The sequence below is a fragment of the Dinoponera quadriceps genome, unplaced genomic scaffold (assembly GCF_001313825.1).
Source record: "Dinoponera quadriceps isolate SergipeBrazil2010 unplaced genomic scaffold, ASM131382v1 scaffold616, whole genome shotgun sequence".
In the NCBI taxonomy this organism is placed as follows: domain Eukaryota; kingdom Metazoa; phylum Arthropoda; class Insecta; order Hymenoptera; family Formicidae; genus Dinoponera; species Dinoponera quadriceps.
The window spans coordinates 1,595,044-1,667,132 of record NW_014555184.1 but is presented as its reverse complement, the minus strand read 5'-3'; the positions used below and the strand labels follow the sequence as shown (position 1 = coordinate 1,667,132).

At 43.4% G+C, this 72,089-nt stretch overlaps 1 protein-coding gene and 2 long non-coding RNA genes across 8 annotated transcripts in view; all 3 read right to left on the bottom strand.

Moving 5' to 3' along the window:
* Nucleotides 1-1,933, bottom strand: part of LOC106743356 (collagen alpha-1(XXII) chain-like) — a 297,069-nt gene extending 295,136 nt beyond the window's left edge. For 3 of the 4 annotated variants that reach the window (XM_014617123.1, XM_014617124.1, XM_014617127.1), the window contains exon 1: nucleotides 1,300-1,933. In XM_014617123.1, the coding sequence (XP_014472609.1) occupies nucleotides 1,300-1,310 (11 nt within the window). In that variant the 5' untranslated portion in view covers nucleotides 1,311-1,933. The remainder of the gene's footprint in view (nucleotides 1-1,299) is intronic. The other variant, XM_014617126.1, reaches the window with a different exon arrangement.
* A 12,794-nt stretch (nucleotides 1,934-14,727) lies between these two features.
* Nucleotides 14,728-17,585, bottom strand: LOC106743235. Its single transcript, XR_001374337.1, has 3 exons — nucleotides 17,368-17,585; nucleotides 17,047-17,241; nucleotides 14,728-16,905 (listed from the first exon to the last, which is right to left on the bottom strand). It is a non-coding gene; the product is annotated as an uncharacterized LOC106743235 (long non-coding RNA).
* Nucleotides 17,586-41,331: 23,746 nt separating this feature from the next.
* On the bottom strand, nucleotides 41,332-58,397 carry LOC106743383. Of its 3 annotated transcripts, none has more exons than XR_001374361.1 (5): nucleotides 58,050-58,397; nucleotides 57,822-57,970; nucleotides 45,041-45,228; nucleotides 44,858-44,932; nucleotides 41,332-44,795 (listed from the first exon to the last, which is right to left on the bottom strand). It is a non-coding gene; the product is annotated as an uncharacterized LOC106743383 (long non-coding RNA). The 3 variants fall into 3 exon arrangements; XR_001374363.1 differs by having other exon boundaries at nucleotides 41,332-43,581; XR_001374362.1 differs by having other exon boundaries at nucleotides 58,148-58,397.
* Between the last annotated feature and the right edge of the window lie 13,692 nt (nucleotides 58,398-72,089).

Below are 72,089 nucleotides of genomic sequence, written 5' to 3'. Positions count from 1 at the left end.
CTTAGCCGTGAAAATTCAATCACGCAACGACGATAATCTACAATTCAGAAACGGCCGAACGACTCGCCAACATCCTCCTCCGTTCGTCACAGCTCTGTAACAATGCGATCCGCGGTCAAAGATAAAAGAGCGTGTATTGTTGAGCATGTTTATATTGTAACTTAATAACGATTCATAAAAATTATCCTTGGATAAAAGGAATCTAATATTTCCAGTGGAACTGTATAGAATTTCCTCGTGAATATATAAAAGCATTATAAATTAATTATGATTTTATCTTCATACAGAATTATATATTCTTGCTTATACGTGTCAGCTTCTGCCTTATATCTTGCTTATGCATTATCGCTCACGTTACAGTAACACTTATTAAAAAAAGGACTCTCCCGAATAGAATTCGTTCACTTAGGGATTACAGTTACAAATACCAGACATTTTTTCGGAATGCATGGTCAACGTAAAATTGACGATTTGACAATTCTCGATGTTGTTACTACCGACAAGGTTATGTATTATATAAGTATTACAAGTACGACGTGCGACACCAATAATTACGATATCGAAAGTTATTAAGTCAGTGTTTATACTATTCGTGTATACTCAAGCTATTAATGTTGATAAGCCAATAGCCTAAGTAGCCGTGCGAGCGTAGTCGTCGATTATCAAAATACGCGAGCGATATCGTGTACGCAGGAAAACGAACGATTGAATGGCGTTCATTGACGCTACGTCCGAGTGATTATTCAGAATCGACGATACGTAATGTGTGAACGTGACCGCGCGAGATAAATAAAAGAGCGCGTCAGCCGGCTAAATTACGCGTATGATCGTCCGCGATTTCTACAATATTCGTGCCTTTAAAACAGAGAGAGAGAGAGAGAGAGGAGGGAGTCCTTTTCCCGTCGGTTTCAGAATCGAATTTAATTATTGCCGAGACACTGGGGTCGTTAGGGAGAATTTCCGCTGATTTTCTGAGCGACTGAAGCGCGCCGGCATCGGCCGCACGTACGTACGTTCTCTTACGAGCCTCGCACAACGCTAACCAACCCTCCTGCGCTTTCACAACCCCGGCAAAAGCCGGCCCTCGAGTCACAGAGCGTCAAAGGCTTGAAACCGGAGATCGCTAAAGCGGCGTTTCCGCCTCCTCCCTCTCTCTTTCTCCCGGCCGGCGAGCGCGGCCTACCTGTGGCTCGTTCACCCCTCGTTTACCCTTTAATTCACCTCCTACCAATTACCGCCATCGGTCGGTCGGGCGCAAACCGTGCGTGCGTGCCTCGTACGTTTTTCTTTTTCACTCACCTAGGCGGCATATTGAGTCATTCCACCGGCGTGACAGGTGGTTCGATCACCGGCTGCAATCCTCCTCTCGGGCCGAGGAAGGAACGAAAGAAGGAAGAAACACGAGGCTCTCGGACGCGAGGAAAAGAGAGCGCGCGAGCTGCCTTCTCTCGAGCACTCGCGTGTTCCCGCGGGGGGCGACCGGCAAATTCGCCGCGCTCTCGTTACCGGGGGACGCGACGCCCACGCACCGACGGTGGCGCCAATTTCCAAGGTCGGGCCGCAAGGTCAGCTCTGCTCTTTCCGGAGGCGAGGATCGGAAACGGCGATCGAGTCGAAATTCGCGCGCGCGCGCCACTCGTATCGAGCGCGAGTCCCGCCTGCTTGCTTCCGCCGCCTCCCCCTCTGTTTGCACGCTCTCCCTCTCACGAGGATCCTCGTCGCACACGCGATGCCCAATCTGCACCACGGTCCACCACTCACTGACAAGAGTCCCTTCGTGACACTTGCTACTTCCTTCTTGATTTTTCTCCCTCCCCTGCCAGCCGGCTCGGCTGCTCTCCTCCGCTGCCTCCTGCCTCCGCCGTAACCGTCGTCACCGCCACCTCCGTCTCGTGGTGCTCGCCGCCGTGCTAGTCGACGCTCGGAGCGCGTCTCTGGTGAACACGTCGCCGACTGGAGCGGTGCCGCGCTCGCCCGCGGTATCTCTCTTTCTTTCGATCTCTTCTTCTCTCGCTGTGCACGCACTCGCGACTGACCACCGGACACGACTATGAGCGGCCCATCGCTCGATCTCTCGTGGGCGCCGTCACGTGGCGCGGAGGAATCCGCTGATCCGGTAGGCGATGACAGCCGACGTCACGTGGCGCGATGACGCCGAGTGACGGTTCCTTTTAATCGCCTACGCTCACCGCTCTCTCTCTCTCTCTCTCTCGTGACAATCACTCCGGAAAGTTCTTCCTTCCTCCCTCGCGTTGATAATCGCCTGCTCGCCGAGAACGTCGACGCGCTCGTCAACCGGGATCGGTGGTTTCTTCGTCGTCCGCGCGAGTATACGAGTGTAACTCTACGTTACCCGATAACGCTCTGGGGACGCGCCGTATTCCTGCGCGCTTCTCTCCGGCCGGATGGCTCCGAGCGAAGACGCCGTGAGTGTCTTCCGGGAACGGGGGAGGTCGTCTCGGTATCCTTTAAATTTTCTTCCTCATTCTCTCGTTCGTATCGGCCGCTTCTGGAGTGCTCGGCGAGACGCTCGCGCGAAGCCGAGCGAGGTTCGTCGGAGGCGCGACGGAGGAGCGCACCGGTGCGAACGATCGCTCTGACACGATGGAACAGCGGAACCGGTGGCGGCCGATTCAAATTCGCTCCCCACGTGGCGGTGACGGCGTCGTCCCCGAGACTGCCGCCGGTAGGACGCCCGGCGCCGGTCAGTGCGTCGCCATCTCACGGCCCGCCGTCTAACCGGCTTTACCGCCACGAGTCCTCCTCGTCGAAGCATCGTCCTTGTCGTTCTAAGCGCCGAAATCCGACGAGCTGCCGCTCTCGAAAATAGACCGGACGCGGCTTATGGTGTACTTCCTGCTTTCGGATGCGGCCGATCGCGATCGATTCGATTCGCTTCCTGAGTGGTGGCCCGCCGCGTCAAAATTTCGAGATCGAATAACGCGCGATGGCGCGAAGAGAGGAACGTCGATGAATGAGTAAACAGCCGGATCGCAAGTCGCCGGTAGGAGCATTCGCAATCCCGGACGAACGGGTATCTCGCCGGTCGTTCGACAATATTTGAGGACGCGCGTTCGAGCGAGGTGCAAATCAATACTCGTGTACCTTGTGCTCTTTGATGACTTCGGAGTCGAGTTGCAGCCGAGTGTTTGCCCGTTGGAAAATTTAAGTAGGAGTAAAATTACGAGGGAATATCGCGGATGAGAAGGTTCCCCGGCGAAAGGGAGCCTTCGAGAGTGCGCAAATAGAAGGGGAGATCTTGCCTTCGAGATATAAAACCGAGAAGTGTGCTTAAAGTAAGAGAAAAAGGGAGAGGAAGCGAAAGAGAGAGAGACGTGAAATATTAACCGGAGGATTCTAATTATCGCAACATTTTGTTTCTTTTTAGTGTTGAAAACGTTACCGTAGCCGCCGGAGCTGGCGATCTTCGCTCTTTCCTTGTCTCCGCGAATACGCCGAGACCTGCGTGTAAATTTTCCTCGATTTTCCCATGTATACAGCGTAGGTTCTGATTAGAATACCCAAAGTTGTTCCAAAATAGGTTAACCCACTATAATATCAATCGGAAATCTCATTTTCCACACTGAAAAGGGTATATAAGTAGTTTATTTGTTGCCGCAATGCTGACTGGCTGTTTCGAGATCTCGATGCAAGTCGTTACTCATTTCGATTTTCGACTGTCATCGCGTGGCGCTAATATGTCGAAACATAATAGCTGATATTTGTTATAATGCTCTTTTATTTTTCAGTATTTCGAAACGTTCGTAACGTACATTTAGCATTTAATTATATATATTTTCATTATTCGTAAACTGGGGCGTATTATCACACGACTATGTGTACGCTTGAATATTTTATTCGTTATTTAACATTTTATTCCACTGTGCACATTTCGCGTTATAAAAAGTTAATAGCATGGCATTTTATTAACACGGCTTCCCGCCGAAATAAATTTAGCATGGCCTCTTTTTCGAGATTTTCATATCGAAGTACCTTCCAGACAACTTAATAATTTACCCTAAGTTCGAAAGTCCATTCGTTAGTGAAAAACCGTTCTCCCAACAGTGCGTATTTACCTTCTAACAAATAAGTACATCTACTACAAATTCACGGTTATATCTATTGTTGTCCCTTATAAGAGGGTTTATTCGGAATAAGTATATAAATGTTCAACGAAGCATTGTATTTGTTTTAAACGAAACCAATATTTCATTCAGCCTTGGGCCTAGAGTCGACTAAACAACACATTTACGGATGTAATCGCTTTCAATTAAAAAGAAAAATTAATTATGAACAAAGCTATTGTACGAAACGTAAATGGGGATCATAAAATCCTCCTCTAACAATTATAGCAAATCTGACTGGATCCCCCAGCAGGATCTCAAGAGATGTTCTTGGAGGCGCGCGCAAGGTGTGCAGCCTAATGACAGGGTAAAATATCGCAATAATGATCGAGGCGAGTATAATACGCGCGAAATGTCCGAGAATACCGTTAATCATATAGCACGTACTTCGGCGATGAGTGAGGCGCGTGTGTCAACGTTGGCTATAGCGTCGCCTGCATCAATCTGCAGGATGTACGATCTGATTCGCCGCGATGTCAAGGATTTATCATCCGAATTGCGCTCGCGCGGCCCGTAATACGATCTAAGATCCGGGTCATGCTCGTAAAGCAAATCTTAATGTGGATCACACCCGAGGATGTATATACCTCTCCCTGGATTGGCATTACGAAGTGCGCGTCAATCAAGATCGAGATTACTCCAAAGGCTACATTGTACAACGAACCGATGTTAATTATCAATCACAATCACTCGGGAGCGCTTTAAATAGCGGACACGTGAACGCTCTCGGCACGAGATTCGGACGAGATCAATTCACGAACGATTCACGAGCGTCGGACTCGTGAGAGCGCTTTTAAAATCGATTTTCCGGAAAAGCTCGATCGAGCACAGTCGATAGTGTTTTATGCGCTCTTTGTGATACGAACGCGCCTTCCCTCCTCACAGCCTCTGACCCTCCGCCATTCATACGCCTATCCATTCATTCTTACGCCCGTACAATGAACCACGACATTTACGTCGCTGCAACACGGTTCACGACCTCGTTCGCCCATGCAGCCTCTGATGTAACGAGATACGTTATTTCAGAATAATCTACAGCGAATTTCATAATAGCGCGTCGCCGTGTGAAAACACCCACGAGGGACCCTCCGGTCAAATGCGCCTTCCTGTAAATTATTTACTCGATGAGTCCGAAAGCCTATAAGTCTTCCCCCCCTATTCTCTTTCTCCTTCTCTCTCTCTTTTCCCTGCTTATCTTTTTCTTTTCTTTTATTTTTGTTTATTTTTTTTTGTTGAATAATCTTAGAGCGTATAGTGGAAAATATTTTATACTTGTGTTAAGATCGGTGATAAGATTCTTGATAAGATTTTTGTGTTAGATTTCCAACATACACGCGTGTTAATTTAACATATTGTGTTTATGTTTTCTCAATGTTTTGTGTCGAGTCGATATTCAACATGTGTGTAAGCGTTAAAATAATTAATGCTTCAGTGTCAATTTATATATTGTGGATATTAATTTTGTGTTCATTTTCGACATTTTCACCTTGTGTTAAATTAACACAAGAATTGACGTGGATCGTTTGAGACATGTGAAATATGTTAAATTCAACGGAAAATATTTTACTGTATGTAAAGCACTAAAATGGAAATTAACACTATTATCCATCATCTTAAGGAAAGAAATTTCTTGTTAATCAAATATATAAGAATGTGTTATTTCAGAATTGTTCGTTGAAAATTGAATAGTAGATATATATTGTGGCGCCCAATCGCCACTTGTGTCTTGAGAAAAAAGTCAATTTCAGACGAGAAGAGCTCGTAGATGAAGGAAGCGATTTTAGAACATCCTGTATCGCATTCTTCGAGAAACTTAGGATGCGCGATAAATATGTATCTTCCTTTCTTCACGAGGAAGGGCTCTCGGCGCTTTCGAGTTCGAGAAAACTTCGCGCGCGCGCTTCGCTTTTATTAGCTCGTACCGTCGGAGGAAGAGCCGCGTTGCCGCTTGCAATTCGAGATTATTATGATAATCATCGGGGAAAAATGTTGAAAGTGGCCGAGCGAATGCTGAGCGAAGTCAGCGCAAACGCATTAACGCGCGGTGATACCCGGTTGATTTTTTTCGCCGCATGCACTCGCCCGATGGAAAGTGCTTCCTGCATCTGCGCCGCTCCTCACCGGCACGCCGTGCCGGTTAATGAGATAACTAAGAAATGATTAGGAGTAAATCATCGGCTCGTTATAGCCGGAACGAACGAAACCAGTTTTCCCGCGGAGGTTATCTACTTCCGGCGTGAGCACTTCTCGAGGCTGTCGCCGATGCATCCTCCTTTTTCCCATTCCTCGATATTTCATTAAGATCGATCAACGATCAAATTTATCTCGTTATCAAGGTTATTATTAAAGCTAAAGATACACATGTGGAAGAAATATACAGAGTGTTGAAAAATGACGGTATCAAATTTTAAAAGCATGTAATGTAAATTACTCGTGAAAGCAGAGCAAAAATCTTGATAAGTAATATTCCAAAAAAACGATTTCTTTCTGAGTTATAAGGTATTTTCTGCTGTATGAAAAATAAAAATAAATTTAATCTACAGACGTTCAATATGTATTCCGTTAATTTCAGGTATGAATCGTTCAACATATTTGCATACGAACGCTCGTACACTCGTTCCGCTTCTAATGTAAACGAGTAATATATCGTCAGTATGTGGTACGCATGTATCGTAAACACGTGTTTGTTGACGACAGTTTTCAATCCTCTGTATCAGTTCATCCACGAAAGCTCGAATGACCATCTAATTACCACATCGATTACCATTGTTTTGTGCAGATTTGAAATGATAAATTGTTGACTGGTTTTGTGTTATTCATCGCAGAAACTGCTTTATACCTCGTAAATGAGTGGTTTTTGGAGCACTATTTAAATTATTTTTGATTTGTTTTCATGTATATTACATACTCCTAAAATTTGATACCACCTTTTTTCAACATCCTGTGTAAAAAGAGCGGCCAACTGCCTATAGGCATTCCGCCCAAATTGTTCCGGACGAAAGCTTTGAGTTCAACTTTGACTTAAAGTAAAACTTATGACGCATAGATTGCGAGTGTGAAAGTCCGAAAATAAACGAAGCTACCGTTCCAGAGAAAATGCTCCAGTGACCGGTGACTCGGACTGTCCCAAACTAATGTCTTTACATAGGCAAACTAGGACTATTGAATACGTCCAACAACGCGTACCGACGGTACTGCTAACAATGAACCACCATCGAATTGTTGATAATTTATACATTTATCTCACTTTATGTGTCGAAATACGTCATCTAGTGAAAGTGGAATTTTCAATGGACCATTTTCTCTGGAACGGTTGCTCCATTTCATATTTATAAACACGTCGTATGACTTATTTTAAGTCAAGGTTGGTTTTTCATCGAACCGTCTGTATAGAACATGAAAATAAATATATTTGGTTTTCAAGAAAAAAGATTTATTTTGTTATATATTAAAGATCGTTCCACGGAAACCGAAAAGTTTTTCGATAATTTATCTAATATATCTAATATAGTGTTACTTCTTTCAAATAATCGATAGCGTGTGACAACCATTGTAATATTCGGATGAAACTATAAAACAAATATGCACACCGATTTCTTTTCGTCTCTTTATTCTTATGATTGGATTTTAATCAAAGAGCCCATATTCGTCTCTCACGATTATTAATTACGGCCTCTTCGTGTTCGTCGCGCGTTCTCCCTTCACAAACATGCGGCATTCTAAGGTAAACACCGGCTCGAAATGATCATCGGGAAACGTATCAGAACGATGACTATTTTCGCGACAAATATCAAGTATCGCCAAATGATGGCCCCGAACAATGTTAAAGCCCTCAATGCGAACGAGCATTCGTATGCGCGGAACTTTGATACCGACGATCAAAGCGCGACAAAAGCCAGATAGATATTAATAGCCATTCGTGGATTATGCGTTTTATTCGAAGGCCCTCAAAGTATCTCTATCGGTAGCCGCGCGGCCGTCCGCGCTCGTGCAATTCCCCAAAAAGCCAATCGCGCACTCATGCTCTCTCTCTCTCTCTCTCTCGCCTAGTGCCGAGGATTAATTTGGCGCTTGATCCGCGCGATCCGACGCGTTAATTCGCGCTAGCTAACGCGGCCGGCGCGCGCTGCTATTCGCAGGCTCGCTTTCACCCAGAGAGACGCGCGAGGTAATTTTGTGCGACGCGCTGCGTCGTCGTCTCCTCAGCCGTCTCGTAAATTTCTCGGACGCATTCCCGTGGTTCCCCGGTCACGAAGGAGGAGAGCACCCGAGCTTCTCCCGGGGCCGGTTCGTAGCGCGGTCGCCGAATCTTTTTGCAAGCAGGCTGGATCGGGGGAGCGATTCGGCCGACGTCAGAGCGAAATCGCCGAGTCGTTAATTGAAATTGTAATACGAGCCGACGACAACGAGGACGACGGACTCGAGCTGTTCACGCCCGTCCGCCGTAATTTAACGGGAGATTTCAGCGAGGGGCGTCGGCTCGCAACGTTTGCCGCTCTGCTGGCTGGGAGAGAGCGACTGGTGAATAACGACGTGGGACAAAGTGTCGCGCACAGGTGCGCGGCAAGAATCTCTGAAAATGCGGGAGAAGCAGAAGGTAGAGGGGGCGAGGGAAAGAGAGCGGGAGAAAGAGAGGGCTCGGAGCAATTTGTTTGGATCCGAGATGCAGGTGAGATTAACCCTGCGCGCGTCGGGAAATGATTACGCTGTCACTCGGGGCGACATCGATCGAAGACGCGCGCGCGTGAACTCGCGTCTCTCGCGTTAAGATTCTTAAACGCGAGTGGCAGTAGTTTTCCACGGGGCGATTAAAGGAGCCGTGGAAATGAGGAAACGATATCTCCGGTATCGATCTCTCTCCGCGTATAGTCACTTGTTCCCGGATGGTTGACGCTCCGAGGCCGGTCTGCCCGCGATCGTCCGTGTCTACTCGCCGAGTGGAGACGGACGATCGCGGACGGACAGTCCGCAGTGCCGGATGGACCGGAGAATCGTGGCGGTTAATCGAACGACACCTGTGTATGCTAATCTTGTGAAACTTTTCATGTGAAATATCAATAATCTCTCTCTCTTCTGCTACATTGAGAGAAATTCTAGCTACTTTTCGTCTCAACTATTCGGTTCGTTCTCAATTGTATGCAATGAGAAATTCATTTATTTGAATCAACAAAATTCTTGCTTGGATGGGAGAATTTTGATTCAACTAAAATAGGTTTCTCAGTGCGTTTTAACTGGGAAAGTATTAGCACGGAGGAAAGAGAGTTTCTTTAGGTTTCGTACACGTGTTTGTTTGACTTGGGTTTGTTTAATATAAACGAGATCGTTTCGTCAAATATCAATTTGTTTGAACGGAAATATTGTTCTCTCGCTAGAATAAACAATGTTGTTTGACGGAAAGGACAATATTATCTAGAGGAGACGGTGTTTGATTTTTAATAAACAAAATTCATTATCCTTCCCTTTCATACGTATTATTTATATTTGAAGAACTCTACTCTGCTAAAAAACTTATTATGTTTCTTAGCAAGGCGAACTCTACCGACGAAATATATTCTATGCCATTAAAAAGAGCATGATAAAATTGGAAATTAATAAATGAAAACAATTGTATACAATATCCTTCCTTCTGCGCCGTTTTGTACGCGCTTTCTCCTCGCATAGGCTTACCTGTTGCCGTATAATGACGTGAGAAAAATGAATGATCATATTCCGAATACACGATAAGGATTTACTAGTCGTGTCTAGCGGAGGATCCAAAATCACCGATCCTGCGTACGGCCGGCTAACGGCGTAATCTCGATTTGAAAAGCGAGCGGCCGCGATGCATTTTATCCCGTTGTATCGCGCGCACGTGTGTTGTAACGACGCTGCGCGCGCGCGTGCACGCGAAGCTCGGTGTAAGTATAAATTTACGCCGGTTAGGCGGCACACTCCGATTGGACATTAGCCGCGGCTTGGATTTAACGGGCGGGAGGATAGAGAGGTGAGAAAAAGGAACGGGAGAAAGAAGGAGAGTTATTCGATTAGGCGGACGCGGTAAGTTCCATTAGTAGCGGGCCGGCCGCGAGAATGGTCGAAGTCCATTTATTAGTTCAGCGGGGGCGAGAGATCGTTACAGAGGTAAACTTTCGCGAGGAAGAAGTCCGAACAACGCACGCTTACGCCCCGCCGTCGCCGCCGTTCGTAGAGATTTGCACTTAGGCAACTTATTAACCCGGTTTAATCGCGCCCGTCGAGTCAAACTCTCTCCGATTGGTGTTGGATGACGCCGGCGTGCTGCTTAATCCCCACACGAAGTCACGAACTAATTTCGCGAACTACGTTTACAACGTAGTCCTCCTCTCTCTCTCACACACACACACACACTCTCAACTACGCTCGAGATCAGGTCGGATTAAAGAACTATAGTGAATCTTGCCTGCGCGCGCGAGCGAGGATCGATTATGTGTGCGCGCGAACAAACGGTGAGACTCGAGCCGACATAAATCGTATCGTTGATTCTTCTTCTTTATTTCCCCGTCACTAATTAATTCTCGGATCATCGGCAGCGGCGCAGCATCAGCAGCAACGGCGTCGATGAAATCAATAGGCGGTGGCGGAGCGTAAATGTGATTTTAATTGCGAGACAAAGTACCGCGGGAGACCATCTTATCGGCGCGACGGGGACGACGACAACGGGTCGACTCGCGCGTTAATTAATAATCCGATCGTTTCGAGACCGAGCGGGGACAAAGGTTCTCGACGTGAGTTCTGCAATCGACAGTTCATCCTATTAAACTCTAACGAGCGCGCCTAGTCTCCTCGCAAACAATGACTGATTAAGTTTTCCATCCGCCGTTAGCGTGCGGCGATTCCCGCGAGACCGCCTCATCGCGCTTTCGAAGTTGACTAAACAAGCTGCCCGAGAGACACTCACACAGAGAGAGGGGGGAGGATCGCGGTTTCTCAAACATCGGGGAAAATCGATGGACGGCAATCGACTGATGGACGAAGTCTCGACAAGCTTTGGTGCGACTGATTTTTCCTTTAATTCGTTCCTGCAGCGCCATCTTCTAATGAGTGTTTGCGTTATGAAGTTTGGCTCTTCTAATTTGACTCTTCAAGTTTGACATTTCTACGATCATCCGAAACTTCAAGGCGCTATCATGTCTGCGTTATGGCTCTCGAGATTACACGGTGACGGTATGTTACGCTCGTCGGAGGTAACGCTGTGGAGCAAGAAGCCGATATGAAATTTTGTTTTAAGCCGGGCGAAACAGCTGGCGAAACGGAACGAAGCGAAAACAAAGCGTTACGGCGCCATTCAGGGACATCCGAGGGGCCGCGGTATCAATGGTGATTCCGCAAGCGAAGAGTGACTGCTTCCGGAAATGTTTTAATCACTTCCAGCGTTGCATTGACTCGGAAGGAGTGTATTGTTGAATAAAAAAAGTACAAACGAATGATAACTGATGTCTTGTACGATATTTTCGGTATCAGCCTCACCAGAGCCCGGACAGACTCTGTGTGTACGTAACCTGTTGTGGCGCGCGCGCACACAGCGTCACAGACACACACATACAAACGCGTGCTCACGGCTGGGCGCACAATGACATACGCTTTTGAAACGCGCGTTATTGTTGCAACATCGAAAGTAATTTCGAGTAGGTAGACGAGGGAGAGGGACGAGACTCGTCGTCCGTTTTAAAAGCGAATGTCCGCCCGGAATCAATCTCTTTCCTGACTGTCCGCTCGTTGAGTTATCGCGCGACGCTTTGTACTTAACGATTGAATCCGCGATGCCAAAACGATTAATACTTGTCGCGAGGGCGCCGTTAGGCGAACACGCCGCGGTTCTGTGAAGTGGAACGACCATTTGAATTTGATTGTTCGACCGCAGAGAGGAAGAAAAAGGAAACGTACGCGCGACGCGGAAAGCATAACCGGCCCGGGAAAGAGCAATCAATTCTTATTGTCGCGTCGGTAGAACTCGCGGTAAATTTGTTCCATTAATAAATCCGACCGCCGCTTTCTTTGTTAATCATCGAAAGTGCGCGTCGTATATATAGATAAGATTGCTCAATCACGGTGACGATATTATGCGGAGACCGTTTCCGTCTTCGTCCAACGACGAACCCGCAATCCCGTCGTTTCCCTCTTATTTCACCGTAATAAGAAGATTGTAGAACAGATTGAATGAAAAAGAAGAGCGCACTTCGCGCATCGTTCACAGCGGAGTGAAATACGGCGCGGTCTCGATAAGCTTATTACAACATTTCTCCGCAGCTTCCCAAGAAATGACTGAGATAATTGGACCTAAATTGTGTGACGGCACAGTCGCGCGTAAACTTATCGCCGCATTAACCGTGAGTATCCATTAATATCCCACGATAACGGCTATCGATTCGCCGACTCCAATTAAACTCTTTCTGCGCAACGATAATGAACGATCAAACGCGCACCGTCGGCTATTAAAAGCACTTAACGTGTGTATTTCTCGTGTAATTACCGACTTTATTCGCCTTTAGAAAATTGTCGCAATTATGAGGGAATACACGTATCGATCGGTAATGCGCGGCGACGCATATTCGGCGTTTGCGTGGTACCCACTAGAAGTTTCCGGAACTTTGTTGCGGGATTCGCTACCTTTTACCGTCGGTAAAACATGCACCTTCGGTGCCTGTCCTTCTATCTCAGACGTTTACGACCCATTTTATGCAAATATATCGTTAAAAGCGATTAAGAACGTGGGGACTTTCCTTCGTTACTTTTTTTTTTGTCAAATAATGTTCGGTCGAAATGTTTTTCATTAATTTGATCGCTTGCTAAGGCAACGAAAATTATTCAATTATTTTCCTCGGCTTTCGTTTGTTACTTTCTACGAAATCAGAATAAAGTTTGAAGTTCGCGTGTCTCAATTTGAGTCGTAGATGCTGTCGTGACGGAAACTCAGTCACCGACGACGGTAAAGTTAGCGTTCTTCGATTATCTTCGGACTCTTCGGACTCGCTTATTGAACGCTGAAGCATGGTCTATAGTCGCAGATCAGTGTTTCGTTTATCTTGCGTCGATAGAATCGCTTTACGGACAAGAGTTCTGCATTATCGCTGAAACAATTTTTTTCCATTTTTTTATTCAACGATCTTCGCGGTATTTTAAAATTTTATTTATTACGTCTACGCTTGTATTGATAGTTTATTTTTTAATTTGATTTGACAAAATTTCATTGCTGAACTTCATTGTACATTTGGCTGTAGGTATGTCCAGTGATGTCGCAGAAAAATTCGTTATCTTTAACGGGTTTGACTTTTAACTAACTAAAGCTGTCTGTTTTGGGATTTGAAGGTTGGCTAAATGACTAGTTATGACTAGACCTGTCAAGAGTGTTAGTAGATGATGGATGCAGGATATTCCACGGAGCTTTCATGTTCTTCCAACATTGCTTATCAAGTTATTACAATTCTGAAATCTCTGCTAAGAGGCGCCATCGTTTATATTTAATAGATTGAGATCGTAGTATACAGAGAACTCAAAATGCCTTCCAATTTTCAGTTAGACAACATATTTACATATTTTTTGCACATTATATCTACATTCCATACAGCATGAAAGCTTAATTGCAGGAACGTTGCAACATTGCAAATTACAATGTAATATTATAAAAATATTGCGGGAACATGGAACTGCAATATTTAGACGAAATATTGCGGTAACATTCCTGAAATATTACAAATTTATTTAATATTCGAATATTTCGATTTTTATATGTATCGTGATTACGCACGAAAAAGTGCATTTATGGTTTAAACTCTGACGTCGATCTTACTTTTTAATAATAGGCACTGTCATTGTTATTTTAATGACTTGGTATTATTAATTATAACGCTCGCTGAACGCTTGCTAAAATAAGTCACTCTATAAATGCAATGAATCTTTAGGCAAAGAAATATTAAATGAGCCACTTCAATATTGAAATATATCAAACAATAAATTGTGCGATATTATATAAAAATAAGTTTTTTTTCTAATTAATTGAAAAGTAAATAAATTATATTAGCAATTATTATTATATTTTTGTTAATTTTATTCGTACTTAAAAATAAGCTGTAAAATAAGTTCCCACCATAATGTTCTGATTTTAACGAATAAATTTGTAAATATATATGCAGACACAAAAATAAAAAATAAAATTAACGTAAATATAACTGTAGGAAGTGGCGCTATCTTGCGTTCTCCGATTATTCAGGGTAAGCCGTTTCAAGTGTTTCAAGTGTTACAAGCTGTTTTCTCTGAAAGTACGCATCATAGCAGAAAACGTTTTAAATAAAAGTTGTTTGGTTCGAAGGGGGCAAACAGATAAGCACATTAGTTTGACCTTGAATGGACGTGTCAAGGTCATATCAAGGTCACAATGAATTTTTTTAATGGAATCATGTAATTTTTGTAACATGTATCGATTTTTCTACTCATTTTATACATAAATGTACTAGGGTAAGATCATTGAAAAATGAATACTTGCCAGGATATTAAAAAATTGATCCTGATACCTTTTCGTATATGTCATATATAGTATGAATGTGATATATACAATATACGTTAATACTATTGTATTTAATGTGACTGAGTTGCTGATTCTTCTCAAAATTAACAGACATAATACAAAAATATGTAGATATGATACGCCCGAGTCGAAATATCCCGACTGAAAATGGAAGGCATTATTAAAGTCGTGTGTACTCGGTGAGAAATAAAGATAGAACGATGCTTTTTCAGCACGAAAGCGTGCAAAACGAACTTAGCCTTAGTAATAAGCGTATTAAAAAGATACTTTATTTTCAAATAGTCAATATTTTCAAACAGATTGTCTTGCTTTCTCATTTTCTCTCTTTCAACGATAGATCTATATTATTAGTCTGTATAGATCTAATTTCATTGGATTTTATTTATAAAAATTTATTAAATATAAAATAATTATGAAGAATTTAAAGTTTAATTAATGTGCGAAAACAGAACGGAATTTTTATTATTTTAACTGCGCAACACAAAGCATTATTTGTACTTTGCATATCTAAATGGCAAAGTGACAGTTGATGGGAGACAAAAATAGTTTTGTCCCTGAAACCCTGATTTATCGGTTCATCGGCTGTTAATCTTTTCTGTTTGATACCGCGCGTATTGCATTTTAATTCGTGAGTTTTTAGCAAAATAGAAAACGTTCGATCATGTCGAACCAAACCAATAATTCATGAGCAGACTTGACATTCCATACTGATCAATTAAAAACCTGTTTTGGAATCGATCGCCAACGACGTTTAAAGTTCCAGCTTTGATGTCTCGATGACGCGTCCGATCGGCCGGTTCGGAGGCAAATTATGGTCGGAGTCTAATTTAACGTGGTCCCACGATACACCCAGACTTACGGCTTTATTAGCGTCGTATTCCCGTGTACGCGCAACGAAATTTCTCGGTATCCGATTGAAATTACCGCGGCTGTGCAAACAAATTACATAATTATCTGATAAAAATGCGCGCGCTCGAAGCGTATTCTCCACGCAACGATAAAAACTACTACGGGGCGTCACAGGATTATCGTCATTCGCTCGAAAATTTTTCACGTAAGCTTACTTATTAAACTTTTTCGATACGATTCAAATATCTCAGTGAATCAAATTACGTGCATGAATGGTGGGGAACACGTGAGGGACATTTTTAGCGGCGGCAGAGACGCCGTTAAACGGGATGAAATTTCTTTTCAGCCGTTTAATTTTGTTTGATGCTTTCCATTAGAGAGTACATTCCCTTTTCTACTCTCTTTAGTTCTTTCCAGATTTTATTAGATCAGTCGAAAAAAGTTCAAATTATTTCGCTCACGGACCCCCCACTCATATAGAGTATCATTAAAATAATACAGATAATAATACAAAAAATCATAGTAGAGAGTAATGAAAATATACAGTTGCAGAAGAATTGCTTGTGTCCCGCGCGACAAATCTTGCAGAAATATAAGAATAGCAGCGAAGCTGCTTCTTGACAAGTTCCGCGCCGTTTCCAGGTTTTCGTATTGCGATCGACGTTGAGCGGATCAGTAACTTAGTGATTCTAAACGGCATTCCTTCTCACCCAATCGGGCGTCTCGGTCGTCTGTACATATGCACCGCGTTTACACACGTGTCCGACATACGCACTGTCGCTAATTACTCGGCGCCGATCGCACCTATTCAGGTTCCGCTGTTTGTCGAAGTTACACCTCGGCCTCGCGTCCACCGCGCACAACTCACGTCGCCGATCGTGCTCCATTGTTCTGTGCATTCAACGCGAATAAAATTCGCCCCTCGTCGCACATACGAATCAGCGGCCGCGTCCGCGCATCGCATTCGCGGTTTTATCTCGCGTGAGTGAGCACGCTGAAATATCTCGCGAAATGCACCGAAGCGAAAGCGAATTGCATTGATTCGCTCGTCGGAGTGTGTCGGCTCAAGAATCGACTAATTATCGGCTGTAAGTTTTCGAGGAAAGAAAAAGAAAACGACCGAAACGAACCGAGAAAATCCTCTAAACAGGATTAATCGTCTGCTCTCTGCCGACCGGACCGATCGTCGTACCGTAACCGGTTTTTTTAGTCGGAACTGTGAACCGTGCGGAATATCTCGGAAGAAATATTCATTCTCCTATGATGTCAGACATTAGCAAGCGTCTCGCAGATTTCGTAACGTCAGTTGACCCGAAGCTGAAAGCCGTGACTGCCACTTGCACAGCCTACAGGACGAACTGGAGCGGTAAGAGGAAGTAAGGAGGCCTAATCCTGGAAAATTGCCTTGTTTATACGAAATCATTTCAACCACTGGACTAAATCAAGTCAATAACACTAGTCGTCAAAATGACACTTTTTCCGCTCTGTTTTTCAAGTCATTTTTGGCAGATTTCGCCTGCCTCTCATTCCTACCTTTTGGCCTGATCACCCCCTCTACCTCCTTCGCCGCATCCGTGCTTCACTCATTCTCGACGCACGTTTTCGGTAAAGTGCAACCTGCGACGTCATGTTTTCGGCAGCGGATAACATCGCGTGATTAAAGTAATTGGTCCGGGACGATACTGTCAGAAAGGTTAACACAGCATGAAGAAGCTCGACGAGTCTGTGCTATAATGATATAAATATGATATACAGTTTCGAATCCTTAGCAAGGAAATATTAATAACAAGCTTATGTAATGTTTAAAAATTCATACAGAAATAATCGTTTCTCACGCTCTGGCGTATAACATACTTAGGTAAAACTGCCCGTTAGGTTAGGTACACGTTTGTGAATACATCATATGTACACCGATAGAATAAAGAGAAATGTAGAATTGTTATTGCTTTCTTGTCTTTCATGAAATTTCATTGTCGCTCGAAAATAAGTTATTTATGCACGAACGTAACAGCTGTCAACTAATGTTATTGCGTCTGTTCGTTTTCGCTGCACCGCTGAACTAGTACAATAAGTTGAAGCGTGACGAGTATATGTTTTCTCACTTCAACTTATTGCACTAGTTCAGCGGTGCAGCGAAAACGAACAGACCTATTGATTCGTTGGTGACTAGAGACGGAAGTCGATACTACAGAAAACTTCATGAGATGGTGTCCACAATGCTAAATCTGAGTTTCATTTTTTATCTCGATAGATGCTTTGAAAAGTACTAGAATCCTTGGTGAATTTCCAGTCATTTATAATAACTTTCATCTCAGGCGAACAATTTCATGCGAGATTTAGCATCGTGGATATTACCTTTTAATGCTGTCTCATTTCTTATCCAGGTTCACAAGTCGATAATCGATTCGATATCGAGGGTTGGTTTTTTGAAACATTCGATTCGATAATTACTAGATTTTTATTCATAAAAAGATTCGACGCTGTATTAGCGACAGATTCGCATGGCATTTTGTCAATATCACGTTGATGCATACGATCTTTGCTACCGTCCATGAAATAAGCGGTTAAGTGAAAACTGGAGAATTTCGAGGCTGTCCCGAAATGATCGAAGAGTCAGTATTGCTTTTTTTCCGCGATTTTCAGCGCATCGTTCGCAAAATTTGTTCATCTTACGCGTTACGTCGAGATCGTTCTGGAGGAGCGCGCGTTTTGTACCTTTCAACGAGACACGCAGGAAACACGAATGTGCGCTTCGTTGATTCTCGCTTTGTGCAAAAAAACCCCCGCTGAATTATCGTCGTAACATCGGCTTTGATTCTTAAGACACATTACGCGCTGTTCCCTTTCGCTTTTTCTTCCCCTTCTCCGCGGATCTCACGCACAAACCGTGTGTCCCGATGCCACAGAAACCACCTTCCGCACTTGCTACCCTTTCCCGCGCATAATGTTACGCGGCTTGCAACATGATTGCATATTACGCGACGCGGTCGAGGAGGGCTCGACGATTTTGCGCACCTGCGGAACGAAGCGTGACTAACGCGTCGACTGAGAAAGTGGCACAATCTTCGAAATTGAATACAAAAAGGCAGCGAAATCGATGTCCGGTGTGCGTACAAACAATACCGGTATAATTGAAAGTAATACAAAAGGGAAGAGAAGTCGCGTAAAAAGGAAAGATAACGTCCTCTCCAAAGGTGAAAAGATTGAAGAGAAGTAGCAGTCATACGCACAGACACACAGTAGTTTCTCGCCGGTGGTCATATTAAATATAGCGCTGCAAATTGAAATTTCGTTGAAAATACCCGCTGGAAGCGGCGACTGTTTCCATCGGTAAAATCTGACAGCGAACACAGCGATAAGAGCTATTATTTATTACTCTAGTATATTTTCATTCATAATGATTCCGGCCGGGCTCGAATCAAAAACCATCCCGTTCTCTTCCTCTCTACATTCCAGGATTCGTCGTCGTTTTGTCCATTTTCACATTTTAGCCTCCTGATCTCCCGTTGCGGTCTCCCGTACCGAACTGACCCGACGCCGTCAACGTTTTCTTCGTTCCTCCGCGCCATAAACACGCTACGTATACGCGCTATATACTCTTCCTGGCGCACTCGCTTCCTACGTGCTTCCAACTCTTCGAACGCCTCACCGCGTACGACGTTGCAAGGAGATTGCGGGCGAGGGTGAATCGGCGATTTTATGCACCTGCGAAACGAAGCGCGACTAATGCGTCGATCCCACCGCGCGGAAGACGCGCTTTAATTTACGAAATTAATAATGAAGTTCGTGGGGGGAAAGCACGGGTTAAGCAGCGGCCAGCCGACTGTACATACAATGCATTATGTACGGTGCACAATAAAGATACGTGAAAATTGAGAGCGGTAACAATCCCCCCCCCCCTCTACCCAACGAGGCTCGATCGATGAACGCGCGTGCATACCTGCGACGACGTTGCAGTAGTTCGGAAAGTTAAATTTCGCAGATGGGAAAATACTTCACTGAGAAATCTATTCAGTCGACTTAAACTCAACTCTTGTTTGAAAATGGGCGAAGAAGTGTTTCGATTAGATTTGTTTGATAAGAAGCAAACCTTGCTGTGCAATAAGACTCGCGGAAAAGAGGCAACGGTGGATTTTTTATATCCTTTTTATGAATGGAATTATACTTTTTTCGATCATTCAAATTCGAGTTATCCCGAGAGGAATCTCGTGGCGGAGGAGTTGCGAGGTACCGCCGCGAGAGAAACGCTCTTTTGTCCGTTCTTATTCCTTAGCATTCAAGCGCGACCTGACGTTGCATGTGGCCTGAAAATCGCCGCTGGTAAATTGCAATTCGTCTTGAGCCTTCGACGCGGATAACATCGCAAAATTAAGGTCGGCGAGTAGTATTCGCGAGCCTTCTCCTTGCCTTTTAATTCTTATTTCTTTCGCCTGGCTGCACGCTCCCTCGTTGCATCGGAACACGGTATCCCGGAATGCGCCGTACAACCAGGCTGTGTTATAATGCAACGTCGGGCAGGGTGAGTGGGCGGTTTCACCGTGAAAAGAAGCGAAACTAATACACAAAATTTCAAGCGAGGCAAACGAGATGCGTCGAGGCCGAGTTTAGCGGGCTCGACGGAGGAGGACGAGCTTCTGTCTGAATAAGAAAGGACGCGAAGGCCACTGTGCAATGATGATCGGCTTCAAGATAGCAGCGAACTGAATTTCGCCCACGATCCTAATCATTTGTAATTTAATCAAAGCATATTTTTCACACACACATGTGCAAGAAACATGTACGTGAAATCTGTGTCATTTACGGTAAAAAGGGACCCTTTAAAATATATCGTTACGCTCGCGCGGGGAAATCAAACGAGACAACGTTAAAAGGGAAATAACTTCAACTATATTTGCTATTTCCAAGGAAGCACGCGTAACTCGCAGGCTCTCTTTTTCGTTAAAGACCGTCGCGCACGTCACGACGACTCGACCGGCCCAGACAGAATCTCTCTAACCCGTTGTTTATCCGTCAACGCTGATCATCTGTTGTTTGCGACTCGTTGCCAAGTGAATCGGCTGTATGTTCAGGGCGCTAAAAGCGCGGGCATCAAGACACGGGCGTAACACCGCCCCCCTCTTTAAAATTGTCGTCCCGAGAATTGAAATACAGCTTCCAAGATCCTCCACGCTTCCCGTACTACGAACACGGGCTCCAGCCCGTGCTAACGTACGGCGTCGACATAGGATCCATTTCCAAAACTCTTCCTGGGACCACGACGCTTCCTGTACTACCATGGACTCCTGTCCATGTTACCGTACTGCGTCAATAAGAATCCTTCACGTCTCGATTTCTTCCTCTATGTTCCTCCTTAATCAATGGAGGGATAGTACTAAATGTTCGGACTCTCTTGTGCCCTTCTCTCTTGATCAGACTCTCTTGTGCCCTTCTCTCTTGATCGGACTCTCTTGTACCCTTCTCTCTTGATCTTCGGACAAGGAGGGGATGTCACTCGTGAACCAAACGTTTTCTTGCGAAAAACACCCCAAGTCCCCGCCTTGGTATTCGCCCAATGCCTCACGGGAAAACCACGGTAAAAAAGCGTGGGTAAGGCGGCCTTCTCAAAATTCAATTCCAAATGTACACCAAGTCTCCAGATGTTCCACCAAAACTCCAGACATTTCATCAAGAACAGCTAAAATTGAGAAACAAAACACCGCAGTAGATTCTTTAAGATTAAAATCCTCATGACTGAAACAAATACCAGATACAAGGCTCAAAAGAACGAACTGGTTGTTAATAATTTATATAATATTTGGGTAAAATTAAGATTACGCGAAGGCAGAATAAATAATACATAAGATGTCATGAATAACACTAATTTAAAAGTTTTTCGCATAGTGTTAGTGTCAAGGAAGAGATCAGTGTAGTTGCGAACAACTGCAATGAAAATATCCGCTATATGGATATCACAAGTGGATTTATGCGACATGAATAATATATCTACAGGAATTCGGAAATTGGATATCGATAAAATATACTTCTGATTTGAAAAATAATGGACTTTCCAACTGTGTCTTCCTTGTCAATACAACGAGCTGTTTGAAACAAACACGCGAGTCAATTTCTTCTCTAGCACTGATTTAGAAAAAAATAGTATCGCACGGAGAAAACCGCTGCAGTTGCGACAATAATATTCTCTTCTTCTTCTCCTTCTTCTTCTTCCCCTTTGTGCCGCTAAGCGTCGGGGTATTTCATTTGTCTCTGAATAGATGCTTTTCGCTCCACGTGGGTTATCAGCCCTACGGAAGCTAACATGATGCGCACACAGATCGTATATATACATATGGGACCTACGGTTTAACGCCGGTTCCGAACGGCAAAGTTGGAGAGAAGTTTCAACGATATTCTCTATAATGATAAAAGAAATATATATGAAATAAAATGAAATAAATTTCTCTTCATACTCAAATTTGTTGTTGACATATGTCCATTTATACAGTTGTCACAATTATAGTCCTTACCATATGTAATATTCTGTTAATATATTCTCAAATATAGGTGCCTCAACCAAAGGAATACAGTCGAATGTGAGAGGAATTATCGATTGTGATTCAACTTTTTAACGGTCAATTTTTTATGGCTTAAAGCTTACCACATTTATTGTAGGTCCGGGCGTTACTGAACAGCAGGAGAAGAGTAAGAGCAGACCATAGAATACGAAGGGGGACCCAAAAAAAAAAACCGAGCTGAGAGCGCGCTGCCATTCGTAGACGTACTACATGGGCTGAAAAGTCCCGGGATTTTTCAGTAGTTGGCGCCACTAGAAAATGAATATGATTTATTTCGAGAGGTTCGTCTGTCACTAGTTTATGTGTGAAGTTTCATGATATTTCGTTCATTCGTTTACAAGCTACGGTCGTTTAAGTGTCGCTACCTTCGCCTTCGTAAAAAAAAAATGGAAAAACAGGAATATCGCATATTGATCAAACATTGTTTTTTGATGGGAAGGGAAGAACAGTTACGGGAGAGCATTATGCAGCGTTATTGGACAAACTGAACGACGGAATAAAGAAAAAACGGCCCCATATGGCGAAGAAAACAGTTCTGTATCATCACGATAACGCACCATCACACACGTCTTTGAAAGCGATGGCCAAATTGGACCAACTACGATTCGAATTGGTTGCTCACCCGCCGTATTCTCCGGATTTGGCCCCCAGCGACTATTATCTGTTCCCAAACCTCAAACGGTGGCTCCAGGGAAAAAGATTCACATCGAATGAGGAAGTCATCGCGGAAACCGAGGCGTACTTCGAAGGCTTGGACATTTCGTACTACAGAAAGGGCATCGAAATGTCGGAAAGTCGCTATACCAAGTGTATCGCACTCGAAGGTTAATATGTTGAGGAATAAATAACTTTGCTCAAAAAACGCTTGTTTTCATTAAAAATCCCGGAACTTTTCAGCCCATGTAGTAGAGAGTTCTCCCGCTACATAGGGTTAGTAGAGACTTTCACGAAACAGCTGTGCAGACGACGTCAGTTTGTAGGTCAACGTTTGTTGTGTAGTGTTGTGTTTCTCTTACCGTGATTTTTTTCCGCCTGCGAAGTCGTTATGGCAAATTTAAAAGAACAAAGAGTGTGTTTGAAATTGTGTTTCCTGCTTGAAAAATCGGCAACGGAAGCTTACCAAATGTTATTACATTAATTATTACATTAAGCGAACCTTCAAAATCATACTGGACGCCATGGAAGTTGATCCTGATATGAACGTTATGCAATGCTGGAAAAAATTTGACATATCGAAATAGATTGTTAACATAAAAGAATCGCTGGGAGAACTGAAGCCAGAGACATTGAAATCATGCTGGAAAAAACTGTGGCCTGTTCTGACTGTCGAAAATGATGAAGAATCCGTGCAAATTCAAACTTTAACTGCAAACGTTGCTGAAGTTGCGAATGGAATAGGACGAGATGGCTTTGAACAGATAGAATCAAATGGCATTCAAGAGTTGCTTGAATCGCAAGATGAAGATTTGACAGAAACCGACTTAGAGGAAATGTTAACTCCGCATCCCACTGAAGAAAAGGCTTCAACGAGTTCTGAAAAGGTGGTCTTTAACTTGAAAAATCTGAGTGAAGGCTTACGGATGGCAAAAGAGCTTTGTGATTTTTTTATGAAAATTGATCCGTCTATGGAAAGAAGTCTCATTTTTAAAAGGCAAATTATGAATGCCACAACTGAATATCAATCTGAATTGAAAAACCTTTTAAAAACGGCAAAACAAGAAAAAATTACTAAGTTCTTTAACTCCTTAACGCACAGTTTTTTTGAAAAAAACCGGCCAAAAAAAATCAATTTTTTTTATGTAAAAAAAATTTTTTCTTTGCTTTCACATTGTTATTTTCAATTCTCGATTATATTCGAGTGTGAAAAATTATAGCAGCATAAAATACAACGCCGCTCGAATTATCTCGAGTGTGTACAGTTTGGCCTGTTTAGCGCGCTCGAATTAACTCGAGCGTACAAGTTAAGGGGTAAAACCCTTGCCTAAGCGTGACAATAATTAGTAATAGATATTGTTAAAAATCACTTANGGCGAACAGCGCCTTTAGGCGCTCAGCTATAGATGCTCATTCTCAGCGAACAGCGCCGTTCGGCGCTCAGGCAAATTTACCCGCGGTGAACGAACAGCGCCAGATGGCGCCCATCCGGAGCCGCTCTCTTCGTACGAAGGCGCTGTTCGTTTGTTATCAACAACTGCCATTAATGTCCATTAAGTTGTTTTTGACGTGCTAGCAGCATACGCTTCTTGTGCAAAGGTTTTTTTTACATAGTCAAATATTATATACACACTGCGTTCGGAACGACTCGCGTATTTGGTCCGCGCGGTCGATCTGGCATCGGCTGCTTAGAGCGCAACTCTTTCCAGAGCACTCCGCCGCGAAAGGGTTAAATTTATTTTATTCTGATATTTTTTTTACACTTTGGAACCATGGAACGTATCCCCTATAATCCTATACAAATTACCATTCCATATCCACGGTTTCTGTATTCGCGGCAAATTTATGGAACATATCCCCCGCGAATAAGGAACTTTTACTGTATGTACTATTCTTTCAGATTCTGATCTTATTTGCTCTGCATTCGTTATCGTATATATAGCTTTTAATGCACATGCGTGAAAAGGTTATGGCGCTTCTTTTTAATTAGTTTCGAAACACATTCTGCGTTTAATAGGAGAATCTGTTTCTTGGTTATTCTTAGAAGATACATTTTCTTATTAGATATGAGATACGTCGTGAAGCTCACTAAAGAGAAACAACTTTACTGTCCAGCATTGTATATTTTACAGAAAAAGATATGAAGTAGATAGAAAATTCTAACTTCAAGCTTATGATAAATTTCATAAAATCCTTGTAATTATATTCAAATTGTGTAAATTGTTTAGAATTTTTTAAAGAGACTGTGATCGTTCTATTTTACTGCAGATTTGTCAGCACTGTAATCATTACTAGCTATATCCGCTTGGACCAATGACTTTTACGCGCAAAAGTGGTAACCAATCAACCTGTTTTCTTATTAGAACTAAAAGTGTATTGGTTACTGCGTCGCTTCTCCCGTTTGAATGTCGGGTGGACAAAGGTCGAAGCGGATGATTTCATAGTAGCATGATTCCCATTGGTCGTTTCTTTCGACATCCATTCTGTTTCTCCGTTTCTCCACCGTGCACCGTTGAAGAGACTCCACTGTTTAAAGAGGCTCCACTAGAGTCACTCGGAAGTGATATATATATATATGATTTTTTTAAAATCGATAGAAAGTTTTCTGAACCGTAGTTCATCAATATAGTTCGACAATGTATAACCAATTTAGATGCAGGAGCGATTTGATTTCGGATATTTAACCGTCCTTTAACGAAATTATTCATTCCTGCCAGTTAGTGCACGTGTTTATTATCTCCTTCTCGAAGGTTGAACAAAGATAATCGAAGTTGTTTAAATGATCTGTTCAATATTTAATCATCGCTGCAATGGAAAAGACAATTAAGAAAATATCGTAATATCATCAGGTATGTAGTAACCATGTGGAAACTAGAGTTTAATATATTACATGTTTAAACGTGTATTTGACATATACGTTTACAGATACGTATAATGAAATCATCGCGATTACATGTGATACACATTTTGAGAACGTGTTTCCGTTTATTAATTTTGAATCCATTTAATTATTTGTCCGTTTATACGAAAAAGGGAGAACGTTATAATATTATATACGATATTATAGTCTCGTTATCCTTTTTTTTACGACAGACGTTTCAACAAAATAGAAAAAATTACTTTACATATCATTTGCAAACATTTTGCAAATTTCATGGGAAAGAAAAGTAGCATCGGTTCAAACGACTAAACATTTAGTTATATCGAAATGGTTTGCATCAGACGTTTTTAATTATAATATATTTAATAATAAAATATAAAATATATAATATACTCTAATTGTATAAATTAAACATTTGAGTGCCACGTATGTCATCATCCACGTTGTATTTTCCGTTCAGGATGCGTTATGCAAACATTTACTTCTTTTTCGTCATAATAATGATTTTTTAAATTTTATAAAATATTGCTCTAACGATGTCTTATTGGGAACTCTCTTCAGGCTGTTGAGTTTTCGTGATGGCAGTTGCCGAGTCGAATCATGTACAACACTTACACTTACAGAAATTAATTATTAAATTATTTTTAAAGTAATTAATACTTGACCCCTGTAAGACACTATGTAATAACATCAGAGACGTAAAAAATCGGCCTCAGGCGCGTAAGAGGAAAACGCATAGAAAGTACGTGTCATATATATGTCCGACCAGACGCGGAATCCGCAGATTAAGAAAAAAATCCGCGGATTACGGAAAAATCCGCGGATTACGGAAAAATCCGCGGATTACGTATCGGATATATGACACGTGCATTCTGTGCCTGAGGCCGATTTCTGGCATCTCTGATGGCCAGTGGACGTACCCAGTCGGTACAACATATTTGAAGCCACACCTATTTACCGCTCTCTGTTGGACAAAACTCAAAGTAACAGCATTCAAAATATTTCGAAGTCGATAAATAGTAAAAGTTAACAGTCGGTAATGGAAGATTCACATGACAGTTTGATGGTGTTACCACGTGATTCCTCGTGTCTCTATCCACCATGCATATAAACGAACCCGACGTAGTTTCGGGAATCGCCACTAGCGGCACAATATTTCTTATTGAGACTTTACACCAAAGTTAGTAATTTTCAGGGGATCCCCAAACTTCCGCCTTGTAAGTGTTCTCACTTACACCTTGCACCTACACTTAACGTCATTTGCGATAGGCTTCGAATGTAGCCGAACTAAACGTGTCATGAGAAGGAGGAATACACATGCATATACATATATACAATCGTGTCTATGGTATGTATACATCCCCACTCCGCCTCACCCTCACATTTACTTCGGCTACATCCGGAGCCTAGCACAAATGGCGCTGAAAGCTGCGTCCAATTTTTACAAGAGCGAGTTTGGATTCCTTAGTAATCCTGTAGAATCATTGTTGCCTGATTCTACTCATGAAACACATCAATAAAGCTCCATATAACCTCCACAATTCTCAATATATATATATATATATAGAGAGAGAGAGAGAGAGAGAGAGAGAATGGTATATATATACAGTTTGTCCATTTTTATCATATATATTCTTTTATATTGAAAAACGAAGCACGTTTTACAGATAAAACTTTTGTGTTCTAAACAGTACCTACTGTAATTTATTATCTTCGTTATTATAAAGAACTTTACATCAATACTGTTCAAAACAGTTTCTAGCGAAATACATTAATACTACAATACCAATTTCTGCCGTGTAATCGTTATAAAAGCATACAACAATCGAATTACCATTTATTTCAACGTTCCTGAACATTATTAATCGGTTTCCGTATGGATCGCTTGAAAACACGTGCTTAGACATAGCTTCCACGTCGTTTGCCACCATCGGCAATAGTCATGATGTGTCCTCATAGTTTTTCTTTCATCATTTCTTTTTATTTTCAATTTAGGGATTTTTCCATTTTCAAACGGGCTGCACTTCAAGATGGAGGATTCATTTGGAGGATACGACGTGGAAAGTGAGTTCGACTTATACTATAAAGGGAATAAAAGTGGGTTAAAGTGGATTAAAGTGAAAAGAAGTGAGGAAAAGTGGATGAAAGCAAAAGTGGATGAAAGTGGTTGAAATCAATGATAATTCGATGAGAATTCGTTTTGAATAGTGGCACCATGTGTTGAAAAGATTCCAATAGTGTCGCGCGATCAGCTACTCTGATCGGTGGTGCGAACTATTATCGTTTGTGTGTGAAAAGTGAGATCAGCAGTTACCGGTGTTGATATTTATTAAATAACGTGGAATTGGCCAATGTCGAGTCAATGTAACGCCAATAAAGTGTGCGGTTAGAGGTGTGCTCAATTCTCTCGCTACGTATTTTCGTCAGTTCTTCGAATTAACTGGGAATCTGCGTGTGGAATGAGAATTCAATACATCCATTATCAAGACCAACGATCACGGATAAATGGGAACTCCGGTGCTTTGATAAGCATCACACGCCATCAACCTGCGACGGAATCTTTCTAATTGCCCTTCAGGAATTCTGGGCGTGCGGCAGAGAAACGCGTCGTGTACGAAGGAATCGGCCTCGCATCGGCCGCACCTGCGCGCGGTCTTGCGCAGCTGGTCTCTCGGTTGATTTCGCGACGATCGGATTCGATGCCTCCGCGGTTTTTCCAACGAAAGGCCGAGGATGGCACGGCCGAGAGATAACCGTGATACATCCTGTCCTCGTAGTTGGTGAATCTGTCTGAAACCGAAAGAGGAGGAGTGGCAGTCCAAGATGCAGGGCGGAGCAATTTCAGGAACGAAATCCATCCAACGGAGGAAGGATGAAGCCATGGAGCTGCCCAGGTAAATAGAATATAAATACTAGAGGAAGAGAGAGAGAAAGAGGAAGAGAGGGGAGGAAGAGAGTGAGGGTCGAAACAGAGTCACCCGCGTCAGACAATAATTCTTTTTCTTTCCTGGCTGTCCCCTTTTCCGAGTATTTTTCACGCCGCATTCGCATAAGCCGGCCGGCTGAATATGATTAATTGCCTCTGCGGACTTTTCTTTAGTCGGTGGGGAGGCAGAGATTCCTTTAGAGGATATGCCGGGAAAAAAGGCGTTTCGCTGTCTACGGCATATTTCGTACCTTGCGAATTGTCTTTCGAGGAACTTAAAATATTGGCAGAAAATGAATATAGAAATTTGATAAAATCTTTACTTAAAAGGAATTTGTTCTTCGTTTTATCATTGTTCTTTTTAACTTAAATATATTTACCGCTCAACTTTCAACTAAACGGCTTGCAGGTATCAAAATAAATTATTTCTATAACTAAATAAAATGATTTCGAAGTTAATATTTATATTTCATCAGTGTACCTCGACAACGAGAATTGATCGAAATCGTTGCTTAAAGTAGCTAATTAACAATTGTTTGTAGTCTTTTTCTAAACGGTTCGAAAACTTTTCTCGACAGATGTGGAAACGCTGCTATATTTGCGTGCATATTTAAAATAATATATATGTTACATTAATAACATATAAATAAAATGGTAATAAAATAAATTTATCTTGTAGTGTGTAATTTGGTAGAGTTCGATATTTTGGCAAACTATTAGCGCTTATCCGAATACGTGAAGACGCGGTGATTGAAGTGTCGAGCGATTTCTCAAGCTTTGAATGTCGCGGTAATGGTCATAATGGGCATTATTATGCACGCGTATACCGTCGTTAACCGGCCCGGCGAATCAATTTTTATGCACTACACAGGAACTTTTCGCGAGTAAATTGGCGGAAAAGAAATAACGCCCGAGCTTCGTCCAGAGGGGAAGCAGTAACTGCTTCCTGTTGGCGTCGGTGCAACGCCGTAATTTCAGTAATTTCTCATTTCTCCCCGTGCCCCCTTCCAGCCGGCGTTTTGTTTTGTCAAAATTGCCCGTGGCGGGTCGCGCCTGTCGGCCGCTCTTTTCTCCTTTCTCCTCTCTCCTCAACCTCCCTCATTCTCTCGCTCTCTTCCTCTTCGCTCTCTCCTCTTTGATATTTTATTTTTATTCCGAAGCTATCGCGCGCGTTGATTGTATCAGGCTTTGTGCGGTTTCCCCGGCGTTTTTCGCGTGTTCGCCAACTGTTATTGGCTGAAAAAAAGATCATGCGCGGGGCTCCATTTATCGTCACGCGTTGCACGAGGGCGGCCCGCAAAAATAAAGCAGACAGAGGGGGGTAGGGCGGCCGGGAGGCGGCAGAAGGAAGAAAACCGAAAGAAGGAGAAAGAACGAGCGAGAGAGGGAGCGCCGGGGTGGGGAGGGGGCGCAAGTACGCACTAACAAGTGGTCAGATTACAATGTGTACGCCGGCAATTTGAACTTTTGCGACTTGGTCAGTGGCAGCCGAGCGGCGCGGCGCCGCGGCAAAAACATCCATAGGATGCGCGCCGTTCTGCCAGGTGTTGCCTCTTTGTTTGCATAAAGAGGGTATCGGCAATGCGGCATCCTGTTTGCCGAGGTGTTCGTTTAAATGGGATTACGCCGGAACATCGCCGGCGGTTTTTCACGGCGCCGTATTTAATGCCGCGAAATATCACATCGCGAGAGAAATCGGAGTAATTCGGAGCATCGCCGAATCGCTCGGGGAAATGATGGGCTCGTCGGGTCCAGCGTTTTCTATTTTCCCCGGGAGGAAGCCGCGGATTTCGCGTCTGAAATTTCAACAGCCGAGGCGCCTTTATTTTTTGTAATTAAATTAACATAGGATTCATTCGAGGATATTGATTTCTTTCCTACGTAGCTCGCTGCCTTTTTTTCTCTTATTCTCCCGTTCGCCGCATCGTCGAAGGGTTAGTGAATTATTTCGATAGAATCTTGGCGATTGCGTCGAGGAGGTAGAGTACTCTCGAAAGCCGAGAAATTGAAATATTCAATTTGCATTAATAACTCAAAGACAGGTGGAGTGAAATATGTGGAATTTCGGGGGCTGATTCTTCATCTTCACCGAAATAATACAGGAAATAACACAGGATTCGTTCGAAAATATCGATTTCTTGAAATTATCTATTTGCTGAAAATCAAATCGAGACCTATATTGTCGGTAATCACTCCAGCTCTTAAGTCTCGATAGCGAATTTCTACGTCAAATATCGGTGTCGCTCTTACCGACGCGGAATCCTAATCTGCCGTTTGAAAAGTACTCGAAACGACTCATAGATGGCGACACGAGTGGTATCAAATTGCCGTTGTCGTTGACAAGTTTCATTCTTCAGAAGGACATACGTCAAATATAGACTCACTATCTCTCGTAAAGTTCGTGTAATAGCTCGCCGAAGAAGTAAAAGCGTATCGGTGATGCGTCACCTCACATTCTGATTGCTGAACGGATTGATCGAACGGTCAGATTTCACGAGTCGAGCTTCGAATTGCTACCTGATCCGCCTTATTCATCAAATCTAATTCCACGCAGGAAATGCGCAGGAAAGGTAACTCTTTACAATCATGTAAGCATGCACGTACTCGCCACCATCCCTGAGAAGAGGCGATGAGAGACGAAACTTCTCTCACCGGGTGTTCGCTGCCCCGGCGCAATTTCGCAGAAGCGCGAATGCCGTTCGCCGTTCATCTTTTCGAAAATCGGCGCCGCGTCAATAAAGCCGGCAGCTGCTCGTTAATAATCATCGTCTTATCGCATCCGACGACTGACTCGGAATTGCACCCGCTTGCGGCCGATGCGCAAATATCAATTATGCACGCAACGACGACGTTCTCGAGCCGATGCCGGTCATATACGTCGTGTATCCTCTTCTTCTCCCCCCCTCTCCTCCCCCTCCTTGTCTGGTTTTTATCTCTGTCATTGTTTTATCCCCCTCCTTCTCTCTCCCCACCGATCCATGAATATTCGCGGTAGAAAATCGCGGTGTCCGTGGCCCTTGCACCCCGGACTTTTGGCCCCTAACCCCGCAATCCTTTTTTACTCTCCACCGGGTGCAGCAGAAGCGGGCCATTAGGACGAGAAGGAGCGACTCGCTGAGGAGAGGAGAAAGAGGAGGAGGAAGAAGCTCCGTTCGTGAAGGAAGATCGCGGCGCATTCGCAGCTGTCGCTCTCTCAGCACCTGCCTCTCCTGCGATCAATCCTCCTGTGCGTGTGCACGCGGCTCGGCCCGGTGTGTAGGTGCGCCTTGGATTTAACGCGTTTTACCTGCGAGCGGCGGGCCTGCACGAACACACCCATGCGTCCGTGGCCGCGTGCGTGAATGCGTGTGTGTGCGATTCACCGGCGCGTCATTGCGCGAGCGAGGACGAGCCGACGTCTCCGCGAGGGGACCGAGAAGCCCGAAAAAAGATATATCGGTGCGGGGGCGACACACGGAAGAATCGCGCGTGCACCGGATATACGTGCTTGCTTCTCCCTTTCTCTTCTCCTTTTTCCTTCCTGACGTTCGTTTTCCTTTTTTTCTCAGCAACGTGAGAAATGGGAGGAATGATCGCCGGCGACCCTCCCGCGATCCCTCGCGCCGATGGAGGTGCGCGACGCGTGCCCTGTTTGCGTGAGTAATCTGCTGGTAAGCACTTCGGGAGATAAGGCGTTTCCAATGAAGCAAGTCCGCGAGAGAGTCCACAACGCGTTACGCAACGGCGGCAGCGTTCCTTCCTTTGCACGAGCCGCGATGACGCGCTCGGGTCGAGCGAAATACTCGAGAGTAATTTAGTTACGTGGACGGACGATTAAGCCTAGTTTCGCACTCGTGGGTCAAACGACTAAAAGAAAGCATTAAAATTGTGTAATTGCTAATGCCATGAATTACCGCATGAATAAGCATAGAATTCTTTTCTTAAAATATGCACAATTACTTACCTTTTTCTGCGTAGAATCGATACATTATCTTCTTTTGTATCTTAAGTAATCTCTATTTGAAAAATAACGATTGCGACGAATTTTGCAAATTTATCTCTTGCATGCTCTCGAAACTATATATAATATCTGTACATACCGGATACGCATAGGCGCATAAGTAAGAACATATCAGTAAGTCAACATTTTATATCGTATATTTATATACATTTAGCGCCAATCTGTCGAATTTCTTTGCGTTGTGCTAACCATTATCTTCCTGTTTCGTCTCGAAGCAATGATCTTGAGACAACCAGGTCGTCCGTCAGTCGAGTTATTCTTTTAACGAAACTATAAATTACTTGGAATATCTTGAACCGTTTGGATGATTTTAAGCATCTTGATATTCACCGGTGAAGTTTCGTCTTCGAGTTCGATTGAATTCGTAGGAGTTGCCAGGATAGTTCTTCGACGTACGGCGCATTCGTTACACACGCGAGGCGTTCAATTAAGCAGCTCCATTATGTCGCGAAGTTCCTAACGCCATTCGCGCGCAGCGACTTCGCGACCGCGTCGGCGACGAAGCCGTCACCGTTTGTTTCCCCTCGACCGGATATTGAATCGTCTCTCGTATCCACTCCAGCCGAGAGTCTCTCGCGGGTGCTTCGCTGCATCGATAAGATTAACCGTGCAACATTCTTGCACTCTCGTGCAAGTTTTCAACGGCGCGACTTCTGTGCACCGACGACTACATTGTTTACGCGCCGTGTAAATATTTATGGCCGTGTTGGAAAGCGAGGAAGAAGATACTGATACGAAGAACTGTGCAAATACGACGTTGTGTATCTTGCCGCACCAACTACCTCGTAATCTCCACTATAGCGGGATTAATAAATATTTACAAGTTTTAATATTGCGTACGCATCGTGCGCGCCACCCTGCACGTTTCAGCGAAGGTGAAAGATAAGCGCTCGCGTATGCTTTGATACGCATTTCTTTACGATAAAATAGATTTCATTATACAATATTCCCCGAGAGTGGACAGGTGTACGGGTGAATTTTGCAGCAACTAGTCGATGTGTGAAAGTCTTATCCTCTGCAGAAGTATACTAGGAGGGAACAATATCCTTACAGAAATATCCTTACAGTAGTGCATTGGAAGAAAAAAGTGTGACATTTCAAGTAATAGTTATTTGATGCAAATAAAGTAGTTGTTCGAATATTCCTCGACAATTATTTTCTTGAATCAAAACACAATTCGACTCTATATAAATATGTTTCCTTCGTACACGTACACATTTACTTATGTTAAAACAACTGCGACAAATATTGAATTTGTATAATATTACGAATATATATCAGAATTTTAGTTTTAGAAAATATTTACTGGACAGAAAAATCGAAATTTAATACACTAAGTTTCTTCGATGGAAAATAATTATTATATAATTCTAATAAGTATTCTTTTAAATTTAGGACAATTTATTTACACCAGTAATTCATTTGCAAATTATGATATTATTGCGTGAAAATATTTATAACGAGCCATTGGAATGCACTTAAATTGACAGAAATATCGCTTAATTTTGAAAGCTGAAAAACGGATAACTGCTTTGATTCTAGCATATTTTTTTCTGTATTTTAGCTGTGCTGATACTTCACTCTTCCCATTCACCGCTATGCTGGGAAATTGGAGCCCCGAGTAAACAGAGAAGCCTCACCGGGGGTTCGGACATTTTCGCCATTTTGTCTTTACGATTTCCTGTCGAGTCTTCCACATTCATCGGCTGGCTCACACGTCTCGTTATGTTTCATCAGTACGAGATCGCCTCCGTTTCTCTCCGCGTGGCCACTTGAGATAATCCGCGCGCCGCCGCCACCACCGGCGAAATCGCTTTTTATTGCGAACGAACGGCACGCGCGTGCGGCGGAAGTTACTTTCGGAATCATTACCGACACGAACCACGTAACGGTATTACATTATTTTACTCCCCGAGTGCGCGCGCTGTTTACACCGGCCTCGGCGAAACCACCTCGTAATGCCGCGGGAGCAAGAAAGTGCGTGCGAGCGTCGCGCATATACACGCGCGTGCATCGTCTCCCGGGTTGTCGTCCGTTCTTTTTTACACGATGAGGAATCGGTGCCCCTGGGCCCCGCGACGAGGTAAGGTGGCCCGAGCCATCTGCCCTCGGATTGCGGCTCTGTAGAGCGACAAAGAGAGCGGGCGAGCGTGAGGGAAGAAGAAAGAGGAAAAGAGAGAGAGAGAGAAAGAGAGAGAAAAGGAGAGGAAGAGAGAGAGAGAGAGAGAGGTGAATAAAAATCAGGCTCCAAAAGCGTTACCCAGCTGGCACGCGTCTACCTCGCAGCCATTATCGTTAAACAGGATCACATTGCGAGAACTCCGACGAGGATTTCTTCTTCTATCCTCTCCTCCTTCGCTCTCCGAGTCTCCTTCCTCTCCTGCCCCGCCACGTCCCACCACCTCCCCGCGAAGCCGCTCTCTTCCTTAAGCTCGTGCTGCTCTTGCTGCTCGGAAGCACCTGCCGCCACCATGCCGGTGTTTTCGTCCTGAGGATACCTCACGCACAACGCGATACTCTCTCGTCGGGGCCCGTGGCCCCGTGAAAAAATTACGCGCGAATGTGAATCGCGCGAGGGCGCAGTCGGCTTGTTTTGAATTCTTGTAATGAGAATTGCGACCAACCGCCGCCATTTACCAAAGCGCAACAATCTCGATCTTGATGCGAGACGTGCACTCACTGCAACTCGCGGCTATCGTTGCGCTGTTTCGACGGTAATACAGAGATGTCATCTTCTCGTGGACGAATTCTAGTCTGGTGCTCTTATTTAACTACACAAACCTGAGATTTCTTTCCGTGTAATGACAATTAACTAAATAGCGCACGTCTGTATTAGTCTTGTTTCCTAAAATTTCGATTGGATCGATTGCGCTTTCCTTCGATACAACATTGACAGTTCTCAAATTAAGACACAGCCGTAATATTCAAAATATATCGTATCGGATATCCTAAAAATATCACGACGTTTGTGTAGGATATTTCTATAATATATCTTGAGCACTTCTGCCGCATTGGAAATGTAGTGGACAAATTTAGCAAAAAGACAAGGATGGTTATGATTAACAATATAACTCTCTATAGCTAAGTCGATTCATAATATGACTCAACCAATTAGAAATCATCACCTCTATGTCGCAGTTTTGATTATGATTCTCTTATTGTGACATTTATTGTGACTCTTATTGTGACATGTCCCGATATTCATTGTCAGTATTGAAAGTCTATAAGGTCAAATGAAGTGTATTATAAATTTTTTAGTACTGGCAGTGAATATCGGAACACAGCTTATAGGAACTCTAGTCTTTTTATGTCGGATGCGGCGGACTGATCGTGCGGCTCAGAATAGGAGTGTCGTGTGATCGAATTTGTTCTTGCCATCTTTCCCACGGTTTAATCTTTGACCTTCGTAACGGTATATAAAGAAACTCGATGTTTTCTCGAAAACCTAAGGAATCCTTTGTCGCCCGTTCTATTCTTTTTGAAACGCGAAATGGATGGTCGTCAGATGGCTCGCAGATTTTCCAACTATTGAAGCGAACGTTGAATAGTTTTAAAAGAAAATCCGTCCACCCGCCCATATTAGGATTATCATGAAACAATATATTTTCAGGGTCAAAAAGGATAGGGTAACGAAAGGAATAATCATCTGAAAAGGAACATTCTCCAGATTATTCTTGGACGGTCAAACCTTCCTAGGACTATCGGGTTCGCCTTTTTCATATTTCCATGCTATAATTCACAATGTTCCCTACATTGTAATCTGTCTTTTTTCGAGAGCGATAGTTACCGCCAACAAATGAAGTCACGCGATCCCGTGAATTTTTGCGACGAACACGCATATAGTCCCGATAAGAAAATATATTGAAATTTAAAAGTGGGACCAAATTTTCGGAAAATATAATCATAATATCGAAATCTGAATATCAGGACAATCTTCCAAAATATAATTTGACCGAAATATTGGAATTGTCTCGTTAAATTGCTGACTGCATAGGTTTTTTATTTGAGTATAACGCGAGTGTATTCTACGTTAATACACTTGTGTGTATATTGTTTTTAAGATAATAATTTAATCTTAATAAATATTATACTATTATTATTATTATTATATAATGTTATATCAATTTCTTATATTTCAAGTATATGGTAATTATATATAATATTCTCAGTGGTTTGCTAGTCTATTAGAGAAGAGACGTATGAAAATATTTTGCTTTTACCGCGAGGCGAACCTCTGATATAGCGGACCAGTGCGCTGCCTGCTATGCCGCGCTCGTGCTCATTAATGATCAATATTATTAATATTTAATGATCAATATTATTAATATTAGTCATATTAATATTATGATTATTTAATTATCATCAATAATTTATTATTACTTAATTATTATTAATTAATTAATTAACTCGACAGTCTACCTGCATTTAATTTTTATTGTTGATCTCAATAAAAAATATGTTAAATATATAATATCATTACAACTCCACTGCAATATTGCAAATATATACCTTTCGCATCGCTATCGCTCGAATTAGACTGCGGGAGGAAGGTGGAACGACCTCAAAGTCAGCAACGTGATTCATTCGGACGATAGCATCGGTTTTTCTCATTGCCCGACCCGCATAATTCCGCCGATCACGAGTCCCGCCGATTACCGAATTCCTCGTTCTTTCTCTCCTCCTGGCCTTCGCCTTCGTCGCGTTGTACGCCCGTCGGGATTATCCGGACGGAGAAGGAAAAATATTTTGGTCACCCGCGAACATACGCCTAATTTGGTTGCGCACCTTCGTGATTCCGGGAAACGAGAGAGAAAGAGAGAGAGAGAGAGAGACGTGCAAAGAAAGAGGTGGTAGACAGGGACTGTAAATTCAACGGCCGAACAGCTGGAATACGAATGCACGCACATTCGTGACTTCGATGCACTCGCGAAAGTGGCGAGGTGAGGCGCGGGTTATGAGGGGATTACAGAGGGGAGGCAAGGAGGGACAAAAGGTGAAAGAAAGGTCCGAGGAAACGTTAAGAGCGGAATATCGTGTTTGGCTCGAGCCACACATCTACATCTCTCACCCGTCTCTCGCGTGATACTCGATATGATATCTGATATTTTGGCGAATCTTCGTGTGTACATATTCTCGCAATTGCGTATCCACGCACCCGTACCGTCGCTTTTTGCCTCGTCTCTCTTAGCGCAGCAACGGCTCGATGATTCCGCCGATTATAAATGGGCCGGATGTGTGATTGAGATTAAAATGGAAATTTTAGTTATCCATTAACCCGGTAAAAATCCCGCCGTATTTCCAGAGTTAATGAAGAATCTCGCAATGTAACATTATGCGGACTACTGTTACCTGATGCGAAAAATGATTATTTACTGTTTCATTTTGCTGAGGCTTAAAATGGATTACGCGTATCGGTGTATCGTTGTTTACATTCCTCGTCGGACGATGAAGATTTAATCGGGCCCTTCGCGTTATTTAACGAATCGCGATGGTTAGTCGAAGGGATGCTGAATTGAAGAGCCAGGACGAAGGTCACAGGATGCGGGCAGTGATACGTCATGTATTTCCAAGTACGTCAACTCCCTTATACAAAACTTTTATCGAACTTCACGAGAATAAAAAGATGCACGAGTCGTTGTTTGAATCGAAGTTTCGAATCTATTATAAGACCCGCATTCGTAGTTCTTCATCATTTGATAAATAATCACATAGCTTCGTGAATCATTGGTTATTCGTTAATCAGCACATATATCATCATACATCAGTAAGGATGATCCAACAAGACATAAATCAAGGTTTATAAGTACGAATCTACAATTAATTAGACCGTCGATCAAGAAATCGTAACTAATTTCGAATAAGGGCCTGTGTTTCGCAAATGCTGAGATCCTTTCGGCGTAAACTATCATAAACTTCCGTGAGTAAAAACAAAAAAATTTCTTTCTATCGCGTCGTATGGCTCTATCTACGACACAATCGTCTTCAATAAGTTAACGATTTTTGGGTAAATATTCTATAAATTCGAAAAATTGTCGGTCATATAAATCAACGTATTCCGTAAGATACCTAACGTATGTGTTATAGCGCGACATATCGCGCGAGAATGCGATAGATTTCCTCTTGACAAATACCAAATATTATTCTTGTCGGATGATAAACATTCACTGCGGGGGGTCTACGTATCAGTGAATCGTCGTTTTCGTCGCCGCTGCGTTTGATATTTCTAATCGATTGGCAGCCACGCCTATCTCAATATTCGCGCGCGCGTTTCTGGCGACTGGACGTCTCTCCCTAATTACGTGGACACATTCACGACTGCGACGTAACACGCGGAAGATGCAATTTCCGACACGTATTTCCAGCGGAAGCGCGTCGCGGAATGATAAGTAGCGTCGGGGTGGTGACGGCAGCCGATCGATAGATACCATCCCGTCTTTCTTCGGGTTTCGTCGCTGCGCGAACGGTTCTCCTTCCTTCTTTCCTTCCTTTCACCGTCCCCTGCTAAGAGACAAGGCTGTTATCGCTCATTACACTTCACCGAAAATCTTCTCGCGTATGTCACAACTCCGTTTCTTCCTCCCATCAACGAGTCGAAATTTTGGCCCAATGTTAAGCTTTTAATTCTGCAACACCGTAAAAGCTAAGATAGCAACATTTTCACTTTAGTAGGCTCAATTTTAATTCTAATAATATAATTTACTTTTATTTCGAGCCTAAGAAACGTCTTAAATTTCTATTTTCAATGTTTTCTCGTGAAAATAGATTGGTAAGTTAGGTAGATACAAACTGTTAAATGACAATTTCTACAAAACGAATAGACTTTTAAACTTAACTTGAATTAATGATTTATGAAATTACTATTTTGATATGAAAATTTAGAGAAAGTAGCCGTGTTACACCTACTTTAGTGGGGCGCTAAATTAGCAAAAATGTCATGCTATTGCACAACTCGTACAGCGGAATAAAATATTAAATAACGAACAAAATACTGAAGTGCACACATATTTGTGCGATAATGGGTCCAAGTTTAAGAATAATGAGGAAGCATGTATGATTAAATGCCAAAATATAAACGTATTGAAAACGTATTGGAATGCAGAAATAAAAATGCGTTATAACTAATACCAGCTATTGCATATTAGCATGTTATCGTCACTGCACACCATCTAAGTAGGTGCATTATAACTGTCTTTAAGAGCGTCAGAGTAACATCAAAATTTCGATCGCGGGGCGGTCGATCAAACGTTGATCACAATTTACCCATGTACGATAACTCGAAGATGGCTTCAAGTAACTTCCGTGTTACTTTCCTCCGTCCAGAGTCGTGTTCTTCTCGTGCCAATATCCGATTACCGCACAAACCGCGCGACTCTATCGAAAAGTTCGCTGGCCGAACTTCGCTCTTCGGGACGTGCGCAGAGAGAGAGAGAGAGAGAGAAAGAAAGAGAAAAGTTGTTCCTGGAGCGGCTTCCGTCGTAAACGAACGCGCTGTTCTTTCTCTCCTTTAGGCGATAACACACCGTGATAACGCGTCGTGTATCGTCCGTTTTGGCGTTGAAGAGAAGTTTTCTCCGGCTGTAGCTAGGGGTCGCCCATGATAAGGATTATTTCACACCAATATACATATAATGCCGCAACAACCCTCCGATAAATTCCGTGTATATCCGCTCCTCGGCGGATCTCGTGTAGTTTCTGCTCCCGCGCTGTTAGCTCGCAAATTCGACAATGAGATTAATTTTGGTGAAGAAGCCGAGCGATCTCGCGACTCTAGTAGTAGAGCCTTCAATTAACTGCTCGCGTTGGTACCTATTTAAGTTCGGGAAGAAGAAACAATAATGACGATGATGATGATAATAATAATAATAATAATATTATTAATATTATTATTATTATTATTATAACAAACAATACTTTGCAACACGATTTACACCTATTTTATATAGTCTTGCAGAATTTTTGTAAGGGTTTCTTTATTTTGAAATAATAAGATCAAAATTATAATTAATAACGTGCACATTTAGCTCGTGAAAGCACAACAGATTTGGAATTAATAATGCCGGGCGAAATTTAGAAGGTTACATTCAGTGAAATTAAATCACTTAATCAGAATCATATGAACAGTATCGAGCTTCGTCCTATATATGTTTCAACTTATCGATCAAAGTAAACTTTCCGAACGTATTGTATATACGTCAAAGTCTTTGAAGTGCCGCTGAAAAGATGGCGGACAATGGAAGCAAAATAGACAAAAAATAGTACGAAATTGCAAGGGACAATGGAGAGTCAAAAAATGTGAGAAACCTGAAAATCGACAGAAAGAAAGTTCCGGTGAGGGTTTCTCTCGCTGAGAAGAGATTAGGTAAAAGTTTAAGTAGAAAGTTTAGGTAAAGGTTTAGGTAAAAGGTTTAGGTAAAAGTTTAGGTAGAAGAAAACGATGGGTAAAATTGACCGATTGTTTTCTAAAATGTGAAATATAAATTTTACATATAATCTTATATTTTTTGGATCGTTCAATACGATAGTAGAATTATTATCCGTTTAAAGCCGTGACAAAGTGGTCAAAATTCGTTTTAAAAGGATTCTGGAGTTACGTTTTATCGCAAATTTCCTAGTATTATATTCATTATTTATTCCACAATTCATATTGGCTACGCTGAATTAAAAATCCTTTTGTTGAATTATAAACGTTAATATAGGCGAGGACGATGGATTTTATTCGAAAAGCGAAAAACAAGTTATGAAACTTTTCCGTTTTTTAAATAATACCAATCGTCCTCGCCTACATGTATATTGTAATTGTGTAAAAGGATTTTAATTCTGTGTAATCAGTAACGAGTATTATACTAACAAATTTGCGGTGAAACAGGATGACTGCGGGATCCCCTTAAAGATCAAAATAAGTGATTTTTAATGCAACCAATTTATTACTTATGCGGTTAGTGACGATTTTGTGCGTCTCAACTACTCAACTATTAAATTATTTAATGACTTATCTTACGGTTTAATCTCTTTCATAAATTTTTTCATTGAAAACTGAGGAAATATTTCATGCTAAATCTAACATCTAATCAATCTAACGAAACCAACATGATGTAAGGGTGAAAAGGGATAGTCAATTTTTTTTATTCAAAGAATCTCAAGCCTTATCAGATGTGCACCTACATGTATTGTACAATTTTAAGAATGAAAAGGCTTAAACCGGTTAATAATGGACTTCTATGCCGTTTTAGAGATTCCACCCGTTCCTGGTGAATATTTAAATAATATATTTTCACATATAATATATTCATGTGACGGGGCAACGTGGATCGTTGCATTATTCAGAAGTAGGCTACGACGATGGAGGTGACCATCGTCTTTGCTTTTGGATTCCTTACAGCCGAGGCGACGCACTCAATTGGCCATTCATGTATGGGAACAACGATGGAAAGAATGATTGCCTCTTTCCAAGAACTGTACGGAATTTGTACAGGTACTCAGGGGTGACCTAATAATCGATCATCCATCGACCTGACGTTACGGTAGTCTGACGAAAACGGCATCGCAGGAGATCGAAGGGAAACGGGGTACCGGGACGCAAGGCGGAGGCATTAACATTACAAAGGCTACCGGTCCTTCGAGGACGCGTTGCTTGAGTTAGAATAATGAGGGAGAACAGTTTTGTTTGACATTCGTTCTTGAGTCGCGAGCGTCGTAGAAAATGGCGCAATTAACGACGACGCCATGGAAACGGTTTCTCCAGCCGGACAAACAGCCGGCTTTTGCCTCATAATGTTCCGTCGTAAGAAAAAGAACGAGAGAGGGAGAGAAAGAGGGAGGCGCAATTTTGCGCTTCCCCGAACTCGTCCCAAATATTCCCGGAGTGTTTTCCGATGAATCTTCCGCGACCGCGCCTAAACGATTTCTCGTATACGAGAGCGTAGTCCGCTCTCCCTCTCCCCCTTCCGCTCCTATATAACTCGCTTATTCTCATATCTATCCATTCCGCGAGTAAGCATAGAGCCACTCTTTTTCTCCCGGATGATAAAACAAGTCGCCGTTGAGACGCATTACATTTCGGGTAGCTCTTACATAAAGGAAGCGAGACCTAGTTTGCCCGATTCTTCCGAATTGGGGCGGAGAGAGAGAGAGAGAGAGAGAGATCTATGTAGCTTACAAGAGAGATAAAAATATCGCTTCCTCCCCCGTACGAAAACACTCGCGGGCTATAAAATACGCGGCGGTATTTTCGTCGTTCGATATAATTAACTCGCGTGCGATAACCTGGCGCGATGCGCTTCGCTTGTTACGTTGGTTGCGCGACTTGCCGAACCGCGGAAGCTCATTGTCCTCACCTGTCGGCGAGCTCGCGGAGAAAGCATCCCCTAGCCCTTGTTGGCTTCGCTATTCTAGCTGGACATGGTAATCTTTCCGGTAATTTCCTCGGCTCGGAATAGCTATATCGATCGTGACCGAGGGCCCCGGAGAGTTGAGTCAGGTCGCGGTCACGAGGAATCTTGTAACGCGTTGCGCCACGTTGCGCCACGTTGCACCAGTTGCGGATGATTCAAGAGGGAACACCGCTGGGTTACGTCCTTCCTGTCTCACTTTTCTCCTGTGTCTCGCATTTCCAAGGAACTTTAGGATGCCCGCGAAGAATCGCTTCGAAATAAGGAGAGAGAGAGAGAGAGAGACACGATGCGACGCGACAACGGACACGAATCTGATTATCGATAATGTAGTGATTCTGTGAATAATATCTATCGAATGATAATGCAATCTCGAGGTGATCCACCGCCGAGCATTATCTGCTTTAGGAACCTTGTAAATATCCCAAGAACACAGTGACGTGTCGGAAGAAGAAGCACCCCCGAGATAAACCGTTGTTACTTTTTTTTTTTTCCGACACAAGTATAGTCAGGTTATTTATGGTCGCTTGTATAAACAACGATCGATATGGTTGCAAGAAAAATAAAATACATACCTCGCTCGGACCGACCAATCCCTGGCTGCCGATAGTCCCGAGTGTAATCTCCTTTCGTCACGTCGGTGTACATTGTTATCGAGAAAGCGCTGGCTAAAGAAACATCGCGACACGCAAATCCAGTATTATTTAAAGTAGCCTGAGTCATAAAATAAGTTTCGTGATAATTGAAGAAAAGATACAAAAAGCTACAAATAAACCATAAATAAACATATTTCAAGTCAGGAACAATATTTAGTGAGCATTTAATGGCAGTTCATAATTATAAAACGGAAGGTATTGTTTAATAAGCCCAATTTACACTGGACAAGCTGTACTGGATTTATCGAGATCGTTAATGTATGAATGTTCATTATAATGTAATTAAAGAAGAATTTAATGACAAACTTAAATTGTCATCAAGACACTTAATTCTTAGATATATGAGTTTAAAGATGTTGATTTCTATGAGTTCATAATAAATAATCTAGACTTGTTCGACGCATCCGATCACCCGAAAGATCATCCCCCTTCACAGTAATAAAAATAAGAAGGTAATTGGAAAATTTGAAGATGAACTGAATGGAGAAAAAATGTAACAACTTATTAGATCAAGATCTAAAATGTATAAACTATCGAAACGAGAACTGGGTTAAAAATTATATCTCGACATTTTTTTCTTAATTCCTCGAATGTTTTAACTGATTTAGTCCTGTTAACTATATCCGAGGACTTTAAATAAGAATGATACGGCTACTCGCTGTTGCAAAGAGCTTTGATATACCCGGCGTGAGGGAACTCGCTCGCGGGCGGACCGTCCGGGCGGCGCGCCGCTTCGCGGCGTACGCCGCGAATTACAGCGGCGAGGACAATCCGCGCGTGAGACCGCCTCGCCTGTCGCGCGGCAACCCGGTGTTCCGGCCGTCTCGTTTCGGCGAGACCAGCTCGATCCGCGACATATCCTGTCTATCACTGCTGTAATGTAGCTACGACAACCTCATTACGGCAAAATAGTTGTACAGCCAAACGACCGCGACATAATTTTCAAAGATTAAAAATGTCGTTCTACTTTTCCTGCTGCAATTTTATCAAAACGTCATAGTGATATTGTAAAGTAGCGGTGACAATGAAAAATTCCGCGATTTAAGCCGCGACAACGTTATCGCAGCTGTTTTAAAGCTTGATGCGCTACTTGGGGAAAGATGTGCTACTTCGGCGTCAAAATGGCGGGTGTTGCTCTTCGGGTGAAATTTTCACGACTTCTCGTCGGAAGTACAAAGCACTGTCCAAAATTTCAAATAACCATATCCGGTCACGTAATTCGAAACCTGAAACCTTGGTTGTATCTTGAAAGGGAACCCGACGTCGTCAATCAAATAAACTGACTTACCCGTCGTGTCACTATCTCGTCACGTCATTATTCCGTGGAAAAAGCAAGATTTTCTTGAAAATGCTTTCTCAAAACCTAGAAGTATTTACGACTATTGGAATATGCCCCGCGGCCTAGCTTCCTACAGATCCATTCGAGATTAAACGCTGTATGTCTTTTTCAAAAGCCTTCGTCGGAAAATACCTTTGATATTTATCCTTGATTTTCTTTTCCCTCCTTTCTATTTGTTTCACTTCCTTTTCTTCTCTTTCCCTTGCTTCGGTTAAGAAGATCGTTAGGAAGAGGCAGCTGTTCGTGCGTCTGGAATGCTTGTGATAAGTGATTCATCAATAGCTTCGCCCGGCCCGACCAGTAACGCCACGTTCTGTTGTCTGAAAATTCACGCTACTTTTATGTAACGTCGATCAATCAATCGATTATCGGCGATTTTGTATTACAACGAAAATGCGGAGTCGTTGCAGCCATTTCGATACACTAAGCTTCGATACGACAAATAAGCCTTAACGTTCGTTAGGCTGAAACTAATTATTCTTTCTAATCATCCGCATCGTATTCGGCTAATCCGCCGTTTTATGTGACAGTTTCATTCATCATATAATTTTATTCCATTGTATCGCATTATATTGTGTTCGGACACGATGAGAATAATTACAACCAGGCTGAAACAGTCGCTTAATAAATGAAGGTTTTCCGAATCCCATTACACGATCTCAACGCTTGGCAGTGAAATTAATTGGGGTTTTTAATCGCTGTCTCCTATCTAACGAAAGCAGCTGTGTACGCTGGATTATATTTGAGTAATCTGAAAAAAGTCGGACGGGATCCGCTTAATTCGATTGCGAGCGGAGCTTCCGTGAATAAACGTCATTAAGGTTACTAATATCTTAATCGTTTCGCCCATTACGGTATTTCAACCAATCCCTTAACGAAACATGAGAATCTTATATACAATCAAAGAAAGATAAAGAAGGGACAAGAGGCCGGATATTATAGCGCAGTATCGTCACGTTATCCTCACTTCCTTATTCCTACAAAGAGGAAGAATATTTAGGTTGGATTAACGTGACAATGAACGAACCGAATATATTTTAATTAAAGGAAACAGAATTTCTGCTTCTTATAAACCAAACTTTGTTCTTAAAACCACACAGAAAAAAAGTACTAGATTCAAATAAACGTAATTACCTGTTTTTAAGCTTCTTAAGTCTGAAGTAATTACTTGTTATTCAATTTCTTATGTCTCAAGTAATATTTTTATCATATTAAATATATTTTAATAGCCTGTAGTAAATACTTAAACGCAGTAACATCTTAATTGTAAATGAAGTTTTGGACGTAAATTAAGAGAAAAAGCACTAAAGATTTATTTATAGGATATAAAATTTATATCATAAAAATAAGGTTTATTTCACAGAAATATATAAACCTTATATTCCACAAGTAAATGTTTAAATACTTTTTTTCAGTGTAAGTGTAAAATAGTTCTAAAATTAAGAGAATATTTATTAGAATTATGTGATACTTCTTTTCCATTGAAGGAATCTAGTGGCTTTAAAATGCAGTTTCTCGGTCTAGTAAATATTTTCCAAAAATAAATTCGAATATTCTCAATATTATAAATTTAATACTTATTTCAATTATTTTCGTATATAATTAAATGTCTAGTTGCACGTCGGAAATATCATATTGTATGCGGTCATTATCATTTCTACTACTGATAAATATTTGCCAAAGAGTATTAGAATAACGAATTTCCTTAAATCAAGTAAATATTACCTGGATAACGGTAGGATTTCTTCTCAGCGCAGAAATTCGATCCTCTTCGGACGAAAACTTATTTGGTCCCTTCATTGTCACGTTAGTTCTCAACCGATCTTTTTTCCCCGTGTACTCTTAGAATCTACATAGTTTGCGACAAATGCCCATCCGATACGTTCGATAAGCGACGTAAAGAGCATCGACTGGCGAATAATACGCGGCCGAGAACAACGACGGGGAATTCTGTTCCGCGCAGGGAAATACCTCTCGAAACTCTGCCCGGGGCGGACGCGCGCGCAAACTCCGAGTCTCGAAGTTAGCGAAACGCAAAACGCGAGCGTCGACCGGCTGAGTCGGGCGTAGCCTCCCGCGCATTATAAGAAAATCCACGGCTTCTGGGGTGGATCCCCCGCAAATGCGACCTAGCTCAATCCGCCGACCTTCGGCCCAGGGTGGGACACGCGCGCGCGCTCGAGAACGCGAGCCTTGCGAGCCTTGCGAGCGGCAGAGAGACGAAGGAGCGGGCCGGGAGGCAGAGGGAGCGAGAGAGAGCTTCATGGGGAAATATCTCGGGGAATAAAGGTATGGGGACGTCTGTCTCCATGGTGATCCCATCGAGCGGCCTCGGGCGTAGGGCGGGAAAACGCCCTTCGCGCGCGCCTCGATCCCTTCCCGCGCGTCGCGTCGCGCCACGTCGCGACACACCGCGTCGGGACACGTCGAGGGTCAAGAAACCCCTCGCCTTCGCCGATCGCGGAACGGATACGCGAGCAGACGCGATAGATAGGAGAGACGCCAGAGCCTCGCCGGGGTGAAACGGGAGACAAACTCAATTTCGCCGACGACGGGGTCCACGACGCGCCGGTAACAAGGCCAGCCGAGTAAACGTGGATTTCCGCCGTTCGATCGGCCCACTGAGAGATCGAGTCGATATTTCGATGCTGCTCGAACGTCCTTTTAAGGATCGTTTTCGTTCACTTTCACGGGAAAAAAGAAATAAGTATCGATTCAAGACTCATTCTCATACACAGGCAAGAATATGTAATCTTACGTGAAGATAAAACTCTCACCTGAAGAAATTCTATATAGTTCCGTTGGAAATATCGTATTCTTGTTATTCAAGAATAATTTTCATAAATTGAGAGGTATGAAGTATCGGATACAAAGAACGATATTGTCAAACTTTGAAAATTGTATCAATTTGAAGACATCGTTCTTTCTATATCAAAATATGAGCCTTGAATTGGGATTAATCTTTTCTGAGGAGTGAATAAACGATGAGAGACGTTTCGAGGAAAATAAATGATACTTTGGCCCGGCGTTTCGCCGAGAGGCTGAGACCGCGTCATCTTAAGCGATCTTTTCAATTGTTTATCCCGTGTATCAAGCGATAAGCGCTTTAACGAAGATTTCCAAAAAATTAAATGTTCCTCCGTGTATTTTGAAGTCTGTCTCTCTCTCTCTCTCTCTCTCTCTTTCCTGTTTCCGAAACAGTTGTATTATTTCCGAACCGAAACCGGTTGCTTCGATGCTGCTTGAACGTTAATTAACGAATTAATTGCTCTCGCGTAATTGTTATTAGCGCATGACGCGATTTCCTTCCTCCACGCAACGGATACTTCAGACAATTTCCCTCTCGACTTCTTTCATCGTACCGTGCTTCCTATCCTGCGCTTATCGCAGCTCATCAATTGCGATTTCAAGTTGTAGCGGGCACGGAGAGTGGAATCCTTTCTTAATATCAAACGTACTGGGAAATGCGTTCACACACACACACACACACACGCACGCACACATTTTGAATTGAGTATAACCTCCTCTCTATTTCGGCAAGTAGATTCTCTTTCTCTCTTAAAGAGCACCGCCCAAGATTCATACGCGTGTCGGATCTAACTGTCTCAGTGCTCGAGCTCTCCTTTTAATCTCCCGGCTCTCAAGTGTTCTATTCTCACTTCCTTTTGTCTGGGGCAAGGAAAAGTAAATATCTCGCGTAGGCCTTGATAAGGCCCCAAGCGTCGCGACTGTGTTTGATTGATGAATAAAACGCGCCGCCGACGACGAATACCGGCTTGTGTGAAAAATACCGCGGTCGGACGCACCTGCGGGTAAACAGAAAGCGATGACTCTATCCGCCCGAAATAATATCGACGGCGGTTACGTAACGAGGTTGGAAGACGACGGTGTACGGGCGATGCATCGAGTTGAACTTGAAAATCGGCGGCGTCAGCTTATCGCGCTCAAATTGTCCGACGCGGCGCGATAACGCACCTTGCGGTTTTTCGACGCGAATGATTCAGGATATCGATTTCTCGCGCCGGGGAATTCAGGTGCGAGAGCGTGCGCGATGTTACTTATCGATACAGTCGGTTAGATCGTATCGCACGCCTTGAATAATTTTACGCTGCGCGTCCTGTTTGTTCGCGGGTACATTTATTTGGAATCAGTTCGCGCTGCCGTTCTTATTTCGCTGACGAGGAGATGGCAAATCCGAAATGATTTACGCCGGTAAATCTAGTTTACGGTGCGTTTATGTGCAGGAACGTGGACTATTGTAATGTTTATGCGTAGACGCGCAGACCGAACATTCATCGTGGCTTACATTCGCCGGGGTTTCACACGCTTCGCCCACGGAGGAGATGGCGAAACGACGCGCGGGAATCTCTCCCTCCGCGCGGCGAATCTAACGCGTCTGTATTGATCCTTGAATTTTAACTTTCTCCCGGAGCATACGCTCGCTGGCTGTTTGAGCGGGCAATTACAGCGGGTTTGCGTAAGCGGCGATTTCAATTAAACGCGATTAAATGTACACCGGCCGCGAAGAGATGGAAGATACACGCCGGCCGTGAAACGGCGATGGTTCCATTAACGTCAAATACGAGCCGACGCGAGAGCAGTACGCGAATTCCCGCCCCATTGTCCTATCTTCTTTAAGGACGGAGGCGCGCCTTGAATATATATATATATATATGTATACGTGTACTTGTATATATCTTTTCGCAAACTCGCGGTTACTCTCGCTCTCGGCCCTCATAATCGATGCGACGTTAAATCGAGGAGCCTGATCGGCGCGTTTTCTCGTCCAAGCGCCGGCATTAGAGCGACTAAACCGAATGAACATTCTACGTCGGTGTCTCGCGTCTTAAAGCCTACCGAGATAAGCATTATTTCGTTCGACTACGTTTATATTATCTGAATTCCTCGAATTGAAATTTCGATCAGTAGGCTGATAGCCGTGTCCGTGCGATTTTCCGTAGAGCGAATTCCCCCACTCCGGGGATCGCCGAGTAAATATCTTCCACTCGAAATCGAAGAGTAAATCTGACCGTATTTCACCGTCGCGGAAACATCCGACAACTCTAATCGATTGAAACTGTTTCACGATTCTGAGCGGCGGTTTCACGTTTCGAATGAATTTTCCCGCCTTTCCAGTGAGATTTCCCCTTTGTAAAACTCTAATGGAGTAGAGATCAAATATTAAGAAAGAAAGATAATAAGAGCCAATTGCCGATCCAATTTGTACGTATTCGTAATAGACTGTACACGCACACAGATACAAATTATTTTAACCATAGAATACTAACCCTTACTCTGGGACTGCGTTCCTAATCCTACGTCTTGGGGACGTACAGTGATTGAAAAAAAAAGGAAAACTCAAAGATTCTTTAATGTGACATATTTTTAAAATATAAATAAAACTGTATCTTGATAGGGTGAAATTAATGTATAAGAATGTAATTTTACCTCATAAATACTAAATTTATTAATGGTTCCCTTTATACGCCACTGTGCAATATAATTACTTTCAGAGGTGAAAATAGCATTCAAACTGTGATCTTATTATGTCACGCGAGTCGAAGTTTGGACTTTATATTAAATTTATAATTATACACCACAGTAGAGGAGTTAAGATAACAAAATGAATTAAATTCTAATAACATAATGTATTCCCACATTGAAAACGTCATTAAGACGTTATTAAGACGTCATTTAACGTCATTTTAGCTGGCTGATGGTGTTTTACAAAACAGGTTGTTTTATAATAGCATTAAAATTAAGAGTTATCTATGTCTCGGAGACGGAAGTTAGTATCATAGGATTAATATCGAAAATGAAAATCAATTATATCCGATAGCCACATTGTTAACCCCATGCGTTGGCATTTTTATTCAACGGACTCGTAAGATCTATTTAAGCGTAATTGCATCCACTTTACGTAACAATCTCGCAGAATTTTTCAAGGATTCCATCATTACGAAATAATAAGATTAAATCAGATATGTAATTAGCAACACGACGCTCAGTTCGCGACAGCACAATGCCCGGGAGGTGCGATTCTAACGCGCAGAAAGTTAATCGTATCTCGATATCGCGGCTAACGTGATTATAAAGCGCGAAAGCACGAATCACGGAGTTCGAGCGAGCTACAAAGTAAGCTAATTGGCTCTCTTTTTAACCGTGACTAAAAGAGACTCGTCTATCACAAAGAGTGAGAGAAAGAGAGAGAGAGAGAGAGAGAAGAGAGAGGGGGGAGGGGAGAAACGGCGCTCACTAAGAGGGGCGTGTGCACATAGATGTGCGTGCGTGTATAATGGCACGTGTATAATAACGCCGACTAATAATTAGCCGGTGATGCACGCGCGTGAATGGCTGCTATCAGGCGGCGCGTGTGCCGGCGTAACTCATCGAGTTCCTCGAGTCTCTCTTCTCAGCCGGGCTGCCCTCCTCTCGCGCGCGCGCTTCTATCCCACTTAATGCGTACGCTAATTTCTCGAGACGGTAAATTATCATTTTCATCAACGGCCCGAGGACGACGTTGGAATACGTTTCCTCACGCGATCGAATACCCCTGTCGTCGTCCTCGTCGTTGCGATCGCGCGAGAACACATGTCGGGACATTGGGGCCGGTTGATGTGAAAAATTCATACCGGCCGCGCACTTAGCAGTATTCGTGCTGACGGCAACATAAATAAAGGGTCATTAAGGGACATTTACCGGGCGGCGAAATGAATTCCGCTGGACGAGGACGGGCGCGCATGCGAGAACGAGGTCGATCGGCCGTCTCCGGCGTTCTCGGGGATTAACGATCCGCGCGAAATCGACCGGCCGATTTGATCCGATCGCGCGCGGTTCCGCGAATTTCACCGTTCCACGCGAAACCGCGAAGTTCGAGACGCTCGATTCGCGCGACAGAGACCGCTCCCAATAACGAGCGTTATCGATTACGAGAGAGGCGGAAAGGGAGGAGGAGGAGGGCTCGCGAAATTACCGGTAATCCTCTTAAACCCCGATCGACCGTTCTGAGAAATTCATATTTTCACTTGCCAACAAGGTGCGCGCGCGCGCGCGCTCTGTATTGCGACGCGTTTTCAGGTGTGGAAGGTGTCCTCGCGGTATCGAGTGCGACCCTTTTTTACGGGCGCCGACAAGATCGGAGGGCTACACAGACCGGCGAGCGTTCATTACTCGGAGTGACCTTAATTATTCATAACGTCAACGACGAGGATCGGTAGGGCAGACGGGCTCTCCCTCGGGATCGCGTTCGTCTCACCGCTGCTTCTTCGGCCGGTCGGTTTGATCAGCCTCTTCTTTCCCACGTCACGTTTTCTCCGAATTCGTTAAGCATTGCCGGGAACTCCCAATTTGCACCATAGCGTCGCCACGAAGCGCGGCCGAATAAATCCGGCCGTTCGTAGCCGCGTCGGCCGCGCGATTCGTTACGCGAACTCAAACGTCCGCGGCTTTTTAACGGCCTGCCTAACGAAAATGAAAATGTGTGTATGTGTGTGCGTGTGCGTATAGGATGAGTGTGGAATTATTAATAATATAAGAATATTTTATTATTATATAATTATACAATTCTAGAGTAAATATATTCATTAACTCTGGATGAAAGGACGATAATGCGTCATCACGCGCAGCCACTGAAATTCCGACAAATTCTGAATTTGATGGGCAACATTAAACGTATTACGATTAGATTACCGATTTACCGTGTCCATCCTAGGATATCCTGCGCGCCTTCAAAATGATCTCAGGACCTTTCGCGTTGTCCGGGACAAATGGTCTTATTAGATCCGATTAACGAGTTAACTGACGAATTGGCGAAAATCCCGAAATGACCGAGTTGATCAATGATAACTCCCCGAACGATCTAATTATCCCGCGACGTCTGCGCCTTTCATTGTTCGCCTCAATTGAACGATACTCACTCTCGTCGAGCGTAACGGTACACACGTGCGCGCGAGCACGCGGAAATCGCCGTTTCAGCGGCGAAATACTTATCTCGCGGCTGACCTTAAAATTCAAAGCGCCGGCTCGCGTGAATGATTGCGCTCGCCGTTGTGTAGCGGCCCCCATTGCGACGACACTTATACTCCAAACGAGCGTGCACTTCGTGGTGCAAGCGCTGTCTTATTAAAGTTAAAGGGTGGTGATCATGCACCGCTGCACGTGGCGAGCACCTGCCACTCGTGCCACTCGCGCGGAGAGCGGCATTCGAGCGCGCGCGCTCTCCTTTGCGCAGAGGACGTGTGCGAAAGAGAGGAAAGGGAATCGGAGGGACATAATGGGAGGAAGAAATCGCGAGGACATTCGGGGAATAAAGGGACGACATCGGCGACGACGTCGTCGTCGGGAACGCCGTTGATCCGCCGATATCGTTAATCACATTATGAGCCTGATTGGCGGGACCATTAGCTCGTCGGCGTTTGCCCGATAAAAGTGAAGGATCCCGCTAGCGGCCGGACGCGGGGGAAAGTCGCGTCGGAAGTTCGAGCCTAAGTACGACGTTGGGACGGGCGTCTTTCCCAAAGTCTAGACGGCGGCGGCGACCTCGCGTAACGCGCGCGCGAGATTACGTTAGAAAAGAAAGAGACAGCGAGAGAGAAGGAGGGATAGATAGGGGAACTCTACGGCCGTTATCTCCCCGGCCGTAACAAGCGCTAATTAACATACCGCTGGATTAACATACATACTCGAGAATCGGCGGGTAACCGATTATACTCTTTCCGAGCGCGGTGAGATTCCGCAAATACAACCGCCGCTATGTATACGCATACAGATAAGCGGCTGTTTTCGGGTAACCTCGAGTATATATCGGGTACGACGAACTTTTGCAACGGAGAGAGTTACGTCATTCGCCGGCCGGTAATTGTTGTTACTCGATTACTCGGCCGGGGTCGACGAATTCCCCGATGTGAGATAAAATTTAGTAATTCGCCGTGAGAGAGAGAGAGAGAGAGAGAGAGAGCGAGCGAAACGCGTTCTTGAAAACCCTTGCGAAAATCAACACGCTAGTCGGTCTCCTCGGGTGTCACGTATGTCATCACATATAGGGTTCTTATAAACCTACCTGCCGTAACTCACCCGCCGGCCGGGTTGAATCGACAAAAAACGACCATCTTGACTTTGAAATCTCACTTTAGATCTAACGAGGTAGAGGGATAAAAAAACATTGACGTTAGAACGATCCGATGACGCGCGATTGAGAGAAGAGGCGCGAGACAGATTTGCCCCGTGTGTGAGCGGCGATCGCTTCGTCGGAGAGCAGCTCTCTGAAGAGATCGACCATCGCTAACCTCCGCGACCCGTGAAGAAAGCGTTATACGTGGGATTCGCGCAAAACCATTCTCCCTCTCTCTCTCTCTCTCTCTTACTTCCTTCCTCTTCTTCTCCCTCGTTCGTTTGTGCGTGTAATTGGCGAGACCGCGAACGTTCGCAAAACCAAACGCTCGAGGAAGCGCGAGTGCCCGGCGAGTCGTAAAACGCGTCTCCGCGGATCTCCCGACGAGAATAGTCAATCCAGCGAGACACCAGGTCCGTGGATCGCCGGACAGAATCGATGCTTTTTGTCGGCCGACCCCGCGGAATCGCCGGCACGCGCAAGAAACTCGTGTCAGTGCCGAGGCAACTAGTAAGAACCGCCGGCATGTTAAAGGTGTTACATGCGGTCACTACTTTGAGGTGATATTTTCTATCTCCAACCTCGATTCTCCGTGCCTAGCTCGACCGTCTGCCGCTTCCTCGTGACCGATCTACTCGGAAGCGATCGATTGCGAATTTTCATAAATAATAATAATAATAATGATCTTTATTATTATCAGGGAGGCACCTTTTAATATATATAATCAAGTGAAAATATCATTAGGCAGGGGAAAACAGAATTATAAAATATATAAGTAATGAGTTGATAATATAATGAAAAGCTGAAAACTCATTAAATCGTATGCAATACGGAATGTTTAAATATTGTCAAATTACTCTGAAAAAAGTTTACAGAATAGGAGAACAAGATAGCAGTTAATAATCTGTCCTCATATGGGAATTAAAATCACATAGACTTCAGTGATGTTCAATGTGAAAAAAATAGGAAGAATCTTAGAGGTTTTGGCGAAACGTTTAATTTTGACAATTCTAATATACGTGAGCAGCCAACTAATTTTATCAATTAATATTAAAATATTCTGATTTATGTTATCAATTAATATTAAAATATTATCATTTAAGAGATTAGATATAAAAAGATCTATTATCGTCTGTCGCAAAGATAGTATATGTCTACTAAGAATCGGCTGATAATTATAACATGTTATTATTATGACTGTGCCTAGATGATAACTCGATAGGCGCAGAAATTTGTGTTGCACGCGTTCAATCATATCATATCATTTTTCTTCAGTGACAACTTTTAGTCTTATATTTTTCCCTCATATTTCTGTTTTATACATATAACTTTTCCGTTTTATATAACTTTATCATTATTTTCTATGTTACAGTTTTATGATTTTTTTCTAAATGAACAAATCAAGACCAATCATATAACAAAATAATACGAGGTGGTTTGAGAGTTTTCCAGATGAACGCGAACGAACGCATTGATAATTGAAATTTTTTCTGACCAAATCGTGATCTTGATTCTTCGAGAGAGGTTGCAGCGGACGAGATAAGCAAGCGGGCAGATATTCTGCGCCATACTACTTCGAGCCGTCATCTATATCGTTCAGTCGGTTCGATTCGATTTTCAAGGACACGAGCGGCGTCGGCGGCAGGTGTCGCCGGATCGCAGAGATGACCTGACTTTAGCTCTCATCATCGTTGCCGATTGTTCCGCGATCGGAGGCGGTGGTCGGCCGCCGAGAGAGTCTCGTGCTCGTTAAGCGGCCGTATTCATACCCCGAGTGAAGAATATAAAATTTTGTGCTGTTCGATTTTTTCTTGCTCGAGGTCGCACAGTTCGCGCGCGCATCCTCTCTACCTCGGCGTCTACCTCAGCGAAGGCCTTCAGCGTCGTCTCGGCGTCTTGTATAAATGGGTCAATATTATTCGGGACTCAGAGCCGGCGTGGAAATTTCGTCGACGTTCTATATCGTATATTTACCCCTATTCTCGTCCGTGTCTCAGTTATCGCGTTTTCATCATCATGAAGAAACACCGATATCGCTTATGTTTATCAAGATCGTTAACATCAACGCACGAAAATTTACATCTGAGACACTATGTCGACCTCAGTGGGAAATTTTTGAAATAATTAATATTGCTATACGCGTTCATGGCATGTATCGATAAGAAGACGGAGAAACGGGTCTTCGACTTCAAACGGCGTACTTTATCGCACGGTTGCATTTTTCGTGTCTAGTCTGGCTGTGTGATAGGACTCTGTTTACTTTGCTTCTCCTAAATAGATACCACGAATCGATACTATCACCAAACCACCACCGGGGCCGAAGGCCTCCTATGTTATATACTTGTTTGTGTTCATGGGAAATATAATAATTCCCTTTGGCACAATAGAATACATTATACAATTTGTAAAACCATTAAGTTAACTGTAAATAAAGAAAACAAATAAAAATTAAATTATAAATTATAAATAAAAAAGATATTTAATAAATTTATTTCTAAACGAGCTGTAAGACATATTAAAAGGCAATATTGCTCGAATGTACATTGGTCGATATACTCAGCCGATTAATAGATTTAAACTTACCAGAAATTAAAAAAAGAACATATAAATGTAATAATCTATTATTAAATGATATATATTTATATTTCATTGCTTATAGCAAAATATATATTATATGATATACGTAATTCAATATATTATAATATAAATAATTTTATTATAATACCTTCATAATATAAATATATAGAATAAAGAGCAACAAATAGTACTATCTTGAATAACCTTGGAATATGAGAGTAGGTGAGAAATTAATCTAACGGAAATTGCATCGATACCAATCACTTCGAGCGCTTTCTGTAAACGTAAACTTTTTTCCTCTTCTCCAAATCGTTAATAAAATACTTCTCGAAGTTTCTATTCGCAAAGTGTGTAACAGTTACGGCATCACCCTATGCAGGGATGGCAACGGCATGTGCTAAAATACCACGAGATTTTTCCAAATCTTCTACCGAACTTGGATTAACGGGATTGAGTTGTGGGGACAAGGAAAGCGGATATTGTTGCAGATTTCGGGCTACACGAGTCTCTTTTATGGATTCCTCAGCGGTCAGTTTGTCCCGAGACAAAGGGGAGACGCCTATGAAACGAAGCAGGAAGGCGCTCTCTCCGCGGTCAGGATCGGAAGGAGTGGACGCGAGCCGGGCTGCAACGGGCGCGACAGAGACGCGGACAGCCGAAAATTGCGGTTGCCGGCGAGAACCCGTCTGCGAAAAATAGAGGAGCGTCTAAGAGTGATTGGGAGGGACCAGGGAGAATCGGTCTCCTCTACCTGTTCGCCGGATCCCACTCGGCTCGTGCTCCCAGCGGACGAGCTCACCAGCCGAGAGACGTCTTTCGAAAAAGTGATTTCATTGAGAGAAACGGCCGACGCCGCGTCGAGAGCCGCGGCGGTTCATTAAGATAATTTACACGTTCGGATACCGGCCCGTTTTTCTTTCTTCCTCTTCATCTCTCTCTTTCGCTTTTTTCTCCCCTGTTTTTTTTTCGCGAATGAATACCTCGCGTGCGGCCCTCTCGACGTCGGGAGCTACAATCTAGCGAATCGCGGCCAGCGCAATAATGTATCGTCGATTGTTACGAACGAAAATGGTTGAATGACGGTCGAAGCGATACGAGGAAGCGGCGTTTCGCGAAACGTCGATAGAGATCAATCGGAATCGTCCGACTGTCGTAGCAAAGACAAAGATATAACACCTATTCAGATTTCGCAATATTGTACGCGATATATTTCTGATGATAACTCACCAAACGAAACGTTCCAAGTCAGAATACCCCCTTAAACCCGAGCCAGATGCACACACGCACGCGGAGAAATCCCCTTTTCGAACGGGATCTCGCGATCGTGCTGTTTTCACCAAAAGAATATTACAAGCGTGCTAGATATATTCCTCTAACTGAAAAAAAAAAAAAATGTTATTATATAGGACGCGTGAAATTGACGCGACGGTTGTTCACACACACACACACACACACCGCAATATCCCGCTTTCACCGTCCGGGCGAAATCAACGACTCCCGAATGCAATTAGACTAACGATATAATCTGGAGACACACGAGAGTGTTCGCTTACACCGTCACTCTTGTCGCGGCAAAATGTCCGGAGCAAAATTGTCGTCGGTTACACGCGCGCGGTCCGCCGCGAAGTCTCAGCGTCCTTTCTCTACCCGAAGAGACACCGAGCGAAAATCAATAATTGTGAGTCGTTTTTCGGTGAATCCTCCGACTGATCTCCCCCTGGTCCTCCCGTATTCCCGAAAAAAAAAGATCAAGATTTAATCTTCCGGCGGTGTGTCTACTCGTTCGCAAATTATACACCTCTACGAGAGCTACGCCACACGCGATGAGGCTCGTCGCTAATCCGAGGTTCAAGATACATATTACGTAGATCTGATATGTCCCCCCTCGCTCCCCGTTTACGAGGACACATCATGTTTGCACATCGAAGGAATAAACTCCCGACGTGTACGAACCGTGGACATTCACGATTCACGTGAAGCGACTATCTTTAGATCGCCGGCAAAAAAGCCGCGTCCCTCAGAACCGCGGTGTCTAACAGACACGTGCTACTTAAACATGCATTAATGATCGTGCCGTGAACGACGTGTTTATGAGCGCGATGCAGGTGAGAGAGAGAGAGAGAGAGAGAGACGCGGCGCACATTGTGGTTTCTGGTATTAATCGAGCGGGCGCCTTGTTCGGCTACCATGTAATCTAAGAAATGAGGAGGCGATGAGCCGTGAAGAGAGGAGAGTCTGTGCACTTTCGTCCGTGCGAATCCGGCCGGTGCTTCCTTTTTGCTCGCGAGACAGGTCAGCGTGACCGCCGTCTTCGCCGCGGCCGCGAGGCTAAGTTTCTAATGATTCCTTCGTGCGATCGGTGTGTGCGTATCGGTGATCGCGGATTTTACCGATAATTTCCACCGCGGGTAATAGCGACGGAATGCGCACGAACGGGACGAGCGCATTCTCGGGCGTTTTACATAATCAACTCGGAACGCTTTTCCAGCGAGTCGTGTCGGAAAGTGTCGCGTTCGAGCGCTGTTCGACGTCTGTTCTGTAAAATATGAAATTTGTCGGAAATATGGATCGCTACTATGTATACACGGTGTCATGTCTGTTATTATTCCCCGGATTGAAAATCACACGATTTTCAGCCTTACATTTGGACACACGTAAGAACGAAACTTTGAGAAACTAAGAACAACGATTCCAAGTGTTGACCAAAAACTTTTACTTTGCGAAAAAAATCACTGCGGTATGGGAAGGCATACATAACGCAATATTTACATCGCGAACCCAAGACCGTGCTCTTATTTTTCTAGACGTTATTTATACGTCCTGATTCTATTTGTTTATTTGATTTTTTTTATTTCTCTTCAGCCGACTTATTTGTTTATCTTTATTTATTCAGATATATTACCGTCTATCGCTTGTGTCACCGACAAGGTTTCCACACTAATCAAACCCTCACATCCCGGTCGTGCATTTGAAGTCCCGCCCCTTCCCTGCAGTCTCCCTATTTACGTTATGATAAGGTACCGGATGCAGTTATCAAATTTGCAGATAAGGAGAATCTCTCTCTCTCTCTCTCTCTCTTTCTCTCTTTTTCTCTTTTTCTCTTCTTCTCCTCCCTCTATCTGGCATTTGCAATATTTGATGTCGTACTGCTATTCCGAGAAAATCTCCCACAATAGAAAATGTGCATTTTGGTGCAACTAGGTCAGGCCGCTATTTAGGTTAGAACGTGAAGGCTTCCTAAGGAGTTCAAAGGATCATCCCGAAGGATTTCTTCTCGCTTTTATCTACGCCTTTTTCGTCCTGAACTATTAGTTTTTCATTTGACCGAAATCGGATTTCAAAACTAATTCTCGCTGCGATCTATGTCCCGACAAAAATATCCGTCATATATTTGGAAGGACAGATCGTTGAAATATTACTCGCAATATCAATTTCTTTTTCTTTTCTGCTCCTACGGAATAGATCGCTCACGTTTTATCTGTATACTTGTAGAAAAAACCGTTTGCAAAACAAAGCGCAGAAAATGTTCTGAAATTGCCGGCTCATCTAAGATCTTATTTCGGACGCATACCGGATACTAAACACGCCTTTCTGATCCCGAAGCTGTAACAAGTACCTGTGACGCTCGGAAATAGCGGGACTTAGAAAAAGAGAATAGAATATATCTAGTGTTCCTTTTCATCCAAAAATCTTTGTAGGGTGTTAAAAATGAATAGGGTTAGGAAAAGGCTAACGGTAAAAAGGACCAAAGCGCTCTGATGGGAATAAAGGAACAGCAGGATGGTCATCTTTGGCCGCAACATATTTTCGACGGAATGGTCGTTAATTTAAATGCGGATGCGCACAATACCGATGCGGAAAAGCTAGGCGCCGGCACCTCTCACTTCGTCTTCCGGCCTATTTGTTGATCTAAACAAACTTAGCTTCCACTTTCCGAGCTTTTTCTGTCAGTTGTGCCGCTTTATGTTAAATTTATGTTACATTGTGTTCGAATTATAAATCTGTAATACGAAAAACTCGCGAAAAATATGAAAGCAAAATGATTTTTTTGTCAATCTGCACTTAAAAATTTTTACCATTTTTTTCGATTGCGCTAAGTTATGTTAATATTGTGTTAAAGTAGTACTTTTGAAAAATAAACGAAATTAATAAAACGAAACAAAAACAAATTTTAGGCAAAACAGAACAAAATGAACGTTTACCTTTGTACCAGTTAGTCAAACAGTATATAATTGCATATCTGAGTTGTGCTAGCATAGCATAAGTTAGCACAAGCTCCGGTCTCGTCGGCACATAAATTTTCAAAACACTCTGTTCTTAATTTGTGCTATGCTAGCATCTTTCACTTTTTTCGCATTACAGGCATTTTTCGTATTACAGGTTTATAATTCGGGCATAATGTAGCACAAACCTAACACAAATCACAGCTATCAAAATAAGTTAACTCGAAAAGTGGGGGGCTAACTTTATCTAGGCGTTTCGTCGTCCTTGAAATTTCCAATTTATATTTAAAACCAGTTGGCAGTTCGGACAAGAACGTCGGCTCGCTTGCAATAAATCACGGCGCAATCAGTAGATTAAATCCCCGAGTAATATCTAGTCAGCCTGAGTCGAAAGGTAGTAATTAGTTATAGTACAGGCTAAATTATAATTTCTAACTCTTTACTAGTTCGTTACTGGCTGATCATTCATTAAAATGTAGAATTAGTTTGTTTCTATCCGTTGTCCAACCGTATCAAATACATAGAATAGATGATGCTGTCTATTTTAAATTATACAATTTAACTGTTACATACACGCTAGTAGCATTTAAAAATAAGGCAAATAAAAATTGTAGTTACGTTATGCCATAAATATCTTAAGGTAGTTGTATCGTAAAATGTCTGAAAATGGATTTTCAGTGGCGATATCAGGAAGATATCTACATAAATTTGTTATTTATTGAAAAAACACTTTCTTATAACTTTTTGTTCAACTACCTAAGTAATAAATTTTAAGCGAAATTAAGAGAAATACATAATATTGCATACACGAAGATATTATTATAAATTGTAAATCTTCTATGCCCATATTTTCAAAACAAAATGGTCATTGACTTTGAAATTTTTGTATAATGTCTCTATATCAATCTTTATTACGACAGTAGTTTTTCATTAAAATTCTAAATGTGATTTAGAAGAAATTAAAAAGAATAGTTAGAAAAAGGAATTAATTATTAACTTCAGGAAACACGTGTGAAAAAATGTCATTTCCAGTTGCAAATATTTCAGCTTCTAAATAGTCAATCGTTTTCTAATTGCGCCAATAATTATGCCATGTTTAAATCTATGTATAGTGCGAGTTTCAGCGAATTCTGAAAAATTTATTTCACGCTACAACTACTTTAAGAAAGAGCATAAGTGAGCGTTACATCACTGCCTGGCAACTAGTTATGATTTTTCATCTCGTAACTGTAATTTCTTTGGTTTAATCATCGGTTAATCTATTTATCCAGCCGTTATCTAATTATTAAGAGAGAAGCAAGCGAAGTAAGCGTTGTATTACTGGCTGGCAGCGATTGTTAGATACAAAGTTGCTATCTGGTAGACACGAGAGGTGAAATTTTTACTAAAGCTGTTCACTAAATCGCAACGCCGTGCGTATCGGCGAGCTCCTTCGAATAACGATGACCTAAGCACTCAGCCGGTTCTCGGTACCGAAATGAACGGGTCTACGTGTATCGTCGGACTCAACTGTGTATCGTCAAATCGTAACTATCAATCACGGGGTGAACGGTGCTCGGCGCCATTGATTGATCGCACCTCGTCTCTCTCGCGAGCGGCTTCGTTTCCGCGTTCGCGGGGATCTCACTGGACTTGTCCGAGGGAGTCGGAAACGCGAGTCCGCGGGGGGGAGGGGGGGGGAAGAAGGAATGACACTCCTAGGAGAGGAAACGACACTTTCAAATTCGCCGTTTATCCCACCGACGAGTTTCATCGCGCGCGCGCGCGATTGCGTCTCGTTGCGATAATTGCTTCTATAATTAAACCCGATAATTGAACCTCGATAATTACACTCTCACGTTTAATTTCGATTGACTTATCTCCGCGAACGGATCTCACGCGCGAAGAACGGCGCACAACCGCCGTCGAGGGGCGGTAATGTAATTTCGCGACGGTGACCGTGATTTCGTTGAGTGGAAAAAAACAAGAGAGAGGGAATATTGAGAGGATACGGCAGGAGTCTGAGTGCGGACAGGCACTTCTCGTACGCGGGCCGCATCTCGCCGATCGGAGAGTTACTCTCTTTGTTTACTTTGCGCGGCGAGTCAACCGCTCGTGAAGTCGGCGCGAGCCGCATTCGCGCCCCAAAATATCCGATTTCCCGGCGATCAATTGACGCTCACCGGCACCGACATCGCACCGGCAGTCCTGAAAGTAGAATGAGGGGGACAGGATCCTCGCAGAGGATATTGACCTGGGTTCTCGCAATCTGGAGCACGACGGCCTCTCTTTCTCCACCTCTTGCTACCTTTCTCTCTTCCCCCTTCCTCGCTCTCTTTCTCCTTTTTTTCTCTCTCTCTCTCTCTCTCTCTTCCCCCCTTTATTGACCAGTTCGCCGTGTAGGTGAATCATAGGATTATTTGATGTCACGTGCGGAAATTTACTCGTTCCGAGAACTGTGATCGAGACGACACGCGTATCTTCCATACGCTCGCTTGTGCAACTACGAGACACTCGTGATTCGCGATAACGCACACGCGCCGCGTTGTTGCATTAACATTCCCCTTGATGCAAAGCGATATAAAACCTATCAAAAACTAGTCCCAACGTCGGAATTAATCGTTCCGATTTCATCTTGCACGCTGCATCTTTGTATATATATTTAAATTAAATGTATAAACCTTGCTTACGTAAAGAAATTCTGTATAGTTCCACTAAAAATGTCCGGGACGGAAAAATTCCGCCGAGTGAATTTGTCCTCAAGACAAGACGTTAATTCGCCGTTACTCTCCGCCAGGTGCGAGAACAAAATATTGTACTGTTACATTTACTAATTTGTTTTTGCAGTAAAATAATTTGTAGATTCGGAAAAATAATACAGTGAGTAGCAATTAGTGCTTTTAACAAATCGTTTTGCTCTCCACGTAGTAACTTGACGGATTTTGCTGCAACATAAAATTTGTTATGCCAGTAAATTATTTTCCTTCGTGTGGGGATTTGTTATGCCAGTAAATTATTTTCCTTCGTGTCCTAAATAAGAAAATAAATGAGAATATCTTAAAAACCAAACAATTTCGTGAAACATGTTTTAAGTAAAAGTTGGCTTCGAAGGAGACAAGAGGGTGGAATTATTTTGTTTCTGAGATATTTTTATTTATTTTCTTATTTGGAATACCTCATATATATTATTATTTTCCCAGACTCATTTTGCGTCTCTCTCGGTCTCGCGTTTCCTTGTTCGCGCGATCCGATACTTCATTCACACTTGCGTACACGACGCGATCGCGTCTCCCGATCTCTTTCATTCATCGCGTATCATTATCACTTGCGCGATTCTGAGAGCAAGCGCAAAGATCTTCCGATAACGCCATCGGTTACGAGCAAGTTCGCGCTACGAGAATGCGCCGACTTTACTTATTATATCTCCGGGGCGTCGAGCACATTCCCATGCGCGAGAACATGATTCCACAATCGAGCCCAATTTATCTCAATTTTGACAGTAATATATTCATGTAGAAAGGAAAAGTATATTATGATAGCTTTCGGTACCATCGTCGATAGCAACAAGCGCGAATCCGCCGTCGCGTAATCAGCGTTCCGCTCGTCAGAACGTGTATATTTGCATTCTCCACAATCTGGTCGCCGTGGGTAAAAAGAAGAATAGAGGAGGAGGTGATATTGTGGCCCTTATATATATATTGCGATTCCCATTAATATATCCGCTTTTAAGTGACGAATTCTAACAATTACTTATGGAATCATTCGTTTAGTAGCCCGTCGCTACGCAGTGACGATAAAATATATCTATAAGCGACAGCCGATATTTGTTATAACGCATTTTTGTACTTTCGAACATTTCGAAACGTTTTCAAAGTACATTTTAGCGTTTAATTACACATACTTTCTCATTCTTCTTAAACTTGGGCGTATTATCACACCGATATATGTATACGTGAGTGTTTCGCTCGTTATTTAACATTTTATTCTGTTACACACATTTCGAGTTATGTAAAGTTAAACAATAACATGTCATTTTGCTATTTTCGCCCCGCACTAAAATAAATTTAATACGGCTTCTTTTTCGAAGTTTTCATGTCAAAGTTGTTATACGGTAAGCCAATAATTCAAGTTAAGTTCGTTTTGTAAAAAATGTCCTTTTGATAATTTATATCTATCTTCTGACAAATAAGTCAGCATCTAGTAAAAATTCATGGTTATATTCATCGTTGTTCTCCCTAAGTGATTTATTTTAAAGAAATATATAAATTTGCAACAAAACACTGTTTCTTTTTAAAACGAAAGTTATTATACAAAATGTAAATAGGAGGCGATAATATCATCTCCTCTAATAAAAACAGTCTTTATCACAATTTGACCGTAATTTATCGAACTTTATCAATCTTCTCGAATAAATCGACTAACTTTGATCAATCTTCACCAATGTTTAAACTAAATGAGCAAACTCCTCTCACAAGAATACCGCACCGTTTTTACTCATATGATCCGTTTTTGGCCCGTATTTAACCCGTTATATCATTTGTATGCTTGTTTCTCGCACTCTCAAGTACGCACAGCCTATTAAGCAAAGGAATATGACGAGTACACGCGAGTATGCGTGAGTATTTTTAAGGAAATTGCCCATCTTCAATACTCGTTTTCCAGTTAATGATCGACAGCATGTTAATACGTTTTCTTTTACTCGATTTTGTTTCGATACGAAAGAAGTGCGTTGAAGTGTCATGCATCTACTCGTGCCATTTCAAAATGTGCAATGTGAGTGAATGTTCAACAAATATTTTGTACTCATAGTTAATACCATCCCGGATATACTCGTATGTAATCCGTTATAATCACTCGTTATTACGGAAAAGTATCCCTTTCCGATCTAAAAACGGGGGGAATCGCACCCAGCCGAATTCACGCTTTCTCCGCTCGAACTGTTTTCGTGGGCTATAAACGGCGGAATATTTTTGCAAAGGTCGTCTCTCTTCGTCTACGCGGATTTCGCGCAATTTCTCCCTCTTCCACCTCCGAGAAGGTAAGTCCTCGTTTCGTCGGGACGAATCGACGACCGTTAACCCGCGTTTACGCCTCATTCAGTCGCGAGCCCGCAACCGTCTTGCGAAAGCAGGCGTACGTTAGTAATTTGCAAGAACCTGCGCACTTCCCAGAGACCTTTTTGCATATTCCGCAAGTATAATTGCGGACGTGCGCGTTAAGCGCACACGTGTGCGTAGGATAAAATGTGCAAGAGCAGCAATGTTAAAAGTATCTATGCTAAAGGCTTCATGCATATATGCACGGTAGCCGCTCACTTCGCAGCTACGCACAGTCGTGCGGAAAGGTCCAAAAGTGTCTCAACGTTGTCGACAGGCGCTGATCGCGGGCGACAGTCGGGGCGGATCTCGGCGCGTTTGCGCCTCCTGACCGAAGGGAGAAAAAAAGGATGAGGAGGAAACAGAAAAAGTTTCGCGCACTCCGCCCTCCGTGCCCCTTGTTTCGTCCGAGGCTTGTCCTGAGAGAGAGAGAGAGAGAGAGGAATCTCCGGGTCCAGCTAGCTCCGAATTCTAGGATGTGCCGGCGCGCCCTCGGTCTCCCCCTGCGGACTTGAGCGTATGATTACGAGCGATATCATTAAAAATAACCTTTCATCAAAAGTACTTACGAGGGCATCACGATCTCGTGCCCGGATATAGTTGCTCCGGAATGATCACAAAGTACTGCGATTTGCATAATTAGGAATAATCACGCGAGATTAACCGTCAAGATTGTCAGTTCGCGACGTGTCTTCATTAGCATATCCCTCGCGATGAAAAACCGCCTCGCTCGATGCTCCCTCGTGCATCCCCCGCGCGTGTTCCCCCGTGGCTTGCTTTCTTTCCGAAGCTCGAATCTCGACGGGATCTCGCGTGACGTCGCGATGCTTTTCGCGTTTTAACGCCGTCCTACGATACCACTTCCTCCGCCGCCGCCGTTCTCGATATGCCGGAAGGAAACGAGCAAGCTCGTCCAACGAAAAGGGGCCCGTTCGCGGCGCGGGTAATTACTTCCCGCGTGTGAACCTCGCGCACCCGCCGATTCAATTTTATTTCGTCGTAATTGTTGTACGATTCGGCCTGTCGATGGAGATAGCGGTTGTAAATCACACGCCTCGCCCGTTCGAACCGGTGCTCGATGTGAATCGCGCGGATATGTTTTACCGAAATGCCATTTCACGAATCTAATCCGCTGTATTCCGATGAGGCGAACGAATGGATGAATATACGAATCTTCATTATTTATTACTAGGTATGCACCAAAGTTTTAGTGCGTTTCTGATCAGGATTCGTGACACTTGACTTAATCTAACGGCCACGTCTTACGGGCGTCTGCGTTCGTTGGAAAATCCGCCCGATCGCGTCCACGTTCGCGTGTACGCGCGCACGGGGGCGAAATTATGTTACACGCTGTACATTCGGATTATAATGACAAATTAATTACGGTAGTTCTCATCGGGCTGTGCCGGGGATAACAATCTATGGAGACGACGGGAAACCGCTAATCAAAGTTAATTAACTAAGATTACCGGCGGCTTTCGTCGTACGCTACGCACCAAGTTGAAATCGAGCGAAACCGAAAGACGCGCGGCTGTCCTTTCCCGTGAACATCCGCAAAAATCTCTCAGCGCTCCGAGAGGTTTTCCCGCGAGAGGGAGAGAGAGAGAGAGAGAGAGAGTGAAGGTGAGTAAAAGAGAAAGAAAGAGAGAGAGTGAGGCGCCTGAGAGCTCAATGGTAGATCGCGAGCTCGGGCGGCTTCCCTGAGACTACCCAAACATTAGTATCATCAAATGAACGGGAAACGTTATCGCTTAGATTAATCGCCGATTAATTCCCGACCGAGCCCGCCGCGTCGCGTCGCGCCGGAGAAATTCAAGATCTGATCGAAAGTCTCTCTCTCTCTCTCTCTCTCTCTCTCTCTCTTTATCTATCTATCTTTCTCTCTTTCTCTCTCTCGGCTCGTAAAAAACTTCAGACCGGCGGGCCAGGTGCAGTCCTGAACCTACAAGGGGGAAAGAAAGAACCAGTTTTTTTAGGGTCTCCTTTCTTTCAATTCGGTGCGACGAAGGGCACCGCGTCGGCTCGCTCGCTCGTCGTCCTCTCGCGTATATCGCTTTTCTCGCGCGTCTCCAGTGGGAAAGTTACACGGTGACACGCCAATTTCTCGCCATCGATCCGATACGCCGATGCTTTTTCCCTGCTTCTCGAGAGAGAGAGAGAGAGAGAAGTCGAGTGGCCTCTGCGAAGGACGACTCATAATCGCGTTAATGACGAAGTAATTTGAAAGCTTAACGACTGATCGATCACGAGCAACGCGTTTCTCGTGCCGACGTATGCGAAACCGTCGTCAAGCGGTGCATCGCGCCATCCGTCCGTCCGCCCGTCCGTCCGTCCGAACGTGTCTCCCAGACGCGACGAAGTACTCCTCTCTCGGTTTTTACGTATACATTTCATGTACTTCGCGAGGCTTTAACGAGCTCGTCCCGCGATTAAACGGTCAACGGAACGAGTCGATTACGGGCTAATTAAGCCGCGCGGCTCCGTCGCGACCCGCTGGAAATTTCACCGGCCGGAATCTCGCGGAAACGGCTACGCCAGATCTCGAGCGACCGTTCGTTTTCGGCCTTTACCGCCACGTTTCATGCTCAAGATAGTTGGCCTGTGAAACGCCGGATTTTCAGTGGCGATTTCAAGGGGACCCTTCGTGAATTTATTATTTATTGAAAAACAAAATACTTCCCTGTATAACTTTATTAAATTACCTGACAATAAATTAATAATAAATGTTAATTTTGTGCAAGATCGAGATAAATATGTATACATATTAAGAATTAAAAATTAAAAGTAAATAATATCTCCGTGTTTGTAAAATTGTGTGTATATATTTATGTATATATATACATACACAATTTTATAAACACGAAGATATTACTTATTTTTAATTTTTTATATTAATGTTTCATTTATACGTCAGGTGATCTAATAGAGGTGCATACACGATAGAAAATGGTATATAAATATTTTGGTAACTGTATATTTACATACATATCGCGAGTATTACTATAAATTATAAATTTCCCGTAGTTAAAATTTTTTCAAGACAAAACGGTCAATAATTTTGAAATTTCTTTGTAATATCTGTACATTAGTTCTTAATATCACAGTAGGTTTCCATTAAAATCCTCAATAAATCTTAGAAGAAATTAAAAATAGAAATTAAAAATAGGACCGTTAATCTCGAGAAATGTTAATGTTTTCGTGTTCTGTTTAGATGCGAGTGACTCAGCTTCCGTAGTCAACATTTCCTTCATGTTAGCTACGCAGCTTCCGTAGTCAACATTTCCTTCATGTTAGCTACGCAGGCGATACATAGGTCCAAACATAGTTAAAATTCCGAAGGTTCCGTGAGAAAATGCAATTCTTGCTGACCCGTTATTTTAATGCGCGAAATTTGGCGCAAAACACGTAGGTGATTGTAATACCCAGCGGGTGGTAAATTCCGAGATCGGTAACAGTGAGGGTCGTTCTTTTTCATTCAGCTGAACACAAAAGTCGAGAGTGGGCGTGTCCAAAGAAGAATAGATGCAGTTTTTAAAAACTGCAATTCAGACCCTATTCTTATTTCCGACCGTCAAAGGCTTCCGAAACTATGGGGGCGGTTTGAAAGAAATCGGATGTAACGGAAACTCGTGCTCTCTCATTTATCTTCTCGTTTTCCCGTTACCTGGACTATCTGGGTTAACTGGACTGTGAGCGAGATTTTGGCATGGCGGTGTTGGGCGTCGTCAATGATGCAATAGGACCACATGGTACACGACGAATTAGCTCTTTATATTAACCCTTAGCTGACACACGGGGTTAAAAGTACCCCAGAGTGTTTTTGAACGCAAATTTTTCATAGCTGCGCGCCAAATTTGGTTCTGTGGCGTCACCTAGTATTAGTCGAGGCTTGACCCAATATTGATAAATAAAACAATTATACACATTTTTTCTCGCTGGAGTCCAAAATAGCACGTACGTTATTATTTTGACGTGTGTCGGTTAAGGGTTAACATTCGTAAATGTCATAATCTGTGTGCAGACATTTTCCATTATAGAAATTACCAAATATTTTAATACTGGCAAAATAAAAATTGTAATACTTTCATTTGATGTCAGTACTAATAAGAGCCGATATCAGTAAAGAAAGAAATGTGAATACGAAAAATGTATTTGTTACTGTATTTGACAGATCATTGGTTTAATATAATTTGAATTGGGAATGCATAGATATTGTTTGTGTTAAAATAAATAATGCATATGAAAATAAGTATAAAACTGGCATTATATGAGTTAAAAAGGTCTTGTTAGACGTAAAGAAATCTTTTTCTCTAAATACATATCGCTTGCGCGATACGAGTTTGCGATGAAATGTCTCGGAAACGACGCGATGAAGATTATTGATATTTCTGTTACGCATTGTTGGTTCAATCAACTTTAGTACTATGTATATATTATAGGTTTATCTTCTATCTGGCAGACGCGCTAGAACCTCCTTAATTGGCAGATTCATGAGATGTATGCATCTGTTTAAGTTCACGCTCTCTCGAAACGGACGGAAGTACACACTGTAATTCGGATTGCGCGTACTTCGCACGATCTCGCAGAATTCTTCCTCGAGAATTTCGTTGTTGCAAAATAATCATAAAGTCAGGTGTCGCGATCGGCAACACATCGTCCTGCGAGCCGCGTCTGGCCGCGGACGTCGCCCCGGCGCAAGAAGTTTACGCCGAGATACGTCGTCCGCGGTGCACGCGAGCACTACGCGACGCGGCAGAAAGAAAAATCGCGCACGAGCGCCGAGGAATTAAGCGCCGCTGTTTGCATTATATTTGCAAATACCACGCGGCGCGCGTTTATTCACCTTACTCGCGAACAGCTGCGGGAGGTTCGAGGGGATTAAGTGTTAAGGGTCGAGGACCTCGCCGTCCTTCGGCGCTAATCGAGTCGCCTGGGCGCGGCTCGCCGAAACTTCCGGACGAGCTGCGTGCTCTCACCCCCGTCGTCCTCTTCTCCTTCTCTCTCCCCACCTTCCGCCGTTCTCTTCTCGGACGCGACGCGACTCGACGCGACGCTCCTCTCGAGTCTCTGCATACGAAGCGCGAAAGGACGCTGCCGACGAACGGCGAATGGTGCACACGCATGGCAGGACACGCTCCTACGGTGTGTACGTGCGTATGTATGTACGTGCGCGCAACGTATTTTTGCAGGACGCGTCTCTCTTTCTCTCTCGCCTCCTCCTCGCAGACTTTCCCTCCTCTCGACCCCATGCGTCCTTCCCTCCTTTCCACCCTCCCGCTCTCTCCCGCCACCCTTTATCCTCGCGGAGGACAACCTCTCCTTTTTATCCCTCTTATCCTTTATTCTTTATCCTTTATATCCCCGACGGTGCCTAGGTAGGCAGACGCGAGTACCCCGAATGGCATAATGCATCTCGAACTGGTTCCTTACGGACTGCGTCTCATTTTTCCCATTGGTCCCGAATTGCGCCACGCACACACGGCCCCCTCTTCCTTCCCCCGCGCGTCTCACTCCATCTCTCTCACGTCGCCGGTTCTCGCTCGCTCTTCTCTCCTCTCGTCTTCTCGTCTCGTTCCCTCTTCTTCTTCTTCCTGCGCTTCTTCTTCCTTTCTCTCTCTCTCTCTCTCTCTCTCCCTCTCTCCCGCTGTCTCGCTCTCTCTTTCTCGCTCCATGCCGTCCGTTCTTCAAAAATCCCGCTTCCTTCCTCTCTTCCTTCCACTCTCGCGGTCTCGCTCCGCGATGCTGCGGCGCCCGATAAAAGAGTCTAGACCGACACCTGTGTGCGCCCCGGATGCAATCGCCTCTCTTCTTTCCTCCTCCATCTCTCTCTCTCTCTCTCTCTTTCTTCGCGACCTCCGCTCCCTTTCCTCACACCCCATTTGTTTTCTCAAGCGTCGACCACCGCGAATCACGTCGACCGCCGCTGCGCCGGAATGCGTTTCACCCCGGAACTGCATTTTGCATACATGGATAGAAGGAGTCGTTGGGGTCTCCTTGGACAGGCCGTGTGAGAGATCGGCGAAGGATGAAATGAGAGGCGAGGATGACGCCGGCGACTTCGAAGGATCACCCGAGCACCGCCGATGTCGCGATACTGCTTCGCTGTATCTGCCGGGGTGTTCCTGCCGTCACGTTGCCGAGTGTGAGAGGGGAGGGTATGAGTTTCCTCTCAGCGCACACAGCGGCACGACCTTTCA